Here is a 72089-nt window from a genome sequence, read left to right on the forward strand (position 1 = left end):
ATGATTCATTTTTCTTTCATTGCATGTTCACACGATGCTGGTGCTAAGATTATTCACTTTTCATTTTCTTTCACTATGGCGTAAAAGCCCTGGCGAGGATGGGATCACTACTGAAGCACTGAAAGTAGGAGAACAGACTTTGATCCCGTATATCAGCAAACTTTTTAACACAATAATAGCCACTCAAACCTTCCCACAAAAAATGTGTCATTCCAACATAATTCTGCTATATAAGAAGGGAGACAAGTCTGACATAGGAAATTACCGTCCTATCAGCCTTGTCTCCCATCTATACAAGATATTTCTCAAATTAATAGAAAATCGGATCTCGGGAACACTCGACCGTCATCAACCGCCCGAACAGGCTGGGTTCCGCCCAGGCCTCTCCACCGCCGACCACCTACAAGCCCTTAATCAGATAATTGAAAAATGTCAAGAATACAATATTCCAGTCTACATCGCATTCGTCGATTACTCTAAAGCGTTTGATAGTCTTCATCACGATTCCATTTTCACAGCTTTACGCAGTCAAGATATAGATCCTAGCTACATCCAGCTTATAACCGCCATTTACCGAAATAGTACAGCCGCCATAAAACTGCAGTCTTCTGGTCCACCCTTCAATATTCAAAAAGGAGTCAAACAAGGAGATCCGTTGTCGCCGAAACTGTTTACCAGCACACTAGAACAAGTCTTCCGGAAGCTCGTCCCGAGTTGGGGTGATAGGGGCCTTGTCGTCGGAAATAGAAGACTAACTAATCTTCGATTCGCCGACGACATTGTTCTATTCTCCTCGACTGCTTCCGAGCTACGATCAATGCTTCAAGACCTCAGCAATGCAAGCCTCGAGGTTGGACTTCGGATGAACATGTCGAAGACCAAGCTAATGACAAATAGCAGCACCCCACGTAGGATTGAGATAAACGGAGAATCGGTTGCATATGTCCAGGAGTACATTTACTTGGGCCAACTAGTTTCCTTCCAGGCGCGACAAGAGAAGGAAGTCTAAAGACGGACTGAAAACGCCTGGAGGAGCTATTGGTCCATGAAACATCTGATGAAAGGCGATCTCCCCCTGTCACTTAAGCGGAGACTCATGGACATATGCATACTTCCAGTTCTCACCTACGGTGCACAAACTTGGTCCTTGACGGCGTATCAGAGGTCCAAACTAGGGGTTTGCCAGCGAGCTATGGAGCGCAGCATATTAGGTGTGAAATTAATGGATCGTATCCGGAACACCACGCTGCGCTCCAGAACAAAAATAGTCGACGTAGCTCGGAAAGCGGCCAAGCTAAAGTGGGACTGGGCTGGTCATGTCTGCCGAATGCCGAGTGAGCTGTGGGCCAAGATCGTCACAGAGTGGCAGCCCAGCTCAAAACGAGGAATTGGCAGACCACGTCGGCGATGGCGAGACGAGTTAGACTCCTTTTTAAGGGAATGGCCAGAGACTGCACAGGATCGGGAAGACTGGAAAAAGTGGGGGGAGGCCTTTGCCCAGCAGTGGGACATTATAGGCTCCCAATAATAATGGCGTCGAATGAAATTGTGCATCTTGGATTAATTTATATTTGTGATCATTTCATAAAGATGTTAACAAGCAAAAAACAAAGAAAACGTCGACGGTGGTGTGGGTGCGAGCTTCGAATACATTGGGGGAAACTAGGTAGCCATTGAAGATCCTGAATGGTCTCGCAATCATTTGCGGATGAATTAGAATTTTGAGGAACTTCTACTATTAAGTAGTTGCATCAGCGGTGGCAGCATGGTTCCATTTTTATCGCCTGTCACTATGCTCGTCACTTTCGCACTTACCACTTGTTAAAACGTGACAGGCATGGTATAAGTACCTAACGGAATAAATCTTTAAATTAGACTGCGATAACTTGCTACTGGCGATTGTTTAGGAACTCTGGAATATTTTTCAAGTAGGTACCTATTAATACCATATCCTGCTTTTTCCAAGAAATCTAGGTACTACCTATTAGTCCTATTACCCACAGGATTCAAGAAAAATATGCAAAATCGGAATGAACAATCACTCCGTGTTCACACTGTTCATTTTTTGTTCATTCGGAGTGCGAGTGAAAGATTCCGAATGAAAATATCCAACACTGTTGGATCATTTCACTAATGAATTCATTTTTCACTTTTAGTTCATTTTGTGTTCACACGTGTCACTTTGAGTGAAAGATCATAATGAAACACGAAAATGAACACAAAATTAACCGTCTGATCCCACCTTTACGATTATATAACTGAATGATAACTGATGAGGTGATGAGGGTATAAAGCACCAGGTAAGTGGTGGTTTTATACCTGGCAATCGAAATCGATGTGGACTATATATATACAATACAATACCATTTATTTCTCTCATATAAGCTTACAGTCTTCGAGCAACACCGGCTTCCGACACATCGGAAGGGAGGGGCCCAAGCGATACCTCACCGTACAAATCTTTCTGCCATTTTTCGCGGGGGGAAAGGTGCACACAGTCGCACTTCTCACACACTTACATACAAAATCCAATCTGTAATGACGACACAAATATATAGAAAATGACACACGTCAAAGACAAATCTTGCAAACCTCGATCTCTTTGTGTACGGACGAGTGACAAGTGTCACAACACGCACACTAACACATTTTCGTTGAAGTATGTTATTGTATTCTGAGAGATGAGAAGTCGGATTTGTCGCTCGACCGATCCGCAATTTGTACTGAGCGAGCAAAATCGATAAATCCAACAATTACATGAGACTAAAATATAATAATTGTGTTTGAATGTAATTAAACGTATGATATGTAAAAAAAAATATTACATGTGAAATGTAACACTTTCTTTTCGTAAATTTGATGTCCCCGACCTCTTTTTATAACAAAAAACCGAGCAAACAGGCATTTTAGTGCAGCAGTGTTCACGCGCGCGTCTGGACTCGGTCTAGTGAAAAATCCAAGTGCAACTAGTTTTATTACCCGCGCTAGATTAGATTGACGCGCTAATCTTGTACCTCGGCAGAGGGGAAATAGTGCGAATGCCGCCACCCTTCCGTGTTGCTCGAAGCTTACAGTAGTTTACCAATTCGCTTACACGGTAAAATAGAACATATGACACATTAACAAATTATAAATTCAAAGAAGTAAAACTCAAATACAGTGACAACAAAACAAATAGAAATATAGAGCAGATAGGAAAACAAATACAAATAGCGGCATAGCCTTAAACAAAGGTAAAAATTTAATATTAACTATCAAGTTCAGTATGGTTTAGAGCAGACATGGTGGCTTTGATAAATTTCCCCAACCTGTCAGTGAATAAGTCGGCATCCGGGACCTGGGTGAGTATATTATTGATTAGAGAGATGGCTCGGGCGGTGGGCGCGTTTGCGGCATGCACAGTGCGTGTCTCAGGGCTCGCCAGGAGGCGCCGCCAGTACTCGCACCTTCCAAACGGAAGCTCGGCGTGGGTACTGCTAGACATCTCCGCTCCTACTGCGTTGTTGCTGTATGGGGGTTCCATGAGTAAGTATATAAGTAGTGAGCGCGGCGCAGTACTGGTGTCACCTCTGTGGCGCCGCTCGACGACGACAACATGTCGCCGACGTGACAGCCCGGGACGGTCGATAGAGAGGGCGCTATGATACAGCGAGTGTGTAGGAATGGTAAGGAAAAGAAGTAGCATAGAATAATACTCTTTATTCAAAGATACATATCAATTAATTTTAATTTAATTCTAGTAATTATAGTGGAATACAAAGTCACTCTTTATATTTTCTAACGCGCATCAGCCTCCAGTCGCAGTGGACACCGCGACCTTTGTTTGTGTAGATATCCCCATCTCTGTCACACTAGTATTACAAGAGCGAGAGATACATACATAAGGTGTGGGGGTAATGTTCTCACGCTAGAGCAACTGGTAAATATCAAACGATGCTTCATATGTACATAAGTCCCAAGGAGTCGGTGGTGTCTGTGATGTGAGCCCACGACCGCCGGCTCGGAAGCCACGTGTCTGGCCACTTCGCCCGCAGCGCTCACTCACTCCTCTAACTTGTGGATCTACACTAAGATATTTCTCCACGTAAGGTATTTAAATTGACTGGTGTAATGACAGTGATTACATTAGTACACCGGAGCGCGCGCGAGCTGTAGGGGGCAGCACAGGAGCCGCCTGCTTATTGCCGTCAATGTCAGGATTAACTTACCGATTTAAGAAAGAAAGAAAGTAAATACATTTGTTTAACAGTACAATTTGTATGTACGAGTATACTATTTGAAATAGAAAATAACACAAATTAGATACTAAACAGGATCCCTATACTGCCACGGCGAGCCATAGCGCTGATTTCAGTATGGACCTTACTTAAAACGAATAAATTAAATAAATTTAGATCAAAAGGTACCCTCTAACGCGAACGTTCCCTACAAGGTTTCTCTTCAGTGTGTATCATCCGGCGTCTTCGGAGGTGCTGTTAAGGCTGCAGTTGTAGTCGCTATTGCTACGGTTTAGGCTTGTTCCCTGTATGCGACTTCTGGTGACGGCGTAGGGTTGCTTTATCACGACACTTGTAATCACAACGACTACATTTGAAAGGCTTCTCGCCAGTATGTGTCCGTTCGTGTCTGTGTAAGCTTGACCTATAATTGCACTTGAAGTCGCACTGACTACATGTGTACGGCTTCTCTCCGGTGTGTATCGTCAGGTGTCGTTGTAAGTGTGACTTCCGACTGCATTTGTAATCACAGTGGCTACACTGAAATGGCTTCGCCCCAGTATGTATCATCAGGTGTTCTTGTAACTGTGACTTCCGATTGCATTTGTAATCACAGTGGCTACACTGAAATGGCTTCGCCCCAGTATGTATCATCAGGTGTCGTTGTAAGTGTGCTTTCTGACTGCATTTGTAATCACAGTGGCTACACTGAAATGGCTTCACCCCAGTATGTATCGTCAGGTGTTTTTGTAAGTTTGACTTCCGACTGCATTTGTAATCACAGTGGCTACACTGAAATGGCTTCGCTCCAGTATGCATCATCAGGTGTATTTGTAAGCCTGACTTCTGACTGCATTTGTAATCACAGTGGCTACACTGAAATGGCTTCGCCCCAGTGTGCATCATCAGGTGTCTTTGTAAGTCTGACTTACGACTGAATATGGAAACACAGTGGCTACACTGAAATGGCTTCGCCCCAGTATGTATCATCAGGTGTAGTTTTAAGTGTGCTTTCTGACTGCATGTGTAATCACAGTGGCTACATTGAAATGGCTTCGCCCCAGTATGTATCATCAGGTGTTCTTGTAACTGTGACTTCCGATTGCATTTGTAATCACAGTGGCTACATTGAAATGGCTTCGCCCCAGTATGTATCATCAGGTGTTGTTGAAAGTGTGACTTCCAACTGCATTTGTAATCACAGTAGCTACACTGAAAAGGCTTTTCGCCAGTATGTGTCCTTTCATGTGTTCGTAATCTTGACCTATCACTGCAACTGTAGTCGCAATGACTACACGTGTATGGTTTCTCTCCAGTGTGTATTCTTTGGTGAACTAGTAAGTTTGACTTCCAGCTGCATTTGTAATCACAGTGGCTACATTGAAAAGGCTTCTCGCCAGTATGTGTCCTTTCGTGTTTTCGTAACATAGAACTAACACTACACTTGTAGTCGCAATGACTACATGTGTACGGCTTCTCTCCAGTGTGTATTCTTTGGTGAACTAGTAAGTTTGACTTCCAGCTGCATTTGTAATCACAGTGGCTACATTGAAAAGGCTTTTCGCCAGTATGTGTCCTTTCATGTCTTCGTAACATAGAACTAGCACTGCACTTATAGTCGCAATAACTACATTTGTAAGATTGTTTTCTAGTAATAATACTCTGGTGCCTCCGGTTGTGCGTCTTCTGGTGACGTCGCAGTTTTGATTCATCATTGCATTTGAAATCACACTCTCTACACTTAATAGGATTCCCAGCAATGTGTGTTGTTTGGTGTTTGTGTAAATCACTTTTACACGAACTTGTGTAACTACAGTGACTACAATTGAAATTATTCTCCAAAGAGTGACTTTTTAAATGAGTCTCCAAACTTTTCTTGGAACTTGTTGTATACTCACATTCAGCACACATGAAATTTGAAATACCGTGTTCGCTCTTCTCGTGTTCTATCATAAGCAATTTGGTTTGTGACGTAGAACTACAAAAATCACAAGCAAATGGGTTTTGTCCGGTCAATAAATGCGTGTGTTGAATGTGTTCTCGTAAATTAGATTTGTTCATGAAATGCTTGCCACAGTGTTCGCAGTAGTATGGTTTGCCTCCACTGTGAACAGTCGCTTCGCCGCGGAGGCGCTCGAGCACCACGGAACAAGCCATCGCGAGCTGTTCCCTGGCGCGGGCGGCGCTGCCGCCCGAACACACTGGAACACAAATTAACAAAACAATTTAAACAGATTATACCCGCGTATAATTAATTTAACAAATATTTCCACATTGTGCAGGATAGGATTGTTATCAAAATACATATTTACTTATTTTTTTAATTTTAACCGAGCTATCAAATGCAACCATCACCACAGAATTAGCGAACAATTAAAATATCCCCGGTTTATATCAGGAATATGGAATTAAGCGGTGGTGGGGCTGAGAGGACATGACGTCCGACTTCCATCCCGAGGTCGCGAGTTCAAATCCTGGCTCGTAGCTGGTACCATGCCATTGAGTTTTTCGGAATTTCCGTACGGAATATCTGTTGATATTTACCACTAGGTTTTCAGTGACGAAAAACATCGTGACAAAACCTGCAGACGTCAAAGAAACTCAAAGGTTATGTGAACTCTTCAACTTGCAGTGGGCAGCGTGGGGACTATAGCCCAAGCCCTCTCGCGCATGAGAGGAGTCCTGTGCCAAGCAAGAGGGTGGGACGTATATAGGTTGAATTATATATGGGTGGTACAAGACCATAATGAATATGGGTCGTACATGTGTAATGTAGTGTGGCTCGTGTCGTACTATGTGCAGTAGTATCGTGGTGTCGCAGTACTCACCCGACACGCAGTCCTCGTCACGCGCCGCGTCCGATACCTCCGACTTGACTGCCCGCTCCTCCACTACAACAACAACTCTACTTCAGGCTGTATTTTACATAACGGGACAGTTATATTTAAAATGAAACTAGCAAAAATAGCTTCGTATACACTAGACTAGATGTTAGATTTATTCATAAACGGTAGTTTTATTGTTTTTCACCACACCAGCTCGGAAAGGCTTACTTTGCACTTCAAAAACTGATACCAAAGTTGCATTTTATTCACATGCGAGGCAAAGTAATCAAATGCAAATTTTGAGTTGTTTTCTTATGTTTGCTGGTAGAATTGACTTTTAAATGATGATTTTGGATGATAAATATTTAATAAAATTCATTTGGATTTGATTTTGTTTGATATTTTACATTTATTATTTGCTTCGGGTTGATGGTGTGGTGAACATTTTTGTGTTTCACTCGGGGGTATATTTTGTTTAACTCGTGCTTTGAAACCTTCAAGATATTTTGGAATCTTTCGCTTGCTCGGGTATCAATATTAGCACGAGCTGTTAAACAACAACTTTGCCCCCCTGTAAAACAAATAACTATTATCGAACGAGCGAGCGAAGCGAAGCGAAGTTCTTACATTCGACTTTGAATACGCGGCTGGCTAGCGGCACGTCCCGGCATTTCGATGTTTTTAAGCTGAACTGTCAGAAGATAGTTTGATACTCAAGAACTTAAGTAAATTTGTTCTAATTTAAATGAAGTTGGGTAAACGTGTAGTCGAGGGCATTATATTTTAGTCATTAATTTATGAGCAGGTCCGATCAAGGGGTTATTGAGCTAGAAGACCAAAAAGCTGTTTGTGAGAGGTCTTGCTATTCTGGTAATTTTTTTTGCAAGAAACATGGTCGAGTTTAGTATCAAATGAAAGTGCTCGACTTACACTTTTATAATATCGTTTTTAAATTTACCATTTTGAAATAATTAGCAAGATAAAAATAAAATAGAATAAACATAATATATGTATATGACATTTGACAGGAAATATTTCGGCTTGGCACAGATACAGTTTATTTTAATCTCTATGGTGGTGACTTAAATCCAGGGGAGGGACAGCCGTATACGAAGCCCTTTATTCGAATAAATAGCGCCATCTATATTACTTAACGCTAAACATGTAAATGGCGCTTCAAAATTTATGCAAAAAAGCAAATCTTGTCAGTAGAAAAAGGCGCGAAACCTAAATTTTCTATCAGACCATATCCCTTCGCGCCTACATTTTTTCTACTGACAAGATCTGCTTGACCAACTATATTATACATACTACTCTTTGCTTAAATCTATCAGTTAAGGGCTCCACAGACCTTGCAATAAATCCACGCGATCTTTGATCCAATTGCCGCCTATAGAGCGACATAAAATAGTAGAAATTAAATAAAATGGAACTCAAAAATGTCTATACTAAATTGTTGCCATGTGTAAGCATTTTACGTCAAAAATGTGACAGTTACGTAGAAAGTGGCGCCCTCATTTATTTTCTATTATTTTATGTCGCTCTATACGAGTACCTAAGTAGGTGCAACAAAGTCAATCGCCATGGTCTAATAATATACTCCGCCTGGTACTCTCTTCCCGTCTTTTCTAGGTCACCTGACTGACAAAAGCCTACGTCATCATGCGACAGCGCTATATAGCGGCCATGTTATTGTGACGTAGGCCTGTGTCACTCTGGGAAGAGAAGACCATGTTTTATTAGACTATGGTCAATCGCTATATAATTTTTGGTTAACCGCGAGTTCTCAGTTCGGGGCGAACTACTAGTTACAGTTTATTTTCGCAAATAATGAATCTCAAGCAGTTTTATCTCTTACGACACCGACGTTCTTTGAGGGGCGAGTCGTCGTACTTAATGTATGGAGGGTTTGAAGTTAATGTGTAGGATACTTCTGCTTTTATTTAAAAAAAGTTATGTATGTATGTATGTAAACACTTTATTGTACATAAGACAGGTTAAGATACAATTAAAAGAAAGTATACAATGTACAAAGGCGAACTTATCCCTATAAGGGATCTCTTCCATTCAACCTTTGAGCAATTGAGAGTAGACAAATGAAAATGACAGACAAACGAAAACATGTACAGAAAAGTAAGTTATTAATGTAATTTTAGTCATTGGGTAACGCACTCTCGATATCAATTTGAAGTTTTCTGATATCTGTTATATTTACGGAATTATCGCCTGGCTACACTTAACGATTAGACCCTGTATGGACTGTGTTTTACTTTTTTATTTCATTGGTATTCAGGACAACAATACTTTTTGTAATAAATAATAATATTGGTAGATTGGTTCACCGATGCGAAAACCTTCCCAATGCTACAGTTTGTGTATTCTCTAATAATTCGTTACACCGTTTCTATTCAAGATGGTACTTACGCGACGTGTCATCACTTGTCTTATCTTCGTTCGCCGAGTCTGGCTTGACTAGGAGCTCTTCACCTGAAACAAACATACTATTCCTGGGTTTGTGTCGACGACTCAGGGATCTCGCAGCCTCGCTCCGGGTCGTGCCTGGTGCAACAGATCTGGTCCAGTGTGGCAACGCTGCCATGCAGTGATATGATGAAGTTTAACTTTTCTTATTTTCAGCACAATAGAAAAAAAATCTTCAAATAGATGACAGTACGAATCATAATATATAACTAGTGATCGTTATCAACGTGCTGTATTGGTAGCAAAGTATGGTTGACAAAAAAACAAACACGCAAGTATTTTAAACATTATATATTTCACAAATTATGAGATTTATATACATATTTATAATTACTTATCCAAATTATACCAAATAAACGACAATAATTTTTTCAACAGATTTGGCTGTCAGTCGTTCACGTCGATTGGAAAAAAAACCATTTTAAATAGCTAAATGACCTTTCTGCGTTAACAGAAGTCACAAGAAGGTTAATTTAAGTCTCTAAAATATTGCACGCTACTATAGTTGTATTTTTATGACATTAAATGTCATTTGACGTACATTGTTTTAAAAATATATTAGAGCGGAAAAGGTTTTGTACCGTAAAGAGTTCTTTATATCTAGAGGTGTAATCCTAAGATAAGTATTTATTTTATAATTAAGAACAAATATGGATATTCAAATGTATGTATTTGTTTTTTCTGCCAACCATATCCGTTGCTACGAAAACTGCACGTTGATAATGATCACTATATATAACTGTGCAACACTGTGAAGCTACTCGTCTTATCTGCCCACGGCACAATACAACTGCATTTCGTGGTAGTTTTAGATATTCTGCCACGAAATGCTGGAACAACATACCGCCGCCCATAAGAAACTCTCACTCTATTTTATCTTTCAAAGTAAAATACAAAAAATATATTTTGAATTTGCAGAAATCTGCTCAAAGTTAGATCACGCGTAAGTGCCAAGTTTATTATTTTCAGTGAATAGTTTAATGCAATACTAGATAAATTCTAAGTCTTACAAATATGTTATTAAATAAGCCGTACATCATATTAGGGGTCATCCATTAATTACGTCACACGTTTAGGGGGAGGGAGGGGGTCAAGAAAATGTGACATATTGTGACATGGGGGAGGGGGGAGACACAAACTTTGTGACGTCACTTTAACTTCATCAGTAACCGAATTTTTTTTTTAAATTATTTTATTCGCTGTACATTTAAATAACAAGTTTTTAAAACGATAATCGTTTTTATTCTTTTAATTTTCTTTCCTAAGCAGTTTTGGGTTATAAAATTACTAATATTTATATCGTCAAAAATATTTTGATAAAATATTAATAATACTTAGGTACTTACTTAATTCGATTTGGCGATTTCGTAGAAAAAATGTGACGTTACACTAGGGGGGAGGGGTTTGCCAAATGTGACCAAATGTGACAAGGGGGGGGGAGGGGTCAAAAAACCTAGAAATTCGTGTGACGTAATTAATGGATGACCCCTTATACTTAATAGGTCAAATTGAAGTAATATTTATTTGTGATTTTTGCTCTGATCTCAATTTAGTTTAACCAATATTAGTTAAGTTTACGTGCTGACGCGATCGCTTGGACAGGTCTCCACGGAAGACCAGCGTCAAGATACCTGAAAGGTAACTTGTCATCGAGCTGAGGGGAGACCTATTCAGTGACGTTTATGTTTTAACTTATAAAAGTGTTGTATTAATTTTAAGCAATACTGTAAGCGTCCTGAATAAATTTATTTTCTTTCTTCTTTCTTTCTTTCAACATAGTACATTTTTTTAATTATTTTAATATAAAAAAATTTGATGATAGAAAATCTGATTTCCACTTGAACTAGTTTATTGTACATGAAGCAGGTACTCACCCAACAGCGGGTCACCCTCGTCGCTCGCCCCGTCTCCGGCCGCCATGTTTAACCGGAGCATGTCATCTAGAGCAACCAACACTATATTAAACTAAACCCCACATTCCGCGCCTTTATCCCGATAGAGTGCAATTTCTTCTTTACAATGGTTACATCAAAGGATTTTTCTTAGTAAAATGTAAAATACACTTTTTATCTTGAAGTAATACATTTAACTTTCACATTTTTTCTGTTCTTAAACTTATGATAATATTCAATATTTTACAAATCCCCAATACCCATAGATTCAATATTCACATTTATTCATATGTTTTAAATGTTTATCCTGTTGCTCACACATCACACATTGTCACATCTTCTAAACCTGTTGTTAAAACTAATGACTCACGCAATATCTCATCAGGTGTTTGATCTTCTTCCAGCATCTCCGGTTTGACCGGGGGCTCTTCACCTGAAGCAAACATACAAGTTTATAAGCAACAGCCTAGTTTAGCCACAAGCTATTCAAACCTAGTAACCACTACTGCAAACCAAATTCCCATTAGAAACCAAGTAGAGAGGGTGCAGAACAAACTGCCAGTCAACACCTAAGACAAGCACATACATGTGTCTTCTAATACTTAGCAATGACATTATCTGAAGATTGCTACACAGACAACATCCGTTGTTATAACTGCTTGTCAGCTTAATATACAATATATAATACATAATGATTAATAATGTTCATTGAAGAGCAATAGACTCACCTGATACCGGCTCACTGGTCCCATCTTCCTCCTGCATTTCTGGATTATCTGGCTCAACGGTAGATTCTTCCTCTATAGCAAACAAACCAAACAGAATACAAATCACATCAACTTCCAGTTAAATTTGCGTTCAAACAGCAATTTTAAAGAAGTCCAATATATAACACTATTGGATTAGGGCAGTCTATCCTTAGCAGGAGTGTGTATACTGTATGGTGCCATCATCATTGCAAATCAATTGTGATTGTAACAAAGTTTTTCAGTAGACTTCTGTAAAGAGCTCCAACAGAATTACTACAATAGGAAATATTAGGCAAAGCTCTGCCTAGGTGGCACCTTTGTGGCACATACAGTAAACAAACCACATTGATAGATAAAAGATTTTTATTCGTGACGATCACAAAACATGTACGAACATGTACAGACAACAACAGCAAGAACAGAAGAGAACAATAAGTGTGCATCACGAAATGGACCCGACTCAGCATGATGCTAGCTATAAAGCCAGCGCTGGTCTTCCGTAGGGCCCATTCGGTGATGCCACGACAGATAACACAAAAAGATACATATTTAAAACATTTCAAAAGATACACAGAAGAAATAATTATGAAAACAGAAAATACAAGTAAACTAATTAAGAAACAAAACAAAATGAAAAGAAAAGCATAAACATAGACAAAAATTTATAGTACACGTAAAATTATGAACGCGACCATACCATGCGCCAACGCTTGCCTGCAGCTGCTAGCGCCAGCGGCGACTTGCGTAACTAAAACTATCTACAAGCATGGCATGGCATGGTCGAAAAGCTAAACTATAAGAAGATGGACAACACAATATTAACTTAAAATTATAAAGAAGTGAAAAATGAACTGATATGGCAAAGCAAAAGGGACAAAACGCGAACGTAAGTCAATATAAATACGAGAGATAAAACAAGTTATATGCAACTAGTGTCATGACTAAAAGTTTCCTGTGATTTTTGGTGTAAATACATAAACTGTTTGAGTTTGCATCTAAAAATGTTAACATTTTGCAGGTTCCTTATTGGCGGAGGAATATTATTCCAAATCTTTGCTGCTGCATATCGGAAACTACCACAGAACGCTGATGTAGCATGTCGAGGTGGAAGTAGGTGTATTGCACACTGCCGGCGTTCACACATCCTATTGATCGTCAACTTATCGTAAAGATATCGTGGGGCACTGAACTTCAAGACACCAAAAAGAAGACAAGCTAAATGGAGTTTGCCTCGATGCTGCATTTTTAGCATATTGTGTTGGTTGAGGAATGGAGTGACATGTGCCCTTGAAGATTGACACATCACACGTCACGTCAATCACATAGCCTACCGCGAAACAAGAATATCAAAATTTCGTTATCTAATCTTTCTATCACTCTTGCATATTCAATCGATAAAGAGGCAGATAAATAAATTTAGTTTTCACGTTTACCGGTAGGCCCTTGTTAACAAACGGCCTTGATGCATCAATGTCATATTTTATTGTCTGTGAAAACTTGTCAATAAACAGTTTAAGGCACAGTATGCATAAGTTAGTCTATGAATTTACTGAGTCGGTAGTGCTGCACTCTGGCGGCAGAACATTGTAGTAATATCCCCTATTCACTACTCGTTTCATGGGCAGTGTTTCCCTACCTTTGATACTCTCTAACTGCAGCCGCGCCTGCAGCTCCGCCTGGCTGCGCTGCACTTGCAGCTTGAAGTCGCTCGCGTCTCGCAGGCGGCCCACGCACACCGAGCAGATGCCGTATGAGCCCGAGCTGCCCACCACCAGCTGCAAGTTAAATTATTCAAACAAAAATATTTAAGTTTTCGCAATTTATGGTTTGTGAACTTGGATATATTACAATAACTAGATTGTCATACTTTTACTTACATGTATATTGAAGCTCTCTTTGATCATGTCGGCATATATCTCCGTTTTGCCGAGATGTGTGTACGGCGTCGTCAGGTCCTTGTCCGGAGCACACCGCAGGCAGCAACGACACGCGTGCGTCACGTCCATCACGATTCACGGCAACTGTGCGGTGCGCAGAAATACTACAACGGATTCAAAAGAATACCACAACAAGACGAACTGCTCTTTATATTGTTAGAGAATAGGCAGCCTTTTGAGCCTTTGCTAGAGTCAGTTAGGATTAGAGAATAAGTGTCAACAAAATTAAATTAAATAATATACATTATTACATTTATTAGCAAGAAAATATGAAACCCTAAACTAAAAAACGACACAATCCGCATACAAAGTGGCATGACACTGACATTTAACATTGGTTTGACAGATAGCAAAGCTAAGGATACGTTCAGAAATAGTAGTAAGTCTAAAGCTGTAACAAACGGGCAACTTTAGTCCGGTCCGAGGCCCTGTTCGATCGTATAGAAGGTGGTCCGCCGTAATACACTACCGCACCGCACCAAGGTCACAGGTAAGTGAGAGCGAGAAAGAGATATCTCGATATGCGGCACACCAAGGTTGCGGTACGGTACGGTAGTGTGGTATGACTCTACGAATTTGGGATCTCTCGGACTGAATGTCAATTGTCAAATTTTAGAGGTTATGTTATACTGTGTTAATTTAATTTTGCTGTAAATTAGTTGTACCAGCGCGAGTTGTCTACGATACGTATTTTGTAGTTTTCGCCCCGTAAATAGATATGCTCCAGCTTTCGTTGACTGTTTGAAGCTGTAACGAGAAAGGTATTTTCATTACTTACGTATGTTATAGTTACTATATTGTAGCTACTGTAGGGTTGCCATAAGTGTGGGGACTCAGACCGGGACATTTAAAGAATAATCGGCCAAGAGCATGTCGGGCCATGCTCAGTGTAAGGTTTCGTAGTTTCCATTCTGTCAAAATAAGCCAAATGGGGGCTATTAGTAGGTAGGTAAGTACATTACAAGCATAAGGGAGTAGGTACTTTTACTAAGAAAAAAAGATTTTTTGCAATAGGTAATTCAAAAACGACTGAACCGATCATGTTGGCTATAGTTTTCATTGAAAGTATTTATTAAGCTTTTGTTTCACGATTTTTTCATATGTTTCGGACCCATGGTCCAAAAGTTAGAGGGGGGACACTTTTTTTGCTTTCGGAGCAATTATTATTTTCGAAAATATTTACTATATCAAAAATGATTTTAGGAGACCCTTAATCGTTTTGAAAGACCTAATATCCAACGATACCCCACACTATTGGGACAAAGAAAAAAAATTGTATGTATGGGAGGTGCATACCACAAAAATTTTTTTTTATAGTTTTTACTGTTCTGTCACAATGCATGAATTATGTATCCATGCCAAATCGCAGCTTTCTAACACTAACGACCACGGAGTAAATCGGACAGACAGACAGACGGACATGGCGAAACTATAAGGGCTTCTAGGTGACTACGAAACCCTAAAAAGTAGTAAAGGTAGAAAAAACGAACTTTAATTATAACAATAGGTAAATTAAAAGGTTTAGCCCTTGCCTAAACACAAAACAACTTTTAACACAGTCAGTCAATGCCAGCAACCCGCCAGTTGGGTTCTCTGTTTGTAGTCGCTTTTCGCTACAAAGTGGAAAATGTACGTTATATTATTTTATATTTTGTGTATCTGAAAAGGGCTTTACCCAGTGAAAAAAAATTACGATATTTATTTTTGTTTAGTTTTCAATAAAGAAGGAATAGGTACGAGAAAATGTTAACAACTTAACAATTGCCTAACTTGTTCAAAATAACTTTAAGATAAATTTCTATAAGTAGTAACATTTTCTGACATGTTTAAAATACTTACACCATTTTTTTTGTATACTTATTTTATATTTACCTTTAAAATGATATTTAATGTTACGTACTCGCTATTTCACGCCGTGCGCGTTTTCCGAAAATGAGGCGCGGAGGGCTGGTGACACTTAACGTAAATTCGTAAAAAGTGAACAGACAAGTGTCAGCGCTTACATCGTTTTATCCACGTACGATTAACCTAGCTAGTTAGTCGTGTGTTTTGTTGATATATATTTACCAAGTCCAGCCCCCTACTAAGTAACTATGATTATGATCTTTAAACCGGGACAATTTGCTTATCGGGCGGGACACCGGGACACCATGCTTCAAACCGGGACGTGTCCCGGCGTACCGGGACGTATGGCAACCCTAAGCTACTGTCACATGTAGGTAGTTATACTTGTTAACACAATTGCGTCTAACGCCACAGAATAATTAATAGTACTACCGTACAGAAAGGAAACTTCCTACAAAAACGAAGTTTGACAGCGGTTCAGGGTCGAATCATGCTGTCTCTTTCTAATATATGGCACTATCCCTTTCGGCTATTTAGGGTTGTCAAAAATCAAGTGATTATCTTATCTGTGGTCGTGCACGCAAAAGGAAGTCAAGTGGTGCCAACCCTAATAATTGCTCGGAGCAATGCTGAGCCGAGCGGAGCCGAGTTTGACCGAAGTCAGGAGTTTCGCACCCCTGCTAACGCTATCCAACTTATAATTCTGTTACTATCTTATTTACCTCACACCAAACTACTCTGTGTATACATAGGAGATGTAGTGACAGTTATTTAGTTTAGGTGTTTTTTTTTTCGTAATGAAATGTACCTTATGTATGTATGTAAACACTTTATTGTACATAAGACAGGTTAAGAACTTATCCCTATAAGGGATCTCTTCCAGTCAACCTTTGAGCAATTGAGAGTAGAGAAATTAAAATGACAGACAAACAAACACATGTACAGAACACATGTACCTTATTCTGTTGGAAATTAAATAACACAATGCTTCTTGATCTACTGTGATTGCTGTGAGGCTCCACAAATCATCACATGATTTTGCATTGCAGGTTCTCACTGGTACTAGCTTGTGGGCACACAACATGTCACTAGAGACAGTGTGTGTGAAGATGGAGCCTGGAGAGGTGTGTGTGAAGACGGAGCCCGGAGAGCAGTGTGTGAAGGAGGAGCGGGAGTGTGAGGACAGTGCCGGGCACGGAGTGAGCGCGGCGGCCGCGCAGGCCGAACTGTATGTTGATCATGTGGTCAAGGACGAGCTCGTGCTGGGCCCTGAGGAGTGGCACCACCCTAAAGTGTTCCCACTACAGGGTCAGTTTATTATGTTTTTAAAAATAATAATAGTTTTGCACCTGCAGCCCAAGAAGCTGAGCTTTTTATTATTAATATGGTAAGATTGTGCACCCCTTAATATTTTACAATCTTACGTAAGTTAGGTTAGTTTGTAATCTTCCTACCATCAGTTTCTAATTTTACCAGCGAGATTGTAAACTGACGACTGTTTAAAATTATATGGTGATGTTTGACCGACATTCGGAATACAATGCAATGTTGTTTCAATTATTTACTCACATACAACTTAAGTTCTTATGATCTATTTCGAGGGCTTTTTAAAGACATGCACAGTTAATAATTTTTAAATTCGTATTCTTTATTTAACGCTTATTTCTCATGGCTATATATAGTTTAATTTTGTTAGTAAAATCTCCAATTTGGACTGAGAAAAGATACATAAACCTTAATGGTTAATATTAGTATGTCTTCACCTTATATAAGAAAGTCCCCCCACCGTGTCTGTCTGTTCGTGTGTATGTATGTTCGCTATAAACTCGAAAACTACTGAACAGATTTCAGACAGATCACCTACCTATCAATAGAGTGATTCTTGAGGAAGGTTTACTTACCAAAGTACTTGGTTGGCGCGATGACCCAAAATGAGTCTTAGCCTCCAACACAAGAGCACGCCACTGGCTCGGTCCAGAGCGGTGTCACGCCAGCTTTCGCCAAGGCTGAGGAAATTTTAGGTGTATAATTTGTTAAGGATTATACACCTAAAATTTCCCGTTAACCCGTTCGAAGCCGGGGCGGGTCGCTAGTTGAGTAATATGTAACAATATGATCAAAAATGACCTGTATACATCTCGGAGTAATTAACAATGGAGCCGCCATTAACAGGCGTTCCCCTCTGTCGAAAAAAGGCGGCCAATGGTCAACTACATGTCAACCATATGTATGGACTGACGTTTATCTGACATGACGTACCTATACATTTGATGTGCGCCTCCCCCGCAAAAAACGGCAGACTATTTTGTACCGAAAATTTTAGACATGGCGTCTCCGTTGGTTATATCCTCTAAGGTATACATACATAATTTTTACATGGATCGTTAGCTTGTTTGTAGATTATGGGAACACCAATAACTCCATATCGACAAAAGGTCCCTGTCGGTAGATAATGACACATACGACCAAGATAACTCTGCAGTAATTTTCATAAACAACGCACGCATGAACGCCGCACCAATGCTTCAATCCGAAGCCAACTAAAAGTCCTAACTCCTCTCTCTGTAGTCTGCTTGCGGAGAGCTCTTTCTTTTTTTGGACACGTGGCGAGACGAGAATCACACAACCTCGAGAAAATCATAATGATTGGCCGTGTCAAGGGAACAAGAAGTAGAGGCAGAGCTCCAACTCGCTGGACGGATCCTCTCCTGGAGGCAATTAATAGTGGCACACAGTCCGCACTTCATCAGGCTCAGAACAGAGCAGCCTGGAGACTTCTTATAGATAGAGCTACTTACGGTGGTCACCACCCTCAGCTGTGAGGATAACGACGAAGAAGAAGAATTTTCATAAACAGCTCGGAAGTGTTATTTTATAAACATTTTTGACTTTAATGATATTTTTTCGTTATCTTCCTTTGCATGTTCCTTTGTGGCACTCTACAGACCACACTTTTGGCCTGATTTGATATGACTTACTTCAATTGATTTGTCTTGATGTTTGGTCGTCCCTGTCACTCTTAACGCGCGTCAATCAGGCGAAATAGTCATTGAATGTAAGTGGTATATGTGTCGGCGGCCGATCGTAAGATCAGGCATATCGTGAAATTCCTAGGCATATCGTGAAACGTGAAAATCTTTGACTAGTTCCCTGAGTCAACGGAGCCCCGCTACGCGGGGCTCCTATTTCTGGGCAGTTTGCCCTTCGGGCATCTGAAGCAACCTAACGAACCTATCCTACCTATGTATTGGTTTAATGTGACTATCGTCAAAACATTACACAGGAACATTACGATCTGCCTGATCTTACGATCGGCCTACGACATATGTATATATGTAATTTAAATTGTTTTGTTCATTTGTGTTCCAGTGTGTTCGGACGGCAGCGTCGCTCGCGCCAGGGAGCTCGCGATGGCTTGTTCCGTGGTGCTCGAGCGTATGCGCGGCGACGCGACTGTTCACAGTGAGACCAACACATACGGGTGCGAACACTGTGGCAAGCATTTCGGACACAAATATATTTTAAGGAACCACATACAAAACACACACTTGTCGACCGGACATAAACCATTTGCTTGTGATTTTTGTTGTTCTACGTTATGCACCGAATTTGTAAAAGAACACGAGAAGAGCGAACACGGGGTTACAAATTTGATGTGTGCTGAATGTGAGTATACAACAAGTTCCAAGAAAAATTTGGAGACTCATTTAATGAGTCACTCTTTGGAGAATAATTTCAATTGTAGTCACTGTAGTTACACAAGTTCGTGTAAAAGTGATTTACACAAACACCAAACAACACACATCGATGGAATACCTCGCGACTGTCATTTCAAATGCAGTGTTGAATCAAACCTGCGACGTCACCAGAAGACGCACAACCGGAGGCACCAGAGAATACTGACTAGAAAACAGCCTTATAAATGTAGTCATTGCGACTACAAGTGCGGGGATAGTTCTAATTTAAGAAAACATGAAAGGACACATACTGGTGCGAAGCCTTTTCAGTGTAGCTACTGTGATTACAAATGCAATCAGAAGTCAAACTTACAACGACACCTGATGATACATACTGGGGTGAAGCCATTTCAGTGTAGCCACTGTTATTACAAATGCACTCGTAAATCAACCTTACAATTACACCAAAGGATACACACTGGAGAAAAGCCTTACAAATGTAGTCAATGCGACTACAAGTGCAGTGAAAGTTCAGCCATACGAAGACATAAAAGGACACATACTGGCGAGAAGCCTTTTCAGTGTAGCCACTGTGCTTACAAATGCAGTAAGAAATCATATTTAAAAATACACCAGATGTCACATACTGGAGAGAAGCCTTTTCAGTGTAGCCACTGTGACTATAAATGCAGTCAGAAATCACATTTAAAAATACACGATAGGACACACACTGGAGAACAGCCTTACAAATGCAGACATTGTGACTACAAGTGCAGTCACAGTTCAAGCTTACGACACCACGAAATGTCACATACTGGCGAGAAGCCTTTTCAGTGTAGCCACTGTGACTATAAATGCAGTAAGAAATCATATTTAAAAATACACGAGAGGACACACACTGGAGAACAGCCTTACAAATGCAGACATTGTGACTACAAGTGCAGTCAGAGTTCAAACTTACGATACCACGAAAAGACACATACTGGCGAGAAGCCTTTTCAGTGTAGCCACTGTGATTATAAATGCAGTCAGAAATCACATTTAAAAATACACCAGATGTCACATACTGGAGAGAAGCCTTTTCAGTGTAGCCACTGTGACTATAAATGCAGTCAGAAATCACATTTAAAAATACACGATAGGACACACACTGGAGAACAGCCTTACAAATGCAGACATTGTGACTACAAGTGCAGTCACAGTTCAAGCTTACGACACCACGAAATGTCACATACTGGCGAGAAGCCTTTTCAGTGTAGCCACTGTAATTATAAATGCAGTCTGAAATCACGTTTAAAAAATCACCAGAGGACTCATACTGGAGAAAAGCCTTTCAAATGTAAGTCTAAGTAGTCATTGTGATAAATCAACCCAACGATGTCACCAGAAGACGCATACTGGGCCGAAGCTTAAAAACGTAGCAACAGCGACTACAAGAGCGGCCTGCAGTACAACAGCACCTGCGAGGACGCCGGATGATACACGCGGGAGAGAAGCCTTATAGGGAACGGTCGGGTTATAGGGTATGCCACATTTTGACCTAAATTAGTTTATTTTTAATTTGTTTGAGTTAAGTTTTAAGTTAGGTCCCCCCTGAAAATCAGCGCTATGCCGTGGGAATACTGTTTAGTGTAATTTTGGTGTAATAGTTTTATTATAGTATTTATCGAAAGTTATACAAATTGTGTTAAAGGAATGTATAATGTATTTCTTTCTTTCTTAAATCGGAAAGTTAAACCTGACATCACTGCTTTTACATCAGTCAATTTAAACATGTTTTAGAAAAAATATATACCTAAAAATTAAAGTGGTGAAGTATGGTAGTTACATTCGCAAGGTAGAGTAGTGAGTGAGCGCTGCGAGCGAAGTGGTGAGACATGTGGCTTCCGAGCCGGAGGTCGTGGGCTCAAACTACAGACACCACCGCGACTTCCTCGGGACTTATGTACATATGAGAATTAGAATTATTTTATTCGTAAGCACAAACAAACGAGACATTACATAATATAAAAGAAAACACAGAATAAGATTAAAGAGCCAGGAAATGGCCTCATCGCAGCATGTTGCTGGTGGCTTCCAGCGCTGATCTTCCGATGAGACTATCAAGTGAGAGACCACGGAAGGTAACAGACAAGAAGAAATAAGTTTTTGGCAAAAATTTCATTTTTGGTACAAGCTTTTATCGCTGACTGTACTTTTCTTACGACAGACAACTAATACTCATCGAGACAATTCTAAAAACCCCTAACACAATTAGGTTGCGTTGTTTCATCACAGAGTTCCTATGGCCACCTCCTGTCTCCATCATCAGATCAGTTCGACAGTACCATATTATTGTATTGTCATCAGAACTACATACAGCTGCCAATTTTCATGACGCTACGATCCTTGGAAGATGGTTAAATTAGTTACCTTAGATTCCATTACATAGTTACATACAGGTCGACCTTATAAAAGCTTGTTAAAAAGACATAAAATAACATACAGTTAAATAAGAAAAAGTTGCACAGCAAGAAGATACAACATAACAACTAAATTAAAGTATCGTTTGATATTTACCAGTTACCAGGAGATCCGTAGACGAACTAAAGTCACCGACGTAGCCCACCGGATTAGCAAGCTGAAGTGGCAATGGGCAGGCCACATTGCACGCAGAGAAGATGGCCGATGGGGTCGAAAAGTGCTCGAGTGGAGACCACGGACTAGCAGGCGCAGCGTAGGACATCCACCCACAAGATGGACAGACGATCTTGTTAAGGTCGCCGGAGAACGCTGGATGCGGGTCGCTTCCAACCGGTACGTGTGGAGGTCCATGGGGGAGGCCTATGTTCAGCAGTGGACGTCTTATGGCTGAGACGATGATGATGATTACAAATTTCGATGGTCACAGCTGCTTGAGGCTGCTTTGTTGTTAGAAAATATAAGGAGTGACTTTGTATTCCACTATAATTAGTATAATTACTAAAATTAATTGATGTGTACTCGTATCCTCCAATAAAAATAATTATTCTATTTTACTATTTATTACTTATTTATTTTGAAATACCTATCCAATGATATCCCACATCATAAGGATAAAGCGAAAAAAAAACGATCCCCACTTTATATCTAGGGAGGTTTACGTGTAGGCGATATTTTTTTTAGTTTACTATTTTACCACTAAGTATGTCGGCATGACTGATTTATATGTCAATGCCTAATTGCAGCTTTCTGGCACTAACGATCATGGAGCAAAGCCGCGGACGGACAGACGGGCATGGCGAAACTATTAGGGTGCCTAATAGTTGACTACGGAACCCTCAGGATCACTCGTGTCTGTCTGTCCCTCTGTTTCAGCCACAGTGCTACGAAACTACAGACTTAGTTGAAAATCTGTGCGTTAAGTAGGTCTGAGAATATACATTTTTACATCCCCCCACCTCTTCTCCGAAACTACTACTTAATCCTAAAATTAAAAAATTAAAACTCACGACATTAGTTCTTTACATATAAACAACAGAAAAGCCCGTACACGCGAGTCCGACTTACACCTTTGTTGCCCTGATATGTCCACTCAATATCCTGGTGAAGGCTGGGAACACACCGCGGGCTCGCAGCAGCGCACCTGCTCGCCGCGTGTACTGGCCCGCGCTGACTTGAAGTATTTAATATTGACGGCGCCTCCACTCTCCCCCACGTTAGCAGATATGCGGCTCTGCATTGTTTAAGTAAAGATAAGGGAAAGGTAGTCAGCTTCAATAGTAGCGGATGGAACAACGCGTCTAAACTAAAGTATCTGCCACCAGGAATACTTTTCCAAATAGAGATAAATCTCTACAGTTCGTGTCAAAAAGCCTCTGTTAGGCACAGTCTTATTGTTCTACGTATGTATTTTTGTGAAGCTATAGACGTGAGAGCTTTTGCTTGTGACGATGCTGACTGTACAATACGGCACACGTGTAGGCGCTCTTACACTTCCAGAACATGTAGACACACAATACTTACCGCTGCGCTACACCGACTCGGCGCCTCGAGAACGGCCGGTACGTGAACCCCCACTGAGTAAGTAATAATAATTTAGTAATAAAATAAAGGACTCTCACGTCTAGTATTAACGTCTAGCTGGTCAGGATGGTAGTTACAGTGGCGCCTACCGCCAACCTCTTGAATAGTTCGTTAGTCTATTTGCTTCTCTGTCGCTCTTGTATCATTTAAACGATAGAGGCAAAAAGACAATAGAACAAACGAAGTGGTTCGCGGTCATAGCCCTGGCACAGTGAAATAAGTAATTGTAAGTATAGACTGTGGCCCTGGTGACGGGATTATTACATTTACCCTTTTTCAGGACACTCTGTTGAGAAAGCTATATGTTGTGTCTCTGTCCTTCTTAACATCAACATAGCGAAAAGTGTTTGGCGAAAGGATAGATATAATAAACCCTTGTCTCCCTCGCGATGTCCCGGCATTTTACCACAGCTCATGGGAGCCTGAGGTCCGCTTGGCAACTAATCCCAAGAATTGACGTAGGCACTTGTTTTCACGAAAGCGATTGCCATTATTGTTGAGAGAATGATATACTAAAATTTATTAAATAAATAGCCGCCAGTAGTAGAGTCACGGCCGCGCACACATCGCCCCGGCCACTTCTCTACTCCTAATCCGCGCGCCGCGAGTAGGTAGAGTCGGGTTAAACTAACTCTACCGTGTTTAATAACACAGAACTAGTGTGCAAGTGTTATTAAAAACGTCTTAATTACATAGGAGTTTGACGTTTATGATAACGCTCCCACGTCCTGTGCTCTATCAAAAACGGTGCAGAGTTAGCTTAGCCTGACTATGTTTCTCCTGCGAAGTAAGTTCCCTCAACCTATGACACACACTACAGGAATGAAAAATAAAACAATAAAAATGTACATCACCAACATTTTATTTCATGTAGTATTGATTCGTTTAAAAATGAATGGTGCAGTCATGTAGTGTTAGAAATTCAAAACAACTAATTGGTCTTTTTCGCCCAAGTAAGCAATATATATATATATGTATAGAGTGTTTATTTCAGGATCCGATTATAGTTTTTCGCATATCTTAAGAAGTTGTATAAGGCTGCGTTTCCACCAGAGATGTCCGAGGAAGCGTAGCGAGGGATATGTTTATTAAGAACCAATAGAATCACAACACGCTGAGCGAGGAAAACAAATGAAGTGATTCTGTTGATTCTTAAAAACACACCCTCTGCGTAGCGCACATCTCTGGTGAAAACGCAACCTTAAGAAGCCTCTCGCCGCGACACACGGCACTCGCTCGTCCTGCGCGACACACGCCGGCACGACACCGGGAACACATCGTGCACGCGCGTGCAAGGGAACCACGACACACACATCACACAGCCCACACCCGACACATGCTCCACCGGTAACTAGCGGATCATGTTTCCCGTCACTAGCGGAACTAGGGGTTTTTGCCAGGATGTTTCCTTCTAAGATGTCTTTGTAAAGCGTATTTTCATTCCGTCCTGTAGTTGTAGTGGATACAAATAAAAGGCTTTCAGTCAGTATGTATCATCAGGTGATTTTGTAAGTTTGATTTATTATTGCATTTGTAATTAAAGTGGCTACACCGAAATGGCTTCGCCCCAGTATGTATCATCAGGTGTTGTTGTAACTGTGACTTCAGACTGCATTTGTAATCACAGTGGCTACACTGAAATGGCTTCGCTCTAGTATGTATCTTCAGGTGTTGTTGTAAGTCTGACTTCCGACTGCATTTGTAGTCACAGTGGGTACACTGAACTGGCTTCGCCCCAGTATGTATCCTCAAGTGTCTTTGTAAGTTTGACTTCCAACTGCATTTGTAATCACAGTGGCTACACTGAAATGGCTTCGCCCCAGTATGTATCCTCAGGTGTTTTTGTAAGTATGACTTTTGGGTGCATTTGTAATCACAGTGGCTACACTGAAAACGCTTCTCGTCAGTATGTGTTCGTTCGTGTCTGCGTAAGCTTGACCCATCACTGCACTTGTAGTTGCACAGACTACATGTGTACGGCTTCTCTCCGGTGTGTCTCCTTTGGTGAACTAGTAAGTGTCCTTTCTGATTGCTCTCGTAGTCGCAGATGCTACATTTAAATGGCTTCACCCCGGTATGTATCGTCAGGTGATTTTGTAAGCTTGATTTCTGACTGCATTTATAATCACAGTAGCAACACTGAAAATGCTTCTCGCCAGTATGTGTCCTTTCGTGATTTCGTAAGTCTGAACTTTTACTGTACTTGTAGTCGCAATGACTACATTTGTAAGCCTGTTTTCCAGTGAGTATTCTCTGGTGCCTGCGGTTGTGTGTCTTCTGGTGACGTCGCAGGTTTGATTCAACACTGCATTTGAAATCACAGTCGCTACACTTTAAAGGCTCTCCAGCCATGTGTATTGTTTGGTGTATGTGTAAATCACTTTTACACGAACTTGTCGTGTAAATACAGTGACTACAATTGAAATTATTCTCCAAAGAGTGACTCTTTAAATGAGTCTTCAATTTTTTCTTGGAATTTGTTGTATACTCACATTCAGCACACATGAAATTTGTAACACCGTGTTCGCTCTTCTCGTGTTCTGTTACAAGCGATTCAGTTTGAAACGTAGAACTACAAAAATCACAAGCAAATGGTTTTCGTCCGGTCGACAAGTGTCGTGTGTTTTGTATGTGATTCCTTAAAATATATTTGTTTCTGAAATGCTTGCCACAGTGTCCGCAGCCGTATGGGTTGGTCCCACTGTGAACAGTCGCGTCGCCGCGGAGGCGCTGGAGCACCACGGAACAAGCCATCGCGAGCTGTTCCCTGGCGCGGGCGGCGCTGCCGTCCGAACACACTGGAACACAAATTAACAAAACAATCACTTACATTCAATGACTAACATACATATTGAATTTCGCCTGATTGACGCGCGTTAAGAGTGACAGGGACGACCATCAAGACAAATCAATTGAAGTAGTAGTAGATAACGAAAAAATATCATAAAAGTCAAAAATATTTATAAAATAACACTTCCGAGTTGTTTATGAAAATGTCTGCAGGGTTATCTTGGTCGTATATGTACCGACAGGGACCTTCTTGTCGATGTGGAGTTATTGGTGTTCCCATAATCTACAAACAAGCTAACGATCCATGTAAAAAATATGTATGTATACAGGTCATTTTAGATCATATTGTTATTGTTACATATTACTCAACTAGCGATCTGCCCCGGCTTCGCACCGGTTACACAAATCCTTAATAAATTATACACCTAAAATATTCTCAGCCTTGGCGAAAGCTGGCGTGACACCGCTCTGGACCGAGCCAGTGGCGTGCTCTTGTGTTGGAGGCCAAGACTCATTTTGGGTCATCGCGCCAACCAAGTACTTTGGTAAGTAAACCTTCCTCAAGAATCACTCTATTGATAGGTAGGTGATCTGTCTGAAATCTGTTCAGTAGTTTTCGAGTTTATAGCGAACATACATACACACGAACAGACAGACACGGTGGGGGGACTTTCTTATATAAGGTGAAGACATACTAATATTAACCATTAAGGTTTATGTATCTTTTCTCAGTCCAAATTGGAGATTTTACTAACAAAATTAAACTATATATAGCCATGAGAAAAAAGCGTTAAATAAAGAATACGAATTTAAAAATTATTAACTGTGCATGTCTTTAAAAAGTCCTCGAAATAGATCATAAGAACTTAAGTTGTATGTGAGTAAATAATTGAAACAACATTGCATTGTATTCCGAATGTCAGTTCAATCACACGTAGTAGTTGGTCAAACATCACCATATAATTTTAAACAGTCGTCAGTTTACAATCTCGCTGGTAAAATTAGAAACTGATGGTAGGAAGATTACAAACTAACCTAACTTACGTAAGATTGTAAAATATTAAGGGGTGCACAATCTTACCATATTAATAATAAATAGCTCAGCTTCTTGGGCTGCAGGTGCAAAACTATTATTATTTTTAAAAACATAATAAACTGACCCTGTAGTGGGAACACTTTAGGGTGGTGCCACTCCTCGGGGCCCAGCACGAGCTCGTCCTTGACCACATGATCAACATACAGTTCGGCCTGCGCGGCCGCCGCGCTCACTCTGTGCCCGGCACTGTCCTCACACTCCCGCTCCTCCTTCACACACTGCTCTCCGGGCTCCATCTTCACACACACCTCTCCAGGCTCCATCTACACACACACTGTCTCTAGTGACATGTTGTGTGCCCACAAGCTAGTACCAGTGAGAACCTGCAATGCAAAATCATGTGATGATTTGTGGAGCCTCACAGCAATCACAGTAGATCAAGAAGCATTGTGTTATTTAATTTCCAACAGAATAAGGTACATGTGTTTGTTTGTCTGTCATTTTCATTTGTCTACTCTCAATTGCTCAAAGGTTGACTGGAAGAGATCCCTTATAGGGATAAGTTCGCCTTTGTACATTGTATACTTTCTTTTAATTGTATCTTAACCTGTTTTATACATACATAAGGTACATTTCATTAAGAAAAAAAAACACCTAAACTAAATAACTGTCACTACATCTCCTATGTATACACAGAGTAGTTTGGTGTGAGGTAAATAAGATAGTAACAGAAATATAAGTTGGATAGCGTTAGACGCAATTGTGTTAACAAGTATAACTACCTACATGTGACAGTAGCTACAATATAGTAACTATAACATACGTAAGTAATGAATAATGAAAATACCTTTCTCGTTACAGCTTCGAACAGTCAACGAAAGCTGGAGCATATCTATTTACGGGGCGAAAACTACAAAATACGTATCGTAGACAACTCGCGCTGGTACAACTAATTTACAGCAAAATTAAAATTAACACAGTATAACATAACCTCTAAAATTTGACAATTGACATTCAGTCCGAGAGATCCCAAATTCGTAGAGCCATACCACACTACCGTACCGTACCGCAACCTTGGTGTGCCGCATATCGAGATATCTCTTTCTCGCTCTCACTTACCTGTGACCTTGGTGCGGTGCGGTAGTGTATTACGGCGGACCACCGATACGATCGAACAGGGCCTCGGACCGGACTAAAGTTGCCCGTTTGTTACAGCTTTAGACTTACTACTATTTACATCGCAAGTGAAGAACCTGGGGCTAACAATTGACAGTGGGCTCACATGGGAACCACAGGTGTCCGACGTTAGTCGTAGAGTAATTAGGGCGAGCGAAGCGAGCCCTATCACTATTCGACAAACTATGCATTCTTGTGGTACACTTTACGGAAAAACTATCGCACTGATAGGTTTGAAATTTAACATAGTAATTTAAATTCATGTCTAGATGTGTTATCAAACATAAAAATATCATTTTATAAACCTAAAAAAAAATAATAAAGGAATAACACTTTGTATTACTACTAGCGCCATCTGTTAGAAAAATTATGAATTAAAATTCGTGCTAATGTACTATGTGCTAACAACGATGAATACAAAAAAGGGTTAAAATTTTGGATTCTGACCCATCTCGCTTCGCTCGGTTTGATTTCAAATTTAGCAATTAAGTTGGAACTGCCAAAATTATAAATAAAGATAAGCATATTAGTCCGCCTGTATCGGTCCTAAATCATTGAAGTTTGTATTAACTAACTTCAGTGACTTAGGGCCGATACAGACGGACTACAACCCGACTGCAACTTGTATGGGAACTGCACACCGACTGCACGCCAATTGCAACGTCGGCGTGCATTCAAAAAATGACCCATAACCCTGGCAGTACCTAGTGGAACTCAGGTTTGGTGCAACATAGGCACACGCTGTTTTAGTAATTCGCCACGTCTTGATGAGCACTTCGGAAAGCAGTACGATAGAGCTGATGCTGAACCCTGGCTGTACCTAGCGGAACTCAGGTTTGGTGCAAAATAGACACACGCTGTTTTGGACATCCGACTCGTCATGATAATCACTTGGTAGAGTAGTACCCAAGACAGCCCATGCTGATTGCTGAACTCTGGCAGTACCTAGTGGAGCTCGGGTTTTATACAATATAGGCATACGTAAATTATACGTAAGTTTATGTGCGGAGCAGCATGATTACCGCCAGTAGGTGTCCAGACGGGATAGTTTTACGCTCAATTGTGTGGTGTGGACGCATAAATAAATTCAAGGACATTGGCTCGCTGACCCAACATTATGTAGGAAAGCCAGTTGGCTCCTTTCATTTCATTTCATTTCATTTCATTTATTCCTTGCTTAGTGTGTGTACAAAAGGTCTTATGTGTAAATCATTACATGTCTCAACACAACCCTGTGAGGGTATTGCAATACACTTAAGAGCTAAGAACTAAAGTACCAATACATAATAACATTTAATATACAAATCTAATTAGTTAGACATTATAATTACAATTTAAATTAATTTAAAAATATGATAATAATATAATTTCCATTGATTTATGATAATTTTATATAAGATATATTGCTATTAAAGAGAGGTGACAATATCTATGACCATTTTCAATATCTTGACTCATCATTTTGTAGATATTCCGCGACGGTATAATAGTTTTTTTCCACAAGAAATTGCTTTAATATACGTATAAATTTGTTATAATCAGATTCAGTTTTTATGTGATTCGGTAATTTGTTAAAAATCCTTATTGACGTGGGATAAGGTCCATTTTTATGTATCGCTAAATTAGATGATATTTGTATTAGATTACTTTTGGAACGAGATTCAAAACGACGAGGTACATCTCCGATTTTAGTGAACATTTCTGGGTGATTTTTAACGAATTTGCATGATTCTAAAATGTAGATACAAGGTAAGGTTAGGATGCCAAGGTTTTTAAAATAAGGTTTGCAGCTTTCTGGGTGTTTAGTGTTTGAAAGAATACGGATAGATTTTTTTTGTAAGATGAATAATTCTGGTGCGTCAGTGCTATTGCCCCATAAGATCACGCCATAGCTAAGCCACGCGTGCGCGAAGGCGTAGTATGCCGATAGGGTGGTCTGTAGGTCGGTGGTCCTTTTTAGTTGCCCTAGTGCATAATTCAATTGGCTGTATTTTGTTTTTATTTTTTGTACGTGATCTTTCCAATTTATATGGGTGTCGATAGTGATGCCGAGAAGTGGGAACGTGGGGACGCATTCTAGTTCAATGCCGTTGAAGGAAAAATTCATATCTAATTCGGTTTTTTGACGGGGCCTAAATTGTATTATTTTTGTCTTGGTAAAATTTATTTCTAAATTGTGATCGTTCATCCACCCTACAATATTTGTAACTAGTTGATGTATTCTGTCATTCAGGTTGAAACTATTTTTACATGATAGTAGTAGGGAGAAATCGTCTGCAAACATGACACAAGTTTCGGAAAAAGATCTAGGGAGGTCATTTATGTAAATAATAAAAAGCACGCACCCCATAACGCTTCCCTGGGGGATTGAGTCTAACACGGGCTGGACATCAGATCTAGCGATGCTAATTTATCTCGAGGTTTCGTTCGTATACTCAATATCAACGCATTGCTTTCTATTATTTAAATAAGATTGGATCCATTTGTGTGTTATTCCGCGTACTCCGATACCGTATAATTTGTCAAGGAGTATGTTAAACTTGACTTTTTCATAAGCTTTTGTCATGTCAAACAGTAGTCCAATTGCATATTCTTTTCTGTCTAAAATATTTAAAATGTCGTTAATGTATTTGTAGGCTGCTAAGGTAGTTGACCGAAAGTACAAAAAGTACTGGGCGATCGTGTAGGATGTAATAAGCGCTTATGAAATTGTATATTTTGTCGCCTGGACACGTTTTTAACGGACAAGGTAAAAGCGGTAACAGACAGACGTACCGGACAGCGACCGAGGTCCAATTAGTAGGTATATTTCTTTCTTGCTCTCACTTATAGCTGCGTCCTTAACGGATTTATTACGTACTCACTCGATCGAACATGGAACCAGCCTCGGACTGGATCAAAGTCGCGGTCCGGTACGTTTAGGTAGAAAAACTCCGCGAGCCCTTACAAAGCTCTGCTTTTTGCTAGTTAATACGTTAAGAGCACTCTATCGCCATAAACATTTTCTTCCGGTCAGCACAAAAACTCTCCTTGTCCAAGCTCTTGTTCTGCCTGTCCTTGATTATGCTGATGTTTGTTACACTAATCTCACTCAAGATTCTTTAAATAAATTTGACCGGCTACTTAATAGCTGCATTCGGTTCGTGTTTGGACTTCGTAAGTATGACCATATCTCTGCTTTTCGTAGAAAACTTAATTGGCTCCCTATACGAGATCGTAGGTCCCTTCGTATTCTGTGTACTCTCTACTCAATCTTGTTTGATCCGTCCGCCCCAGAGTATCTCCGCTCGAAATTTAAATTTGTTACCCCACGTCCAGGCACAGATCTCCGCTCTTCCCGTAGCCTTAAGCTCATTGTCCCCCAACATCGAACGGGTTTCATGTCCAATTCTTTCACTGTCCAGGCTATCAGGCTTTGGAACGGTCTCCCACTCTCTATCAGACAAGCGCAGACCAAATTCACATTCAAGCGCATGCTGCGCAAACATTTCCTTGACAAACTTTCTTCTTCGTCAACTTAGTTATTCACACAAGGTATATAATTATGTATATTATGTATGTAAGTCTATTTGTATTAAGTATATGTGTAAGTTTATCAACATAGTTTATATTCATATGTGACGTCCCACGGTCAAAGGTACCTTATGGCGGGTATGGAGTTATGCATACCCCAGTAATCTACAATAAATAAGCTATCGATAACACAAAAGATCAACCTTCTAGGTTGCGTAGTTACAGAGATATGATTTTTTGAAAATAATGTTGTGAAATGAGCAACTTTACGATAGAGAAGTTTTAAGTTTAGCCGCCTAAAAAACTATGTTCCTGAAGTAAGTTACATAGTTGACTACAAATAATAATGCCTTATATATCTGAGATTAAAAAAATATTGCGACTTGTTCTGTAATGCAAATAGAAACTTTTGATATCGACTGATTTATGTGTATACTAACCAATCTCTTGAAAATAAAGTTTTATTTCATTTTCACGATTGATTGCAATGAGCTCTCAAGATTTAAATTTTATCTATTAGAAAACGACACTGACAGACAGTTTAAGCAAAAAACAATACCGATTTAGAGGTGAAAATGTATTTTCTGACATTTTCATATAAAATCACAAAATTGAATATTTTTACTTTTAATGTGACACACAATCAATTTTTCTGAGCACATATGAAAGAAATTCTGTCATTCAAATGAAATAAATCCTAAAACCCCAACTAAATACTATATTTAACCCCTTATGCCACTTTAAACTTACATAACAATAACAGTATTTGCTCCATACATTTACGAAAAGGTACCTTATGGAAATAAATCTAATAATACATCACTACAAAATATCAATCATATTATAGTTTATCTTTTATGAATAGAAAATATTAATTTACATTAAACTGCCCCCAATTTAATTAGTTCTTCGTCATAATAATCTTAAAAAAGACCAATAATTTGTATGTAATGAAAAGGTACCTTGTGGTCAAGTTACATGATGAGGCATGATGATGATGGAACAGTTAGGATAAACTAATAATATTTTGGGATAAGATGGTATAAATCGTCTATTTCTTATCAATAATATATTTCGGTTGCTATTGAAGATAAGCGGCATTGAGGTTCAATGACCTCAGATATTCCATAAGGTAATGCGTCGGGTATTGGCATTTTTCAGCAAACCAATGGCTGATTTACTGCATGCGACCAAACCAAATGAAGATTATTCTAGTTAAGAAAGACTTGACGAGAGTAACTTTGGTATAATAGCAGTCTACTTGGATTTGTGATGTCGGTCTATGTACGGTTATAATATTTGCGAGGCGCCCCAACCAGAACTGAAATTATCAAATTAGTTTTGCAGAATGCTAATACAGTTCTCTACCAAACTTCTTTTCCCGTATTGACTAGTTTTTTTGGGAATTTTCAATCTTTTTTCCATAAGGTACCTTTTCTACTAAACTCTGAGACGACATTACTAGGCTTATAACTAACTTATAACAAAAATAAAAACAGGTAAACAAACGTTACGCATTAAGGTTTCAGATCACACAATAAACAAAAATTGAGCATTTTTTCACCTCTTTACAAAACATTTAATATCTCCGAAACTAGAAACCCTCATAAGGTACCTTTTCCCGTGGAACGTCACATATAGAGTCTTGTTTACAAATTCATTTACTTTAAAGACACTGCACCTACTTAATCTTTCTGGTTTGACCCATTGGTTGACTGGTAGAGAATGCCTTAAGGCATTAAGTCCGCCATTTGTACCTTCATGTATTGTGCAATAAAGATTAAAATAAAAATAAATAAATATTTCTGAACGTATCCTTAGCTTTGCTATCTGTCAAACCAATGTTAAATGTCAGTGTCATGCCACTTTGTATGCGGATTGTGTCGTTTTTTAGTTTAGGGTTTCATATTTTCTTGCTAATAAATGTAATAAGGTGTATTCGGGTATTACCGAATGTCGGATAATTCCGAAATTCAGATGAAAATCACCCTTAATTCCATCATAATAAAAGTCTCTTTCGGAATTATCCGACAGTTTTCGACATTCGGAATTACCCGAGTAAACCTTAATGTATATTATTTAATTTAATTTTGTTGACACTTATTCTCTAATCCTAACTGACTCTAGCAAAGGCTCGGTCAGAGTGTACGAAAGGGGGGCGTATTATAACACCTATTTTTTATTGTGTAATCGTAGACAACATGCCAAAATAAGCATGTTTTGTAGGAATAACTTTTCTCTAAAGTCAAAAATGGCCGAGATATTTGACACGAAAATTGGGATATTTGACCCGAAAGTTGCTGTGTAATTACGTTTTTTGGGTTGTTGAAAAAAAAAATAACCTCGAAGACTAAGGCGGGAGCAAAGCTCCCGCCTTAGTCTTCTAACCTAACCATATCCAAGTCGGCTCTGTCCAGGAAGGTCTTGCTCGCTCGCTTCGCTCGCTCGCTGCCACTGGCTTCAAATATTAAAATATACATTATAAAAAGTCCAACAACTCAGCCATTTTTAATTTTAGAGAAAAGTTTTTCTAATAAAAGATGCTTATTTTGATGTGATTTACACATTACAATCATTTAAAATATATGTTATAATGACACCACTCTCGATGAAAATTTTACAAGTCCCAGCTCCCTTTAAAAACACCAATCTTTGGAGGCGTCTAACTCGGCCATTTTTAATTTTATAGAAAAGTTGTTCTAATAAAAGATGCTTATTTTCACGTGATCTACACATTACAATCATTTAAAAGTGGTGTCATAATGACACCACTTTGCAAAAAAAATTTCTAAGTCCCAGCCCCCCCTTTGCTACACCCCAAGGCGTACACACATCTCGGCAAAACGGAGATATATGCCGACATGATCAAAGAGAGCTTCAATATACATGTAAGTAAAAGTATGACAATCTAGTTATTGTAATATATCCAAGTTCACAAACCATAAATTGCGAAAACTTAAATATTTTTGTTCGAATAATTTAACTTGCAGCTGGTGGTGGGCAGCTCGGGCTCATACGGCATCTGCTCGGCGTGCGTGGGCCGCCTGCGAGACGCGAGCGACTTCAAGCTGCAAGTGCAGCGCAGCCAGGCGGAGCTGCAGGCGCGGCTGCAGTTAGAGAGTATCAAAGGTAGGGAAACACTGCCCATGAAACGAGTAGTGAATAGGGGATATTACTACAATGTTCTGCTGCCAGAGTGCAGCACTACCAACTCAGTAAATTCATAGACTAACTTATGCATACTGTGCCTTAAACTGTTTATTGACAAGTTTTCACAGACAATAAAATATGACATTGATGCATCAAGGCGGTTTGTTAACAAGGGCCTACCGGTAAACGTGAAAACTAAATTTATTTATCTGCCTCTTTATCGCTCGAATATGCAAGAGTGATAGAAAGATTAGATAACGAAATTTTGATATTCTTGTTTCGCGTGATTGACGTGACGTGTGATGTGTCAATCTTCAAGGGCACATGTCACTCCATTCCTCAACCAACACAATATGCTAAAAATGCAGCATCGAGGCAAACTCCATTTAGCTTGTCTTCTTTTTGGTGTCTTGAAGTTCAGTGCCCCACGATATCTTTACGATAAGTTGACGATCAATAGGATGTGTGAACGCCGGCAGTGTGCAATACACCTACTTCCACCTCGACATGCTACATCAGCGTTCTGTGGTAGTTTCCGATATGCAGCAGCAAAGATTTGGAATAATATTCCTCCGCCAATAAGGAACCTGCAAAATGTTAACACTTTTAGATGCAAACTCAAACAGTTTATGTATTTACACCAAAAATCACAGGAAACTTTTAGTCATGACACTAGTTGCATATAACTTGTTTTATCTCTCGTATTTATATTGACTTACGTTCGCGTTTTGTCCCTTTTGCTTTGCCATATCAGTTCATTTTTCACTTCTTTATAATTTTAAGTTACGCCTACTTAATATTGTGTTGTCCATCTTCTTATAGTTTAGCTTTTCGACCATGCCATGCCATGCTTGTAGATAGTTTTAGTTACGCAAGTCGCCGCTGGCGCTAGCAGCTGCAGGCAAGCGTTGGCGCATGGTATGGTCGCGTTCATAATTTTACGTGTACTATAAATTGTTGTCTATGTTTATGCTTTTCTTTTCATTTTGTTTTGTTTCTTTTCTTAATTAGTTTTCTTGTATTTTGTATTTTCTGTTTTCATAATTATTTCTTCTGTGTATCTTTTGAAATGTTTTAAATATGTAGCTTTTTGTGTTATCTGTCATGGCATCACCGAATGGGCCCTACGGAAGACCAGCGCTGGCTTTATAGCTAGCATCATGCTGAGTCGGGTCCATTTCGTGATGCACACTTATTGTTCTCTTCTGTTCTTGCTGTTGTTGTCTGTACATGTTCGTACATGTTTTGTGATCGTCACGAATAAAAATCTTTTATCTTTTTATCTATCAATGTGGTTTGTTTACTGTATGTGCCACAAAGGTGCCACCTAGGCAGAGCTTTGCCTAATATTCCCTATTGTAGTAATTCTGTTGGAGCTCTTTACAGAAGTCTACTGAAAAACTTTGTTACAATCACAATTGATTTGCAATGATGATGGCACCATACACACTCCTGCTAAGGATAGACTGCCCTAATCCAATAGTGTTATATATTGGACTTCTTTAAAATTGCTGTTTGAACACAAATTTAACTGGAAGTTGATGTGACTTGTATTCTGTTTGGTTTGTTTGCTATAGAGGAAGAATGTACCGTTGAGCCAGAGAATCCAGAAATGCAGGAGGAAGATGGGACCAGTGAGCCGGTATCAGGTGAGTCTACTCCTCTTCAATGAACATTACTAATCATTACGTATTATATATTGTATATTAAGCTGACAAGCAGTTATAACAACGGATGTTGTCTGTGTAGCAATCTTCAGATAATGTCATTGCTAAGTATTAGAAGACACATGTATGTGCTTGTCTTAGGTGTTGACTGGCAGTTTGTTCTGCACCCTCTCTACTTGGTTTCTAATGGGAATTTGGTTTGCAGTAGTGGTTACTAGGTTTGAATAGCTTGTGGCTAAACTAGGCTGTTGCTTATAAACTTGTATGTTTGCTTCAGGTGAAGAGCCCCCGGTCAAACCGGAGATGCTGGAAGAAGATCAAACACCTGATGAGATATTGCGTGAGTCATTAGTTTTAACAACAGGTTTAGAAGATGTGACAATGTGTGATGTGTGAGCAACAGGCTAAACATTTAAAACATATGAATAAATGTGAATATTGAATCTATGGGTATTGGGGATTTGTAAAATATTGAATATTATCATTAGTTTAAGAACAGAAAAAATGTGAAAGTTAAATGTATTACTTCAAGATAAAAAGTGTATTTTACATTTTACTAAGAAAAATCCTTTGATGTAACCATTGCAAAGAAGAAATTGCACTCTATCGGGATAAAGGCGCGGAATGTGGGGTTTAGTTTAATATAGTGTTGGTTGCTCTAGATGACATGCTCCGGTTAAACATGGCGGCCGGAGACGGGGCGAGCGACGAGGGTGACCCGCTGTTGGGTGAGTACCTGCTTCATGTACAATAAACTAGTTCAAGTGGAAATCAGATTTTCTATCATCAAATTTTTTTATATTAAAATAATTAAAAAAATGTACTATGTTGCACAGTTATATATAGTGATCATTATCAACGTGCAGTTTTCGTAGCAAAGGATATGGTTGGCAGAAAAAACAAATACATACATTTGAATATCCATTTTTGTTCTTAATTATAACATTAAATGTCTACTTATCTTAGGATTACACCTCTAGATATAAAGAACTCTTTACGGTACAAAACCTTTTCCGCTCTAATATATTTTTAAAACAATGTACGTCAAATGACATTTAATGTCATAAAAATACAACTATAGTAGCGTGCAATATTTTAGAGACTTAAATTAACCTTCTTGTGACTTCTGTTAACGCAGAAAGGTCATTTAGCTATTTAAAATGGTTTTTTTTCCAATCGACGTGAACGACTGACAGCCAAATCTGTTGAAAAAATTATTGTCGTTTATTTGGTATAATTTGGATAAGTAATTATAAATATGTATATAAATCTCATAATTTGTGAAATATATAATGTTTAAAATACTTGCGTGTTTGTTTTTTTGTCAACCATACTTTGCTACCAATACAGCACGTTGATAACGATCACTAGTTATATATTATGATTCGTACTGTCATCTATTTGAAGATTTTTTTTCTATTGTGCTGAAAATAAGAAAATTTAAACTTCATCATATCACTGCATGGCAGCGTTGCCACACTGGACCAGATCTGTTGCACCAGGCACGACCCGGAGCGAGGCTGCGAGATCCCTGAGTCGTCGACACAAACCCACGAATAGTATGTTTGTTTCAGGTGAAGAGCTCCTAGTCAAGCCAGACTCGGCGAACGAAGATGAGACAAGTGATGACACGTCGCGTAAGTACCATCTTGAATATTAGAAACGGTGTAACGAATTATTAGAGAATACACAAACTGTAGCATTGGGAAGGTTTTCGCATCGGTGAACCAATCTACCAATATTATTATTTATTACAAAAAGTATTGTTGTCTTGAATACCAATGAAATAAAAAAGTAAAACACAGTCCATACAGGGTCTAATCGTTAAGTGTAGCCAGGCGATAATTCCGTAAATATAACAGATATCAGAAAACTTCAAATTGATATCGAGAGTGCGTTACCCAATGACTAAAATTACATTAATAACTTACTTTTCTGTACATGTTTTCGTTTGTCTGTCATTTTCATTTGTCTACTCTCAATTGCTCAAAGGTTGAATGGAAGAGATCCCTTATAGGGATAAGTTCGCCTTTGTACATTGTATACTTTCTTTTAATTGTATCTTAACCTGTCTTATGTACAATAAAGTGTATACATACATACATACATAACTTTTTTTAAATAAAAGCAGAAGTATCCTACACATTAACTTCAAACCCTCCATACATTAAGTACGACGACTCGCCCCTCAAAGAACGTCGGTGTCGTAAGAGATAAAACTGCTTGAGATTCATTATTTGCGAAAATAAACTGTAACTAGTAGTTCGCCCCGAACTGAGAACTCGCGGTTAACCAAAAATTATATAGCGATTGACCATAGTCTAATAAAACATGGTCTTCTCTTCCCAGAGTGACACAGGCCTACGTCACAATAACATGGCCGCTATATAGCGCTGTCGCATGATGACGTAGGCTTTTGTCAGTCAGGTGACCTAGAAAAGACGGGAAGAGAGTACCAGGCGGAGTATATTATTATACCATGGCGATTGACTTTGTTGCACCTACTTAGATACTCGTATAGTGCGACATAAAATAATAGAAAATAAATGAGGGCGCCACTTTCTACGTAACTGTCACATTTTTGACGTAAAATGCTTACACATGGCAACAATTTAGTATAGACATTTTTGAGTTCCATTTTATTTAATTTCTTCTATTTTATGTCGCTCTATAGGCGGCAATGGATCAAAGATCGCGTGGATTTATTGCAAGGTCTGTGGAGCCCTTAACTGATAGATTTAAGCAAAGAGTAAGTATGTATAATATAGTTGGTCAAACAGATCTTGTCAGTAGAAAAAATGTAGGCGCGAAGGGATATGGTCTGATAGAAAATTTAGGTTTCGCGCCTTTTTCTACTGACAAGATTTGCTTTTTTGCATACATTTTGAAGCGCCATTTACATGTTTAGCGTTAAGTAATATAGATGGCGCTATTTATTCGAATAAAGGGCTTCGTATACGGCTGTCCCTCCCCTGGATTTAAGTCACCACCATAGAGATTAAAATAAACTGTATCTGTGCCAAGCCGAAATATTTCCTGTCAAATGTCATATACATATATTATGTTTATTCTATTTTATTTTTATCTTGCTAATTATTTCAAAATGGTAAATTTAAAAACGATATTATAAAAGTGTAAGTCGAGCACTTTAATTTGATACTAAACTCGACCATGTTTCTTGCAAAAAAATTACCAGAATAGCAAGACCTCTCACAAACAGCTTTTTGGTCTTCTAGCTCAATAACCCCTTGATCGGACCTGCTCATAAATTGACTAAAATATAATGCCCTCGACTACACGTTTACCCAACTTCATTTAAATTAAAACAAATTTACTTAAGTTCTTGAGTATCAAACTATCTTCTGACAGTTCAGCTTAAAAACATCGAAATGCCGGGACGTGCCGCTAGCCAGCCGCGTATTCAAAGTCGAATGTAAGAACTTCGCTTCGCTTCGCTCGCTCGTTCGATAATAGTTATTTGTTTTACAAGGGGGCAAAGTTGTTGTTTAACCGCTCGTGCTAATATAGATACCCGAGCAAGCGAAAGATTCCAAAATATCTTGAGGGTTTCAAAGCACGAGTTAAACAAAATATACCCCCGAGTGAAACACAAAAATGTTCACCACACCAACCCGAAGCAAATAATAAATGTAAAATATCAAACAAAATCAAATCCAAATGAATGTTATTAAATATTTATCATCCAAAATCATCATTTAAAAGTCAATTCTACCACCAAACATAAGAAAACAACTCAAAATTTGCATTTGATTACTTTGCCTCACATGCGAATAAAATGCAACTTTGGTATCAGTTTTTGAAGTGCAAAGTAAGCCTTTCCGAGCTGGTGTGGTGAAAAACAATAAAACTATCGTTTATGAATAAATCTAACATCTAGTCTAGTGTATAATTTGTTAAGGTTTACCCGTATAATATTTTTGCTAGTTTCATTTTAAATATAACTGTCCCGTTATGTAAAATACAGCCTGAAGTAGAGTTGTTGTTGTAGTGGAGGAGCGGGCAGTCAAGTCGGAGGTGTCGGACGCGGCGCGTGACGAGGACTGCGTGTCGGGTGAGTACTGCGACACCACGATACTACTGCACATGGTACGACACGAGCCACACTACATTACACATGTACGACCCATATTCATTATGGTCTTGTACCACCCATATATAATTCATCAACCTATATACGTCCCACCCTCTTGCTTGGCACAGGACTCCTCTCATGCGCGAGAGGGCTTGGGCTATAGTCCCCACGCTGCCCACTGCAAGTTGAAGAGTTCACATAACCTTTGAGTTTCTTTGACGTCTGCAGGTTTTCTCACGATGTTTTTCGTCACTGAAAACCTAGTGGTAAATATCAACAGATATTCCGTACGGAAATTCCGAAAAACTCAATGGCATGGTACCAGCTACGAGCCAGGATTTGAACTCGCGACCTCGGGATGGAAGTCGGACGTCATATCCTCTCAGCCCCACCACCGCTTAATTCCATATTCCTGATATAAACCGGGGATATTTTAATTGTTCGCTAATTCTGTGGTGATGGTTGCATTTGATAGCTCGGTTAAAATTAAAAAAATAAGTAAATATGTATTTTCATGACAATCCTATCCTGCACAATGTGGAAATATTTGTTAAATTAATTATACGCGGGTATAATCTGTTTAAATTGTTTTGTTAATTTGTGTTCCAGTGTGTTCGGACGGCAGCGCCGCCCGCGCCAGGGAACAGCTCGCGATGGCTTGTTCCGTGGTGGTCGAGCGCCTCCGCGACGACGCGACTGTTCACAGTGGGACCAAACCATACGGCTGCGAACATTGTGGCAAGCATTTCAGACACAACATTATTTCAAGGAAACACATAAAGTACACGCACTTGTCAGCCGGACCAAAACCATTTGCTTGTGATTTTTGTAATTCTACGTTTCAAACCGAATTGCTTGTGATAGAACACGAGAAAAACGAACATGGTGTTTCAAATTTCATGTGTGCTGAATGTGAGTATACAACAAGTTCCAAGAAAAGTTTGGAGACTCATGTAAAGAGTCACTTTTTGGAGAATAATTTCAATTGTAGTCACTGTAGTTACAGGAGTCCGTGTAAAAGTGATTTACACAAACACCAAACAATACACATGGCTGGAGAGCCTTTAAAGCTTAGCGACTGTGATTTCAAATGCAATGTTGAATCAAACCTGCGACGTCATCAGAAAACGCACAACCGGAGACACCAGACGATACACACTGGAGAAAAGCCTTACAAATGTAGTCATTGCGACTACAAGTGTAGTGTTAGTTATATGTTACGAAAACACGAAAGGACACATACTGGCGAGAAGCCTTTTCAATGTAGCCACTGTGATTACAAATGCAGCTGGAAGTCAAACTTACTAGTTCACCAAAGAATACACACTGGAGAGAAGCCGTACACATGTAGTCATTGCGACTACAAGTGTAGTGTTAGTTCTATGTTACGAAAACACGAAAGGACACATACTGGCGAGAAGCCTTTTCAATGTAGCCACTGTGATTACAAATGCAGCTGGAAGTCAAACTTACTAGTTCACCAAAGAATACACACTGGAGAGAAGCCATACACGTGTAGTCATTGCGACTACAAGTGCAGTGATAGGTCAAGATTACGAACACATGAAAGGACACATACTGGCGAAAAGCCTTTTCAGTGTAGCTACTGTGATTACAAATGCAGTCAGAAGGCACACTTACAACAACACCTGATGATACATACTGGGGCGAAGCCATTTCAGTGTAGCCACTGTGATTACAAATGCAGTCAGAAGTCAGACTTACAAAGACACCTGATGATGCATACTGGCGCGAAGCCATTTCAGTGTAGCCACTGTGATTATAAATGTAGTAGGAAGTCTAGCTTACAACAACACCTGACGATACATACTGGGGCGAAGCCATTTCAATGTAGCCACTGTGATTACAAATGCACTACTAAATCAAATATAAAAAAACACCAGGGGATACACACTGGAGAAAAGCCTTTCATATGTAGTCATTGTGATTACAAATTCAGCGATAAATCCAACCTGCGACGTCACCAGAAGACGCATGGGACGAAGCTTAAAAAGCAATAATAGCGACTACAAGTGCAGCCTGAAACAGCACCTGCGGAGACACCAGATGAGACGCGGAAGAGAACCCTTATTATAGGGATCATTCGCGGCGGAGGGTATGTCGCCTTTTGTCCTAAATCGGGAAATTTAACCTGACACATCGCAATAAGCAGGGGGCTCCTGTGCTGCTCCTACAGTACAAACATAATGTACTTGTACAAATGTAATCACTTAATATTAAAATACAGTGGTGAAGTATATTATATTAGTATCGATCCGCTAGTTAGTGCAGTGAGTGAGCGCTGGGGGCGAAGTAGTCAGGGCTGTAATTGAAGGAAAAGAGAAAGATACCCGCAATCTGCGGAGTTCGATGTTCGCGGTAGGCCCTCAGACATGTGGCTTCCAAGCCGGAGGTCGTGGGCTCAAACTCCAGACACGAAGTACCACCGACTTTCTTGAGACTTACGGCCGTGGTGCTCACAAATATCTAAACACGCCTCTGTTGTCAAGGTGTTAGAGCGCGTGTTCAGATATTTTTGAGCACCTAGACAACTCCTGTATGGCGACTGTGCATCACTTGATACTTACCAGTTCCTTTGTAGTTTGCTTGCTGGAGGAAAATATCTCAAATGAACCTGCATATTAAAGTTATTGCGAGGGCTGGCATGAGAACAATAGCCCTAACCCTCTTATGCAGTGAGATCTACATCTCTCCCGCTCTTGCTATATTGGAGTGACAGAGATGGAGATAATCTATACTTAGAATTCTCGAAGGTCGCGGCCAACTGCGGCTTGAGGCCGCTGCGTGTTAGAAAATATAAATATGTAGTTACTTTGTATTCCACTTTTAATGATTAGAACTAATTGAAAATTGATTGATGTGTATCCTTTAATAAAAAGTATTATTCTATTCTACTTCCTTTCCTTACCATTCCTACACACTCGCTGTCGCATAGCGCCCTCTCTCTCGACCGTCCCGGGCTGTCACGTCGGCGACATGTTGTCGTCGAGCGGCGCCACAGAGTAGACACCAGTACTGCGCCGCGCTCACACTACTTATATACTCATGGAACACCCACACAGCAGCAACGCAGTAGGAGCGGAGATATGACTGGTATAACGGCTCAATTATGCTTTATCTCATTCTCTTGTGCGAGATACGGTATAAGGAAAATATATGTACTAGCCGTATAATTTAGATCAATTGACATAGACTTGATTATATTTTATTATAAGCCAATTATTGTTCAATGTGTTATTATGTTAGATAATTTTTAATAATTATTTATTGAATTGTAATTGTGATGTAAAATTCAATTATTAATCAGTGATAAGAAATTAATGATCACATTGACACGTCGCAAATATGTTGCCTCGTAATTGCGTACTGATAATATTAAATAATTAATATTTTTAATAAATTTATATAATTCACTTCCCTCGGTTGTTATTTTAAAAATTCGTACACTAGTTAAGAGAATATCCCAACCGAATTGAAAGAGAAAGCCCCCATTCGCACGGCAGCTTTTTCAACGCGCGTTAAAAAAGCGCTTGAATTTGCCCGCACTCTAAATTCGATTTAACGACCAAGGCTTAAAGTCGAAAATCCCACAACGCTTGATAAAAAGCGTCACCGCTGTCGTGTGAATACACACATGGTTATCCATTTGTGACATTCAAACGCTTTTTTAACGCGCGTTGAAAAAGCTCCCATGCGAATGGGGGCTAAAGGTTGCCTGTTTTCCCCTCTGCCCAACTGTGAGTTGTCAGGTGTAAAACGGTAATTGGTGTTTTTATATCCTCATCGTCATCAGTTATACACCGTGTTTTTTTTTATTTCCGTTAATTTTAAGGGTGCATTCCTGAACTTAAATCAAGTAACTTTCTCAAATACACCGATATTCTAATTAACTCCATTTCGGAGATAATCAATAATTTATTTTTTTCCTTTATGGCCTCTACAAGCGTGTACTTAGGGCCGGTTTACTAATTGATTTAGTGTTTAGAATGAGTTCATACATTAGCTACTACACTTAAGTACAATCTCGGTCGATCGATGTCCGAAATGACATTGGTATGTCATAGATTTCAATTGTTTGGATGAGTTAAATGTAATGCCCGTGTTACAACAATGTTATATGCTACATTTAATTACTTTTCAAACTTATTTAAAAAAAAAAAAGACAAAAAAAATTTTTTTTGAAAATAAACTTTGCCATTTAGTTATCTTAAACGTACTTAACCATACCCCGAAGTTAACGGAATTCAATAAAAACACGGTGTATAATCGTAGGTATATTATATCAATTGAAAGGTTTTTTTCGTAATTAACTTATTATTAGGTTGCCTTATTAAAAAGTCGGTACATGCCAAGGTTGCCAGCCTTTTGGAGCACGGCAACGCGTCGTGCACGTTGGAGCACAAGTGTCAGTGTCTCCCATCATTCATGACTTCATCGACATACAAAGTCAATCATTTCATAACTCGTTGATGTACCTAATGCGAGTGTATATACTCGTGTAGGTTTAACTCAGGGTGTCTGTTCCATTGCCGTCGGCTCCAGCGACAACTACAGAAGATGGACAGCCCTTTATTACTACTACGTACGATGGTATGCGTATACGTGTGATGGAGCGTGATGACACTCCGCGATTGTTACCGCCATTTAGGGTCCTAGCTAAATTGGTTGTTCCATACTTACGCTATGGAATGTCCAATTTAGCTAGAACCCTAAATGGCGTAACAATCACGGAGCGTGAGTGTACGTACTGGTACTTGCATACTCGTCGAGGCCCGGAGACGTCCCGCGACTAGGTCTTCCTGTCCTGCAGAATATCTTCCACGTGGTCGCTTATAATCCTGCCGGGTCGTGGTTCCGGCAGAGGAATTAATAATGAAACGTTCATCGTTGAAAATGTCTATCTTCCTGAGACTCAGAAGTTCGTTTGTTTTAGAATTTGGAAATTTTAGTTACTGTACAACGGTTCAAAATATATTGTGGAATATGTACAGCGAGCTGCAAAATTACATGGACAATCTCCCTAAACATGTAAAATATCCAATGGTCTTATTCGCTGATGATAGCACTGTAATTATTAAATGTGATAATGATAATATTTATGAATCTGAAATTAACATGACATTATGTAATATTATATAATAATTGGCTTGCCTATAATAATTTATTAATCAATATCAACAAAACAAAAATTATGCACTTTTACCAACGGAAAATTCCTCTTACAGTCAAATGTGAATACCTAGGAACTGAAATAGAGACTGTAAACGTAACCAAATTCTTAGGTACTAGTGGCTCTGTGAGCTGTAGACCTCGCGAGCAGAGCTTTAAATTACATGGTGCTAAGAGCTTTAAATATAGTAAGTTAAAAAAAACAATACGAAATTTAAGTGTAAAAAAAATAAAAAAAGTTATATCCCAGCATACAAATACTGGGGATCGAACCCAGGGGCCAAATTCGACATGTACAACTGTCGGATTTCGCGTCAAATGAAATTCAACTGTTGAAGTTCATTTGAAGTTCATCAACTGCGGAAGTTCATTTGGTACAACCAATAATTTAACAAAAAACAACTTTGTTTTATTATTACTTTAAGGTTTATAATGGTTTGGTTTGGACGTAACCTAACTGTTGATTGCTAATGTCAAATTTTGAAAAGTAATGATTCGATTCAACGGAAGTTCAACATGCGACGTCAAAAGTGGCATGTCGAATAAGGCCCCAGACTCTCTGTGCAAACAAAAAAAAGCGAACGTTTACAAACTGAGCCAAATAGTTCTTAGATAATCTGACGAAATTTAGCTACTCATTCTCAAGTTAAAATTAGTTAAAAATAAATATCTACTCTGTTTCTTCAGGGACATCTAGGGTACGACTCGCTCCAGTTACGGAGGTTGCTGTCTTTGGCGAAATTCACGATCGGCGTTATTAAAAACTCAATAGATAGCGTAGCCCTTGTCGAGGCCTTCATGCGATTATTTGTGCCTAACCAGTACACTCTTGGGCGGCGTCACGCGCTGCTGGCGGAGGGCAGCGCGCGCACGCGGGCGCACGCGCAGGCGCCGGTCGCACGCGCGCAAGCTCTGCTCAACTCCGTGCTCGAGGCACACCCGGAGTGTGATTTGTTTGTGAGTGCAATTGGACGACTGATGATTGAGTGTAAGAGAGTGATAGAGCGAGAGATGCCTGTAAGTAGTATTATATAATGTTGTTATGTAAATACTTGTGTACCCTATGTATAAGTATATTACTGTCTCCCAATTTGTGCCGCTGTGGCTTTAGCTGTTAAGGTACAATTGTCAACTTAAATAATAAACAACAACAACAACTGAAGACGTCATGGTCATGGCTGTCATTTTTTGTACGAAACAGTCTGCCGATTTTTGCGGGGAAGAGGACGTCAAATGTACCTATTGCTATTTCTACATGATCTGTAAAAATAACCATATCAGTCCATACAAAAGTTTGTACAATTGTGCACGTTTTTCGGCATAGGCGTAAGCTCTTAACCCATTCAGGGCCAGCGACTCAGCGTATGGGTCATGCTCAAACAGTTCCGCAGGGCCAGTGACTCACATGTGAGTCTTGAATAAATTCTGATTTAAACTTAAACGAAACGTAATTTGATGTAATAACGTAAGTATCATATGTGACGTCCCACGGTCAAAGGTACCTTATGGCGGGTATGGAGTTATGCATACCCCAGTAATCTACAATAAATAAGCTATCGATAACACAAAAGATCAACCTTCTAGGTTGCGTAGTTACAGAGATATGATTTTTTGAAAATAATGTGAAATTAGCAACTTTACGATAGAGAAGTTTTAAGTTTAGCCGCCTAAAAAACTATGTTCCTGAAGTAAGTTACATAGTTGACTACAAATAATAATACCTTATATATGTGAGATTAAAAAAATATTGCGACTTGTTCTGTAATGCAAATAGAAACTTTTGATATCGACTGATTTATGTGTATACTAGCCAATCTCTTGAAAATAAAGTTTTATTTCATTTTCACGATTGATTGCAATGAGCTCTCAAGATTTAAATTCTATCTATTATAAAACGACACTGACAGACAGTTTAAGCAAAAAACAATACCGATTTAGAGGTGAAAATGTATTTTCTGACTTTTTCATATAAAATCACAAAATTGAATATTTTTACTTTTAATGTGACACACAATCAATTTTTCTGAGCACATATGAAAGAAATTCTGTCATTCAAATGAAATAAATCCTAAAACCCCAACTAAATACTATATTTAACCCCTTATGCCACTTTAAACTTACATAACAATAACAGTATTTGCTCCATACATTTACGAAAAGGTACCTTATGGAAATAAATCTAATAATACATCACTACAAAATATCAATCATATTACAGTTTATCTTTTATGAATAGAAAATATTAATTTACATTAAACTGCCCCAAATCTAATTAGTTCTTCGTCATAATAATCTTAAAAAAGACCAATAATTTGTATGTAATGAAAAGGTACCTTGTGATTAAGTTACATGATGAGGCATGATGATGATGGAACAGTTAGGATAAACTAATAATATTTTGGGGTTAAGATGGTATAAATCGTCTATTTCTTATCAATAATATATTTCGGTTGCTATTGAAGATAAGCGGCATTGAGGTTCAATGACCTCAGATATTCCATAAGGTAATGCGTCGGGTATTGGCATTTTTCAGCAAACCAATGGCTGATTTACTGCATGCGACCAAACCAAATGAAGATTATTCTAGTTAAGAAAGACTTGACGAGAGTAACTTTGGTATAATAGCAGGCTACTTGGATTTGTGATGTCGGTCTATGTACGGTTATAATATTTGCGAGGCGCCCCAACCAGAACTGAAATTATCAAATTAGTTTTGCAGAATGCTAATACAGTTCTCTACCAAACTTCTTTTCCCGTATTGACTAGTTTTTTTGGGAATTTTCAATCTTTTTTCCATAAGGTACCTTTTCTACTAAACTCTGAGACGACATTACTAGGCTTATAACTAACTTATAACAAAAATAAAAACAGGTAAATAAACGTTACGCATTAAGGTTTCAGATTACACAATAAAAAAAAATTGAGCATTTTTTCACCTCTTTACAAAACATTTCATATATCCGAAACTAGAAACCCTCATAAGGTACCTTTTTCCGTGGAACGTCACATATAAGCTAACAACCATTTCTATAAGGTATATTAGGTTAAAAAATTATAAACACGTATTTTTTAATGAAAACAGGGTCTAGAATATTCAAGTTTGGTTTACTATCAGTGCTATATAGTAAATATACTAAAATTCTAGATACATATGCAATGCAAGCAAACAGAAAAATCCATATTTAAAAAATACAAAAAATATATATATTTCAGAAGTTATTGACATGGCTCAAGGTATGGGTCACCGTGGCCTGGCGCTACTTGTAAAAACTACTAATGTTTCCGTAGCAGGCTAAAATAAACTTTATTGGCTGGTTTTAAAGCTTATTTCATGTTGAAGCTGTTTGATATTGTACCATTTTACAACCGATTACTGTTTGGATGATGGTAAGCCACATTTTGTAGGAACCAAACCGTAGTATACCTAATAATATTTTGTTTTGTATGAGGGGTAAGGCAACTAGGATTTTCTCCCACTGTACTTTTATGTCATAATATTTGGTGATCGTTGTATTGTATCTTAGGCAATTACATACTAACAATGATGTGAAGGTTCATTTTTTTTCGTTTTAATATAAAACAAGGCGGTTGAAACAGTCATCACTAACTAATATGTATTGTATTACAAATAGTTTGTGACAAGTATTTACAAGTTCTTTAAAATATCGTGGTTTCTACGGCAGATTAGAAAGTAAGTACTATAATAGAATAGAATAGAATAGAATAGAAATAATTTTATTCGTAAGCACAAACACAAAATAAAAACTTATACTAAACAGAGAAACATAAAAAAGAGAAAGTGCCACGAAATGGTCTCACCTCAGCATGTTGCTGGCGACTTCCAGCGCTGATCTTCCGATAAGACCATCCGGTGAAACAATCACGACAGGTAACATGAATAACAAGAGAATTAACAACAAAATTAATACATAAAAAATACAAAGATAGTAATAAGAATACAAAAGACAAAGATAGCAATTAGTCAAGAATACATTACAATAAATTACTATGTATAGTTTTACTACGTACAATACAGCTGTTACATTATCAGGTCAAACTCATCTTGGCCGTACATTACGCCTGACATTACATCTAGCGCCATGCGGCAGCTGCGCAAACTAAACTAAAATGACAAATAAAACAGGTCGATTTGTTACGAACAAAAGCAGTTTAAGCAATATTTTATCGATCATACAGATTTAACTACATATAGAGAGTCACAAGAGGGCGAGAATAACATTTTTAAAAGTAATGTGCTATGGCAATGCAGAGGGAACGTAATCTAAGTGGTAAGTAAAAGCAGAAACTACAGGCAGCTTGTATCGTGTAAGCAGGTTTCCTGGCTAAGTTGGTGGCTAAGCATGTACTGTTTAAGCTTCGTTTTAAAAGTATGAATACTTTGCAGGTTCCTCATTGGCGGTGGCACGTTATTCCAACATTTTGAGGCAGTATAGCGATAGCTGCCCCGGAAAGCTGCCGAAGCGTGGCGTGGCGTCAACAATTGAATCCCACATTTACGGCGGTCGCGGAGCGTGATGCAAGATAACTTGTTACAAAGATATGCAGGGGTTTTATACTTCAGAACTCCGAAGAGCAAACAAGCCAAATGAAGTTTACGACGGTGCTGCATTTTGAGGATCTTATGACTATTAAGAAACGGAGTGACGTGGGCTCTCAAAGGAATATCAAAACAGAAGCGAGCACAGGCATTTTGAACACGTTGTATGAGTCTTTTTGTTTTAGCAAGTAGCCTAGGCCCAGTTACAACATCCATATAATTAAGTTTTGATAGTACAAGTGACTCGATCAGTTGAATGCGCAAGGTTTCGCTTAGGTATGGCCGAATTTTATATAGCACCTTAAGCTTATAGAAGCAACTTCTTACAGCCTCTGCGGTATGCTTTTCATATCGAAGTCCACAATCCATTAAAAGGCCCAGATTTCGCGCTTCATACACCCTCTCAATTGGTTCATTCATTAACATAACATCTACTGAAGTACTGACACCAGCCAGTTGGTGCTTGCTGCCAAAGACAAGGTACTTTGTTTTATTTGGGTTAAGCAGTAGGCAATTTTCTGTAGCCCAGGTTGCTATACTCGTGAGGTCTTGATTGAGTTTCTCTATAGCAGTGTTAACTTCCGATGGCTTACATGATATGTAGACCTGTATGTCGTCTGCATATATGTGGTATTTGCAATGCTTAATGTGAGACACAATATCAGCAGAATAAAGTATAAAAAGGAGCGGGCCAAGTACCGATCCTTGAGGGACTCCTCTAGTAAGCTCTGCTTTTTCTGAAAAAAGGGAGGAACCATCACCAAGGCGCACTTTAACTATCTGTGACCGATTGCTGAGGTAACTTTGGAACCACTTTATAGTTTTCTGGTCAAAACCATAGTAGGTTAACTTAGATAATAGCAGATTTATATTTAAGCAATCGAAAGCCCTCGAGAAATCAAGGAGCACTAAAAGAGTGCACATGCCTTTATCCTGAGCATCCAAAATGTTGTCAGAAACATCAAGTAAAGCGGTTGTAGTGCTACGTCCTTTCCGAAAACCCGATTGGACATCCGGCAAAATGTTGTTGGTTTCTAGGTAGGTGGTTAACTGAGCACCGACAACTTTCTCCATTATTTTAGACATTATTAATACATTTTAAGTTCTCTATTGTTACTAATATAATGGCGTTTACCAAAACAAAGATAAATGACCGACCAGGTGTAAGCTTATCGGACACACTTGGACAATAAACAAGGAGGCGGCGGCGGTATTATCTTTCATGTGGTATTTGTCACAAGAGTTCAAGAAGTGATTCATCCCATCCCCCCTATTAGAGATGTACATATTTTGGAGTAACATGGGAAATAATATTATTTAGTCACGATTTATTCGTGGGCGACTTTATACTCCTCCTGTGCTGTTTAGTGATTTCGTATTTTGTGACCGTGGCTATGGATTACCGGAATTTGAACCCGCCTAACCAAACTGCAATAATTCGTTTATTTTTGATAGGCACAGAAAAACGGTGGTTAGTAAAAATGTTGCATAATGCTGTTCAACTGGCCGGCTTCATAAGCGGCGATTTATTTACCGTGCGCGCCAGGCTCGAGACCCATAAGCTGAGTCATACGTTTTAGCTAAAAACGGTTTGTATGGTGGCCCGGCGTATTGTGTACGCTCAGCGGTTCGTGGCCATGAATGGGTTAAAGGCGACTTCAGTTATTAAATGCTCTAAGACATGAACTGTAGAAATTAATCTCTATTTGGAAAAGTATTCCTGGTGGCAGATACTTGACGCGTTGTTCCATCCGCTACTATTGAAGCTGACTGTACCTTTCCCTTAACTTTACTTAAATAATGTAAAACCGCATATCTGCTAACGTGGGGGAGAGTGGAGGCGCCATCAATATTAAATGCTTCAAGTCTGCGCGGGCCAGTACACGCGGCGAGCAGGTGCGCTGCTGCGAGCCCGCGGCGCGGTGTTCCCAGCCTTCATCAGGATATTGAGTGGACATATCAGGGCAACAAAGGTGTAAGTCGGACTCGCGTGTACGGGCTTTTCTGTTGTTTATAGGTAAAGAACTAATATCATATTTATTTTAGGCATAGTAGTTTCGGAGAAGAGGTGGGGGAATGTAAAAATGTACCTATATTCTCAGAAGCAGCCCCACCTAACGCACAGAATTTCACCTAAATCGGTAGTTTCGTAGCACTGGCTGAAACAGAGGCGCAGACAGACACAAGTGATCCTATGAGAGTTCCGTAGTCAACTATTAGGCACCCTAATAGTTTCGCCATGCCCGTCTGTCCGACCGCGGCTTTGCTCCGAGATCGTTAGTGCTAGAAAGCTGCAATTAGGCATTGATATATAAATCAATCATGCAGACATACTTAGTGGTATAATAGTAAACTAAAAAAAATCCCCTACACGTAAACCTCCCCTATACGTAAAGTGGGGATCGTTTTTTTTTTCGCTTTATCCTTATGGTGTGGGATGTCATTGGATAGGTATTTCAAAATAAATAAGTAATAAGTAGTAAAATAGAATAATTATTTTTATTCGAGGACACATCAATTAATTCTAGTTATTATACTAATTATGTATAGTGGAATACAAAGTTACTCCTTATATTTTCTACCTTAAGATAATGGAAATCAGCGGAGATGCCTCCTGCGCACACTGTGGCAAGGAGGAGACTAGCTTACACTTACTAGCAGAATGTATTATGTATGCGGCACCGCGATATAATACATTCGGTAAAGACACACTGAAAGAAAACGACCTAAAGGACGTCGAACTCAAAGATGTCCTTCTGTTCTGCAGGAAAACAAGAAGATTTGAGGAGAATAGTGTGGGAATGCCGCCGGGACAGTAACCTGCTGCTCCGACTCTAGGGAACTGGGCTGAATGAACGCGACACGTGATCGACAGCCCGCCTGCTGCCGGCCAGGCGTCCGTACACTATCTTATATCTTATTCTTATATCTATATCTTATATTTTCTAACAACACAGCAGCCTCAAGCCGCTGTGGGGACCGAGACCTTCGAAATTTGTAATAAAATTACTTTAATATGCAGGGCTATAACCGCGAAAATCGAAGTTCGCAAATTGCGGGGATCTTTCTATTTTACTCCAATGACGGCGTAATTAGGGTGACAGAGAATAATCCCCGCAATTTGCGAATTTCGGTTTTCGCGGCTCTTCTTCGTGAGAATTTCCTTAAGCAAGCAAACTTCAAAGCAACTGGTAAATACTTTAATTTGGTCGTTATGTTGTATCTTCTTGCTGTGCAACTTTTTCTTATTTAACTGTATGTTATTTTATGTCTTTTTTCTTCTTGTCTGTTACCTTCCGTGGTTCTCACTTGATGGTCTCATCGGAAGATCAGCGCTGGAAGCCACCAGCAACATGCTGAGATGAGGCCATTTCCTGGCACTTTAATCTTATTCTGTGTTTTCTTTTATATTATGTAATGTCTCGTTTGTGCTTAATAATAAAAAAAATCTAATTCTAATATGTACAAGTCCCGAGTAAGTCGGTGGTGTTTGTAGTTTGAGCCCACGACCTCCGGCTCGGAAGCCACATGTTTCACCACTTCGCTCACAGCGCTCACTCACTGCACTAACTAGCGGATCGACACTAATATACTTCAGGTGCTGTTTCAGGCTGCACTTGTAGTCGCTATTATTGCTTTTTAAGATTCGTCCCATGCGTCTTCTGGTGACGTCGCAGGTTGGCTTTATCGCTGAATTTGTAATCACAATGACTACATATTGTCGCTTGTGGCTGTGGTGGTATTGTGGTTTTTATCGATTGTGTATCCTCTTGGTGTTTTTTTAAATCCGATTTATTAATGCATTTTTAATCATAGTGGCTGCTACATTGAAAGGGCTTCTCGCCAGTATGTTTCAGTAGGTGTTGTTGTAAGCTTGAACTCTGACTGCATTTGTAATCACAGTGGCTACACTGATGAGGCTTCTCGCCAGTATGTGTCCTTTCATGACTTCGTAAGGCTGAACTATAACTGCACTTGTAGTCGCAATGACTACATGTATACGGCTTCTCTCTGGTGTGTATTCTTTGGTGAACTAGTAAGTTTGCTTTCAGATTGCTTTTGTATTCGCAGATGCTACATTTAAATGGCTTCGCCCCAGTATGTTTCGTCAGGTGTAGTTGTAATTCTGAGTGCATTTGTAATCTCAGTGCTTACACTGAAGAGGCTTCTCGCCAGTATGTTTCCTTTCATGACTTCGTAAGTTTGAGATTTTACTGCACTTGTAATCGCAATGACTACATTTGTAAGGCTTTTCTCCAGTGTGTATTCTTTGGTGTATTTGTAAGTCTGATTTCTGACTGCATTTGTAATCACAGTTGCTACACTGATATGGCTTCTCGCCAGTATGTGTCCTTTCATGATTTCGTAAGGTTGAAATTTGACTGCACTTGTAGTTGCAATGACTACATTTGTAAGGCTTTTCTCCAGTATGTGTCCTTTCATGTCTTTGTAAGGTTGAAATTTGACTGCACTTGTAGTTGCAATGACTACATTTGTAAGGCTTTTCTCCAGTGTGTATCCTTTGGTGTTTTTGTAAGTTTGACTTCTGACTGCATTTGTAATCACAGTAGCTACACTGAAAAGGCTTCGCCCCAGTATGTGTCCCTTCGTGTCTTCGTAAATTAGAACTAAGACTGCACTTGTAGTCGCAATGACTACATTTGTAAGGTTTTTTTCTAGTGAGTATTCTCTGGTGCCTCCGGTTGTGCGTCTTCTGGTGACGTCGCAGGTTTGATTCATTACTGCATTTAAAATCACAGTCGCTACACTTAAAAGGTATTCCATCAATGTTTGTTGTTTTGTGTTTGTGTAAATCACTTTTACACGAACTTGTGTAACTACAGTGACTACAATTGAAATTATTCTCCAAAGAGTGACTCTTTAAATGAGTCTCCAAAGTTTTCTTGGAGCTTAGTGTATACTCACATTCAGCACACATAAAATTTGTAACACCATGTTCGCTTTTCTCGTGTTCTATCAAAAGCGATTCGGTTTGAAACGTCGAACTACAAAAATCACAGGCAAATGGTTTTCGTCCGGGCAATGAATGCGTGTGTTGAATGTGTTCTCGTAAATTTGATTTGTTCATGAAATGCTTGCCACAGTGCTCGCAGTAGTATGGTTTGCCTCCACTGTGAACAGTCGCGTCGCCGCAGAGGCGCTCGAGCACCACGGAACAAGCCATCGCGGGCTGTTCCCTGGCGCGGGCGGCGCTGCCCTCCGAACACACTGGAACACAGGTTAATAAAACAATTTAAACGGATTATCTATTTTATGAATTTAACATACATCTTAACGTTTCGTCTGATTGGCGCCGTATCACTAAAGAATGACTCTCGGACAATCAACACAAGATTGTAAAAAGTATAAACAAAACCGACCCACACGTGTGGCTGTGGTCTCTATAAATATATGAGTACCACATAGGAACATACGAGTACATACTACACATACTCATACATAAGCATATAACACTTGCACACCGCGCCGTCGACGTGCGTGTGCAAGGTCCCTTGTTGCTGTGAAAATGATAAGAAAAGATATAAATAATAAAATTATGGTCAAACTGAAGTATTTGCTGGTTCGGCCTGCGCCTGTAGTCGCAATTACTACATTCAAATGGCTTCAGCCCAGTATGTATCATTAGGTGGTTAGGAAGGGATTTTTCTGACTTCATTTGTTATCACAGACACAGTTGTAGCAAAACACAGCCCAAGCACACCTCACCTTGGACACTGGCGATCAAATGTATGAAACAAACGCGTTCCTACGCACACTGTCTAAGCTCGTGTAGGTGAACGCGTACCATGCTTGTGTGAGTGAGATAATACGTGCTAAGGTTCCCGCCATTTTGTTGTCAAGTTCGATGACCTCAATGACTCAATACTCATTGCGCGAACTAATAAGGAAGGAAGAAATAAGAATCTAGACACGCGATAGCGTGTCCAGCCAAGTTCAAAGAAAAAGGAACTGGCGACGCAGCAACCGTGTGTGATATTACACGAACCATTTCGAGCTACTTTCGACCCCTTCACAACATGAAACCTACTTAACAAATGAAATTTGGCACATGTATTTAAGCCCCTTAGCTTGTCCAAAATACAAAATTTCATAAACGTAGCTCAAACAGTTATTGATAAATTAACGTTTAAAAACCGGCATTTTTGTGACTGACTGACATATAGATCAAAAACCTAACCCACTTCCAGATGACCTAGAAACTTGAAATTTGGCATCGAGGTAGACTATTACATGTATATAGAGGGAAAAATCTGAAAACTGAAAATTATTGATATTTCGATGGAAAAAAAATGATTAATAATTATAGACCAAAAACCTAACCCACTTCTAGATCACTTAGAAACTTGTTATTTGGCATGAAGGTAGACTATTAGGTGTATATAGAGGGAAAAATCTGAAAACAGGAAATTAATGATATTTCGATGGAAAAAATAATAATTAATACATATAGACCAAAAACCTAACCCACTTCTAGATGACTTAGAAACTTGATATTTGGCATCAAGGTAGACTATTAGGTGTTCATAAAGGGAAAAATCTGAAAACAGGAAATTAATGATATTTCGATGGAAAAAAAAATAATTAATACTTATAGACCAAAAACCTAACCCACTTCTAGATGACTTAGAAACTTGATATTTGGCATCAAGGTAGACTATTAGGTGTTTATAAAGGGAAAAATCTGAAAGCTGGAAATTATTTATATTTCATAAACAAATCATAAGTCATCTCATTTATTCGTGATAAACTATAACATACATAAGTAAAGAAACAACAAAGAAAGATAAACATAAAATAAATAAATAGTTTACCACGAAATGGTCCCGCCTCAGCATAAATGCTAACCCAAAAGTCAGCGCTGATCTTCCGGTTTCCGGTGAGACCATTTGTGGGTCACGAACGCAGCTGTACGACACGGCCCCATCATAAAACTGAACGCGACTTAGCGGCGGAGAGTGGACGGGCGGACGGGCAGCGCCATCTGCCGGTGAGATGTCAAGATGACATAAGGCCATGTCGTACAACACGTGCTGATAAATAACAAGTCCATTAATTTTATTATTATCTTCTAAAACACTAGTATCAGTGCATAACACAAAAGAAAATAAACGTGATTACATGATGAATTAAAGAAAAATACAATCTTACAGCATAAAACAAAGAATACTACCTAGGTGATTAAGGTTTACAAATACTAAAAAACGACTGACAATGAAATAAAATAAAGCTTGGCTTTTCGTTTTTACGTGAAGAAGATGAATTACTTAAATATAAATATAACGCACAATGGTGATGCAAGAAGAAATGACAAAGAACAACAGTTTTCAGACGCATGAATGAACGTGAGGATAGGACAGAAAACACAGATAACCTATATTACAATATTATTGATTTGCCCACAAGTATAAAAAAAAAGTAAAAGTAAAAACAAGTAACAACCACATAATTATAGGAGTAAGAAATTACAATAAAAGAAGCTAGTATCATGTCTTAAAGTCTCCTGTTGCCGCTGGTGTTGTAGTGTACATAGTTTAAGCTTGGCTTTAAAACTTACTATGCTTTGTAGGTTCCTGAGGGGTGGAGGAATGTTGTTCCAGCAGCGGCTTGCCATGTACCTAAAGCTCCCACGAAAAGCTGCCGAAGCATGTTGAGGTGTCACCAACTGTACACTGCAATTACACGCCCCAAGTGACCTACGGGTGGACATCCATGATAACTTCTCGAAGAGATACGATGGGGATTTGTGTTTTACTACGCCAAATAAAAGATAAGCTAGATGAAGCTTGCGACGGTGTGGCATTTTGAGAATACTGTGCTTATATAGAGAAGGAGTCACGTGGGCTCTTTGTGGAATGTTGAAGCAAACACGAGCACAAGCATTTTGTACCCGCTGAATAAGTCGCTTTGTTTTTGACTATTGTCTAGTGCCCAAGATGCTATATTTGCAAGATCTATATTAAGTTTTTGTATAGCACTGTCAATTTCAGATGGTTTACAGGAAATGTATATCTGTATGTCATCTGCATAAATATGATATTTGCAGTGTGTAATATGAGTTCCGATGTCTGCTGTATATAAAATGAACAGGATTGGGCCGAGTATCGATCCCTGTGGTACACCTCTGGAAAGGGCCATTTTACCTGAGACTTTAGCTGATCCATCACTTAAGCTCAGTTTAACATACTGCTGCCGCTCACTGAGATAACTATGAAACCAACGCAGTGCACTGTTATCAAAGCCATAATAACTTAGCTTAGACAGCAGCAGGTCTATATGAATGCAGTCAAATGCCCTAGAAAAATCAAGCAGTACAACTAGTGTGCACATGCCCTGATCTTGTGACCAAAGTCATTTCGATATTTCGATAGAAAAAAATAATAATTAATAATAAAACCTAACCCACTTCTAGATGAATTAGAAACTTGATTTTTGGCATCAAGGTAGACTATTAGGTGTATATAGAGGGGAAAATCTGTAAACTGGAAATTATTGATATTTTGATGGAAAAAAAATTATTAATACTTATAGACCAAAAACCTAACCCACTTCTAGATGACTTAGAAACTTGATATTAGGCATCAAGTAGACTATTAGGTGTATATAAAGGGAAAATCTGAAAACTGGAAATTATTGATATTTCGATGGAAAAAATAATAATTGATACTTATAGACCAAAAACCTAACCCACTTCTAGATCACTTAGAAACTTGTTATTTGGCATGAAGGTAGACTATTAGGTGTATATAGAGGGGAAAATCTGAAAACTGGAAATTATTGATATTTCGATGGAAAAAAAAATAATTAATACTTATAGACCAAAAACCTAACCCACTTCTAGATGACTGAAACTTGATATTTGGCATCAAGTAGACTATTAGGCGTATACAAAAGAAACAATCTGAAAACTGAAACTTTTTGACTATTGACCGCACGTTAGCGAGGGTCTCGATTTCAGCTTAGGCAAACTGCTTTCATGATGAGAGACAACCCGGGACAGAAGGTCTGGGCGCCGCTGCACAAGGAGGCCTGACCCCAGATGAACTAGGAAGATAGGCAAGGACAAGAAGAAGACCTGTAGCATTTAGACATGTAAATCGGCTTTATGAATAAATGAGTATGAGGTATGAATAGCAACAAGTCTCATAATTATATTTTGCAGTATGTATCATCTCGTGTCTTTGTAACATAGCCCTAGCACTGCACTTGTAGTCGCAATGACTAGTGAGCCTTTCCTCCAGTGTGTAAATCATTTTTAAACGAGTGACTGTTTAAATGAGTCGGTAAACTTTCCTTGGAATTTGTTGTATACTCACGTTTAGCACAAATGGAATTTGTAACACCATGTCCGCTTTTCTCGTGTTCCATTGCAAGCGATTCAGATTCGAATGTAGATCCATAAAAATCACAAGGAAATTGTTTTGGCCCGATTGCTAAGTGAGTGAGTTGAATATGTTTCCTTATGATAGACTTGTTTCTGAAACGTTTTCCACAGTGTTCGCAGCTATATGGTTTGCCTCCACTGTGAACAGTCGCGTCGCCGCGGAGGCGCTCGAGCACCACGGAACAAGCCATCGCACACTGTTCCCCGGCGCGGGCGGCGCTGCCCTCCGAACGCACTGAAACACAAAAATAACAATATTTTTGAAAAAAATTAAAGACTTAAAAAACTAATCAATCAATTTTTCTCCAATGATTTTATTTTGACAACCAACATTCGTTTAATTTTATAATAATAATAATTAATAATTTAGCCGTTTATTTCCAATAGAAAACGATACATGCTTGATTCATTATAAAGAACATTAATTACATATTCAGTAAGTAACTTAATCTAATTATTATCTAGTTTTATTATAAAATTATATTATTTTAAATTCTATTTTTGCGATTTTATTATTATAAATATTGTATGTTTTTTTTTTTTTTGTTTTTTCTGATTGTAAGTATTTATTTAAATATTAAATTCTATTGGATGTCCACTTATGGACATAGGCCTCCACCATACTATGCCATAATGTTATTTTCAGAGATTTTTGTTTTATTGCTTTTAAGTACTTAATGTATTATTATGCTTTTATCTTTCCTTCGATTGTCTGGTTTAGTATGGAGGGTGCTGGTCTTCTACTCCCACGGTGACCAACCGGCTTGGGAGAGTTTTGTATTTTATATTCGTTTTGTTTAAATTTTCATTTCAGTAGTAGAGGGAGTCCTTGTTGATTATTGCTATGTTCTGACTGGTTCCGGGGCATTTGAATCAGATTCTGACTCTGCGGATGGCCCGATTATGCGCCAGTATGACGTCAGGGTGCTATTCGCTGCTGTTTTGTTTTTCTTACTCTTCCTGGTAAAGTTATCTTTGCTACGTGATGCGTTAGAGGTTTCCGGGGATGTGGACATGTTACGTTTGTTGGTATTTTGTGTGTTCGTTGTTTGTTTTAAAGGTGGTCTATTTTGTAAGATAACGATGCGATCGTATTTTAAAATAGCATTTTTTCCTTCTTCTCTTAGTGTTTTTAATTCCTCCGCTAAGGCTCTACGCTTTTCTAGTACATCGGGGGGGGAAGTCCTCCTTTATATAGTAATTACTGTTATCTAAGCTTTTTTTGTTTTTTAAAAGTGTTATTTTTGAGCCCAGCGTTGATAGGGTTATCGCTATTGGTCTGACTTTATTTTCATCTTTTTTACCCCGTCTTGAAACAGACTCTATATCTGTCCTAGAGAGCTGTGTTTTCATCGTGTTGTTAATAATGTCCAGTATGTTTTTTTCTAAATTTTCATAGCTTGACTCCATTTCAGGTACTCCAAAAAGTAAGACGTTTCTTTTCCTTATTTCTTTTTCTAGGTATTTCAATCGATTTTCTTGTTTTTCAATTTTCTCGTCCATGTCTTGGTATTTTCCTTCGAGAAAATCAAATCTATCATCTAACTTCTGTGTAATAGTATTTGTTATCCTATTTTCCATTTCCTTGTTATCTTGTTTTAATTGTTTCATGTCTTCCTGAATAGTTTTTAACATGTTTATCAGCTCGTCCATTTTTAATATTTACGCCCTCTGTGGCCCCTTAGCGTAACTACTTAAAATGTTGCGTAGGCGCAACAGTTGGGTGCGACTAGTAGGTTTCGGACTGTTGCCCTTAAGTGATCTTAGTAGTTGTTACTCAATCTCAGAGATGGCAGCACTTCGTTATGATAACAGCGACATCTATTGGCGACGTAGTAAATGTGACGTGGTTTGTAATTATTTTAGGTTATACAATTTTGATCAAAAGGAGAATGTCTGTAAATTCACGAATCGTTATTCACTTCACACAGTTAAGCTTATTTTTCACTGATTTTAGTTTTACACAGGTTTTAGTGGGTTCAGAATTAGGTTTTTTCAACCTTGTAAACAACGCCGCATTTTGTCAGTTTCTCCACGAATTACTGAATGTTCCCATTGTACTGATAGTTCACCAAGTGGTTTATAGTGCACTTAATTTTATACAGGGTGGAAAGGCACGACGATCCTTCCCGGAAGTATTAGGTCGTTTAAGTGATACAGAGACTATTGGTAATGGTAAGATTCGTTAATTGAGTAAAAAATAAAAATTGCAAAAATACTACTTTTTAACTGTGGTGATAACCCTATAGCATGTGCACATGACGGCTAGATTAAGGATCTCCGTCGGGAAAGCTCGGGACTTTACACTTTTTTCCGATCGTTGACAGTATCGCAATGATGTATGAATGACGCATAAATGTCAAATAAATCAAATGCATGCAAAAATATTACAAACAATTTTATTACTTTCTTAGATAATTACTTTTTTCCATAATCCATATTTAATACTATCTTCTTTTCACATACGGTGTTCAAATGTACCTCCGTGTATTACAACGCCGCCGCAGCCCGTACCCGAGTATGTCGATGCACATGCGATATAGTGTATGCTCTTCGTCATTTATCCTCCGCAGAAAGCACCAATTAGCCTTTGTCTCATTTCGTCCGCAGTTTCACATTCCGTTTGGTTTGGTACACCATATCTTTTACACAGCCCCACAAATTTAAATAGCCACGAGCATCTAACATTTTTATTTGAAGAATATGACATTCAATAAGTATAGTTCAATGAAAATTTAATTTCAAACATCAGACGTCTTGTCTATTTCCTACCACGCAAGAAGGTTTGTTAGTTTGGTATTGAAGAAGTATTTATTCTTGATTTATTCTTAGTATTTAATTTTTGCAAGTTCATTTGGTGCAACTAACACAACCTACATGTAATTTTTTATTATTTTAAATAGTTTCCAATTATTCGAAAATAATTTTGTGAAACGTGTTAAGAAACTAAAACCTTTTTATCAGTCAAGGAAACCAGAGATATTTATAAGACGATTGCGTACTTTTGAGTGGTTGTCAATGTCACCATTTGAACTGTCGTTGTAAACAATGTTGTGGTTAGTATTATTAATATTAAGGAATAACATAACTATTTCATTCAAGTATTGAACAAGTGGAACCACTAAGAAAGCGAAAATCCTGCAATGATTCTTACCGTGCTGTAAGCAGACCTAAAAATGGTTAGATGGCAACAAATTAGCATAATTTCCTGTCGAATACTGATTGTTTACAAGTAAGTTCATTGACCCTGTCACCTGTTAGGGTTAGAACAAAGTAGTTTTTTGCGTGGATGTTTAAAAGGTCATAATTTAGAAACGGTTGCCCATATTAACATAGTTTCTATGGAGAAAATATAGAGCTTAGGCTAAACTATCTCCCATTTCCGGAAAGGATCGTCGTGCCTTTCCACCCTGTATATAAAATTTGGAACACATTTAATTTGCCAAATAATTGCGCTGGGCGTTTTTCGCGTCAGCACGCGATAAATGAGGTAGTTCGCAGGAATCGCAGGGTTTTGGTCTCAGCCAACATTCCCTGTGTCCTGGAGGGGGTTAGTGCCGTGCTGATGGCACGGCTAGATGGTCTTACATTGGCTCCTAGATAGAAGGGTCGATGCCTCTTATGGGACGCAACGTGTCAGCACCTTTGCCCTGACCCATCTGACAATGAGTTACACCGTCAGTGCTGCTGGTTCGACTGCGGAGTATGAGAGTATGCGGATAAACAGAAACATACTAACTACTCTGCCTTGGAAACAATGTATGATTTTATACCAATTGCAGTGGAGACTGCAGGACCTTGGGGTGCGGAGGTTACGGAGTTTGTGTGAGAATTGGTCGGCGATTAAGAGATAGGGGTTGGGATCCCTTCACTTAATTAGCATTACACAATGAGAACATTGGTCAGAAGGTCAGAACCTTGTACTGGACAAGAGTGTTTTGTCGCTATTATTAACCAACCTTTCTGCAGCACCAAGTTGCAACAATTTCAATGGGCTAAATAATCGAACGAGCGAGCGAAGCGAACGAAGTTCTTACATTCGACTTGGGACACGCGGCTGGCTAGGGGCACGTCCCGGCATTTCGATGTTTTTAAGCTGAACTATCAGAGAATAGTTTGATACTCAAGAACTTAAGTAAATTTGTTCTAATTTAAATGAAGTTGGGTAAACGTGTAGTTGAGGGCATTATATTTTAGTCATTAAATTATGAGCAGGCTCGATGAAGGGGTTATTGAGCTAGAAGAGCTTAGAAGGCTAAAAAGCTATTTGTGAGGGGTCTTGCTATTCTGGTCATCTTTTTGCAAGAAAGTATGGTCGAGTTTGGTATCAAATGAAAGTGCTCGGCTTGCACTTTTATTATATCGTTTTAAAATTTACCATTTTGAAATAATTAGCAAGATAAAAATAAACATAATATAGGTTTTTGACATTTGACAGGAAATATTTCGGCTATACCACAGATACAGTATCAGTTAAGGGCTCCACAGACCTTGTAATATATCCACGCGATTATTGATCCATTGCCGCCTATAGTGGGACATAAAATAGTAGAAATTAAATAAAATGGAACTCTAAAATTTCCATACTATAGTCGGTCAAACAAGTTTGTCAGTAGAAAAAGGCGCGATATTCAACTTTTCTATGGGACGATAACCCTTCGCGCCTACATTTTTTAGCCGCTTTTTTCTACAGACGGAAATGGCTTGACAGACTTAAATTGTTGCCATGTGTAAGCATTTTACGTCAAAAATGTGACAGCTACGTAGAAAGTACCCTCATTTATTAACCGACTTCCAAATCTCAAAAGGAGGAGATTCGATTGTGATTTTTTTTTATGTTTTTTCCTCCATATCTCCGTCATTACCGGACCGATTTTGAAAATTATTTTTTTGATTGTATGTATATGCAATATGCATACAGATTGCTCCCAATCCCAATATGATGATGGGATCTATGAGGAATCGAGGGAACTCCTCAAATCTTAAAGGCATACATATAGTGATTTATGTGTTTTATCAACAAATCAAACATATACATTAAAAAAAGTGACATTTGATGAAGTGGAACTGCTGATGATGATCAGAACGGAACTCTTCAACGAACCATAGTTCACGTTTGGCGATTTGTCCTCTTCGTTATGTTTGTTAAGCAAGTTAAGTTTTTAAGCCACATTTTTGTCAAGCTCGAGTTCTGATGATGGGATCCACGAGGAATCGAGGGAACTCCTCAAATCTTAAAGGCATGCATATAGAGATTTTTATATTTTCATCAGAAAATCAAGCATTTTCATTAAAAACTGTCTCTTTTGATGAAGTGGAACTGCTGATGATGATCAGAACGGAACTCTTTAACGACGCATAGTTCACGTTTGGCGATTTGACCTCTTCGTTATGTTTGTTAAGCAAGTTAAATTTTTAAGCCACATTTTTGTCAAGCTCGAGGTCTGATGATAGTATCCATGAGGAATCGAGGGAACTCCTCAAATCTTAAAGGCATGCGTATAGAGATTTGTGTATTTTCATCAGAAAATCAAGAATTAACATTAAAACTGTCGCATTTGATGAAGTGGAACTGCTGATGATGATCAGAACAGAACTCTTCAATGACTACACGTTTGGCGATTTCGAATTTCGATTTTGACTGAGCTGGCCCTGGAGCCAGACATGACCCGGATCCGGGCTCTTATCTGGACCTGAACCCGGACCTGGACCCGGACTTGGACCTGGACTTGGACCTGGACCAAGACCTAGACCTGGACCTCGACCTGGACCTGGTCCTGGACCCGGAACTGGACCGGGACCCGGACTCGGAGCCGGACTCGGACCTTGACCCGGAAAACCACTACAATGTAGGTATAAAGTATAATGATGCCAAACTTACTAGCCCCTCCCGCTCAAACCCCCGTACTACGCACCGCACGCGCCGTTAAGTGGGTTAGGTTAGGTTTGAACTGCAATCCTCACAGAACCGAAAAAAAGTGGGTTAGGTTAGAACTGCGAGCCTTACAGAAACGAAATGCTACTAGAAAAGTGGTTTTGGTTAGGTTCGAACTGCAATCCTCACAGAACCGAACTGCTATCAGAGAAGTGGGTTCGTGAGGCTAAAACTGCGACCCTTACAGAAACGAAATGTCACCTACTAGAAAAGTGGGTGGTTTTACCTCCTTTTCTACATAGTGCACCATCTATGTACAATAATCTTTCACCGGCCCCCATAGAAGTCGGTTTTTTTTCTTGAAAATTATTTTCTACTATTTTATGTCGAACTATACGAGTAAGTAGGTGCAACAAAGTCAGTCGCTCTATATAATATTTGGCAAACCGCGAGTTCTCAGTTCGGGGCGAACTACTAGTTTATTTTTGAAAAATTTTACCATTTGACATTGAGAAAAGAAGTAATATCACGGCCAACAATATTTGAAGATGATTATGAAGAGTAATCAAATGTATAAAAAATCTTGATGCAAAGTAGCTACAGTGTAATGTAAGCAAGTTAATTATTCCAGATTGTACCATTGTCATCTCAGGGCAATGGTTAGACACAGTGGTAGGTTTTGACATTCAAGAGCAGATTTTATCATAAACAGACCTTGAAACACTTGTGGGCGGTGCCACTCCTCGGGGCCAAGCACAAGCTCATCCTTGACCTGATGATCAATATACAGTCCGGCCTCTGTGGCTGCTGCGCTCACTCCTCGCAGCATGCTGTCCTCACACTCCCGCTCCTCCTTCACACACAGCTCTCCGGGCTCCGTCTTCACACACACTGCCTCGGCCTTAGCACATGCTGTCTCTAGTGACATGTTGTTGTGCGCTCACAAGCTGGTAACGGTGAGAACCTGCAATGCAAGTAGCACATGATCATACATCGGGGTTTTCGGTGCGGGAATGATTTCGTGTATTTATAACTTTGTTTATTGTAAAATAATTACCAAACTATGAATTTAACGTAGGTAGTAATGTCCAAATGTGCTTAGAAATGTTAAATTTCAATCGTTTTTTTCGGTTTGTACCTGTTATTTGGCTAGTGTAAAACATTCCCGCACCAAAACCCCGATGTTTGCACATGATCTGTGGAGTCTCACAATAACTACTATAAATATCGATTAGAACATAACAAATAACACACTAGTTCCATAATGGCCTACATACATAGCTGCCAAATAAAGCATTTATTACAACAATCATAAGTAATAAACTACTTACTTTAAATGTTGACAAGTCTAAGTTTGTATGCTTTCATAAATCTAAAGCTTCCGCGCCTGCTAGCTTGCCGGATATCGTGATACATAGATGCAGCCCATTCGGGTCGCTAATTCCAAACTGTAGTTGTGAGCATATCAGTCGGGCCAAAACGGTAAAATATCTTGGCGTTACATTTGACGAACAGCTAGACTTTCAACAACACATACTACTCACTGCCAATCGTATACGTAAATTAATATATATATTTAAGAACCTGCGCAATTCCGCTGATAAAAGCTTCTTAGCACTGTTTATGTTAGTATCTGCCAACCGATTTTGTCTTATTGCATAACTGCTTGGGGTGGGGCTGCTAAAACAGCTATGATTATGTTAGAAAGAGCTCAACGTGCGGTACTAAAAGTTATTCTTAAGAAGTCAGTCTTGTACCCAACCAAGCAAGTGTATGGGGATATGGATGTACTAAACGTTCGTAGTTTGTTTATTATGCGGGTAGTGCTGAACGAACACGCTCGAGTTCTTGGATCATCAGATCTCTCAGCTATGATGCAAAAACGAAAGTATAAAATTCCCATCCCAACAGTTAAAACAGCATTCGCTAAGAGATTTATAGTATTTCTCCAACCTTACATCTACAACAAAGTTAGTGCAACAGTTAGTTTTAAAGATTGCTCAATCGCAGAACTAAAACGCAAACTCAAAACATGGCTCAATACGCTATCTTACGAGGAAATAGAAGAAATACCGAGGATAAACACATGGACTAGTTTATTTACTTATACACAAACATAACATACATACAAACAAACTCCCCCTTCACTTGCACACTCACGTATACATACACACCTGCATTTCGCTACAAATTACTAAGCTCAAACTGTAAATATAATATTTAACCTCGCAGCATGATAGGATAAATTGATTTATGTGTAAATTATTTAAATAAGCTTAGTTTTATAGTAATTATGACCTACAATAATCTATGTCTGATTGTGTTAACTATCGCGCTACTTGTCGTTTGAATACTCATAACTGTGTCGGCTACCTACAGGACAGGCACTGCCTAAGTGCCTAGTGTAGGAACCATGTATAATCTACTCTTGGTTTATGTTATTTGAGTACCTGCTTACGCCTTATGTCTAATACTTATGCTCAATCTCATATATGTACTGAAATAAAGATTTACTTTACTTTACTTTACTAATACATAGGCAAAGGGTTAGGTAATACATATGTGGGTAGGGTAGAAAAGTGGTTTCAATTGATGTGTGGAAGGGCAGCACCGTCGTCGAACCCATGCCACCTGGCGGTGGACTTAAACCGGTGGCGTGTGCCTCGGATATGTCAGCGGCCGATCGTAAGATCAGGCATATCGTGAAATTCCTAGGCATATCGTGAAACGTGAAAGTCTTTAACTCGTTCCCTGAGTCGACGGAGCCCCGCTACTCCTATTTCTGGGCAGTATAATCCTACACTAAATTGGTGACACAAACTACTAGGAGACTAATAAGGGACTAGTAAGGTCAAATGGGACTAAGTCCTGAAACTGTGCGCCACGGCGCCCTGGGGCCGCAGACAATAAAGAGGGGCGCCATAAGGCAATCTTCTTCATCATGTTATATACCTATGTCGAATAGCCTAGCTAGGTCAGGGCGCAATGAGATACTCCTAGGATCACATGCAAGTTCGATAGAGTTAGACGCGATCACGTGAACAAGTATAGCTACAGCACAGAGTACGTAAAAGTAGCTAAACATAAGTAATGATAGTAAGTACCTTTCTCGCTACAGCCTCGATCAACGAAAGCGGAAGCTATTTATTCACTGGCAAAAAATACAAAGTACGTAACGAAGACAGCTCGCGCTGATCAAAGAGCATATAATCACTACGTGCGCTGATACTAGTATTTGATTTAAATCATAAATAAATTATCTTTGTAAAAGTCACTTTTCAATAGCGTAACGAGCGTGAGTATTATATTCTTTGGTAACGAGTAACGAGTTCTGTTAACGACTGATGCTAACCATGATAATGATATGATTGACATAACATAACCTTACAATTTTGACAGAATAATGTCCTGTCCAGACGAGAACAATTGTTCACCAATCTGATATTGTCTGATCAAATCAGGTGGTGATTATGACCGATAAAATGGAGGTGCGGACGCAAGTATATCAATTTGTGGCGATTTGGCGTCAATCTCCAATTAATCACCAATTTTAGGTTTATAGTCATATATGAACGCTCTAAATTAAAAAACTGCCCCCAAATAGCGTCACAAATTTGGTATTCTTGAGCCCGCACTTCCATTTTATCGGCAATATCGTTCATAATCGGTGATCGTATTCGGCGAGCCGAATTGGCGTTTGCGTCTGCACCTAGCCTAGTGAGTATTAAATTCTTTGGTCTGCACCAATTTTGATCAGACAATTGAATGAATCAGATTGGCAAAAAAAAATGGTCCCGTCTGGACTGGCCTTTCAATTCGTTACTTGTTATAGTCGGTTTAGACTCTCGCGCGAGCCACGAGACGAGCCGCGAGCCGCGCCATGAGACGCGAGTGTGAACGGTAGACGGGACGCGCGCTTGCGTTCACACTCGCATTCGACTTGTCATTCGATTATAAACCTTATGCCGTGCCGTTAGTGTTTAAAATATATTTAGGAATTAAACGAACTTACCTTGTGAAGTTCAATTCCAATTATGCGAGAGCTTCAACCGAAGACGATTTAAGGTTTACAAGGCAGCAGTTCACGGAATGATGCTGTCTCAGTCACACATTTAGAGCCCACAACAAAAAACTAGATTTTTTATCTCACTCGCACACTCCTGGTGGTAGTGGGAACCGGGGCTCGCGCCATTACTTTTTAGAGGTTTTATGTAGTTTTTTTTTTTTTTTTTTTTTGGGTAAAACTTGGGTTATGGGTGGGAGTGTAATCGTCTTCGGTTGAAGCTCTCGCATAATTGGAATTGAACTTCACAAGGTAAGTTCGTTTAATTCCTAATTATACTTCGAGCTTCAACCGAAGACGATTTAAGGTTTACAAGGCAGATGTTTAGAGCCTGTATGTAAAAAAAAAAAAAAAAAAAAAAATATTTAAATAATCAATTAATTTTATTGAGGATAACTCAATATTGATTGATTTAAACTTTGGTAAATGAGTATTTTAATCAATTTGTAGCTAGTACATACATGTACAAAAAAATTGCATTAACGAACTCGTTATTGGTGTAATGATTGTAGGTATTTAGTGTACTATAGCTGCCACCATTCTCAAATGTCTCTGTTAGGCCCCGTTCGCACGGCAGCTTTTTCAACGCGCGTTAAAAAAGCGTTTGAATGACACAAATGGATAACCATGTATGTATTCACACGAAGGCGGTTTTTAAGCGCGGCGCTTTTTTATCGAGCACTGTTCGATTTTCGGCGTTGAGCGTTGGCGTCCAATTGAATAGACCATACGGAAATCCGTGTATCTGTTCTCACAAGCGTTGAAAAAGCGCCGGCGCTGCTGTCAGTTGGCTGTCAAGTGTCAATTTTTGGTGTCAATCGTCAAGATTATTATTAGTTTCACCTTAAAAATGTCAACTTATGCTTACAAATTCCTGAAATATTCAAGCTATATTCAAATAATACGTCGTAATAGCAAATAAAGTATGGCTTTGCTGAGATGCGTACGTAGCAGTACGACTCACAAGTGATTTTTAAGCGTTCATATGAACACAAATATTGGAAACGGTAAAAAAGCGCCAACGTCGGGTTTTAACGCAACGCTTTTTAAGCTGTCGTGCGAATGGGGCCTTAAGCCCCCATTCACACGACAGCTTTTTCAACGCGCGTTAAAAAAGCGTTTGAATGACACAAATGGATACGTGTGTATTTATTCACACGACAGCGGTGGCGCTTTTTATCAAGCGTTGTTGGATTTTCGACTTTAAGCCTTGGACGTAAGGTCGAAATTAGAGTGCGGACAGATTTAAGCGCTTTTATAACGCGCGTTGAAAAAGCTGTCGTGCGAATGGGGGCTAAGAAAGATAAAAGTTGAGAAGGTGTAGCTTCGTAAAAATCATAATCATTCTTTTGGCAAAATGCCCACCATGATCTTAATGGTGAATTGTACTTAGCAATTAGTATTATTAGAAGACGAGGCTCTGATAATGTCTAGGGAACTATGTATGAGGTAAGATTAATTTCGCAATCGATTGCCCGATAACCTCGCTGCCACCAGGGAAAGGCTTGAGTGCAGCGGGTGGCAGGCTCTGAAAGGAGAATGCAAAAGATATTTGTGAGGATCAAATATTAGCCTCTTTGATACGAGTAATTGTGACCACAGCGGGTACCATGGCTGTGATGGCCAATTGGGTACTACTAATATCCCTTCGGCTTTATCGGCGATAATCTTGTGTAAGACCTTTAAGATTAGGCAAAAGGGCGGAAAAGCATAAAAAAATATGTTTTTCCAACTAAAAGTGAACGCATCTATAACCTCAGAGTGAGGGTCAAGTTTCCAAGAAGCAAACCTTTTACATTTATTATTTTGTGAGCTTGCAAACAAGTCAAAATCAGGTTTGCCAAAAGCATTTTTGATTTGTTTAAACGCATAATCTGAAAGTTCCCATTCTGTGTCTATCTTTATTTG

General features: G+C 39.1%; 2 protein-coding genes across 2 annotated transcripts; both read right to left on the bottom strand.

Annotated features, from left to right (window-relative positions):
- Positions 1–24848: 24848 nt before the first annotated feature.
- LOC134800731 (zinc finger protein OZF-like) lies at positions 24849–60472 on the bottom strand. Its single transcript, XM_063773257.1, has 2 exons — positions 60176–60472; positions 24849–26465 (listed from the first exon to the last, which is right to left on the bottom strand). The coding sequence occupies exons 1-2, from the start codon at positions 60432–60434 to the stop codon at positions 25147–25149; spliced, it is 1578 nt and encodes a 525-aa protein (XP_063629327.1). The 5' UTR covers positions 60435–60472; the 3' UTR covers positions 24849–25146.
- Positions 54985–59104, bottom strand: LOC134800603 (zinc finger protein 239-like). Its single transcript, XM_063773088.1, has 2 exons — positions 59047–59104; positions 54985–56069 (listed from the first exon to the last, which is right to left on the bottom strand). The coding sequence occupies exons 1-2, from the start codon at positions 59102–59104 to the stop codon at positions 54985–54987; spliced, it is 1143 nt and encodes a 380-aa protein (XP_063629158.1).
- Positions 60473–72089: the final 11617 nt, after the last annotated feature.

Source organism: Cydia splendana, chromosome 20 (assembly GCF_910591565.1).
Source record: "Cydia splendana chromosome 20, ilCydSple1.2, whole genome shotgun sequence".
NCBI lineage: Eukaryota > Metazoa > Arthropoda > Insecta > Lepidoptera > Tortricidae > Cydia > Cydia splendana.

Coding starts and splice junctions, on each gene's coding strand:
- LOC134800731 (XM_063773257.1), bottom strand. CDS start 60,434: ATGGCTTGTTCCGTGGTGCTCGAGCGCCTCCGCGGCGACGCGACTGTT. Junction 26,466..60,175: donor AAATTCCATTTGTGCTAAAC/GTGAGTATACAA, acceptor TTTGTGTTCCAG/TGTGTTCGGACGGCAGCGCC.
- LOC134800603 (XM_063773088.1), bottom strand. CDS start 59,104: ATGGCTTTGATAACAGTGCACTGCGTTGGTTTCATAGTTATCTCAGTG. Junction 56,070..59,046: donor TATCTCAGTGAGCGGCAGCA/GTATGTTAAACT, acceptor CCTGTGTTCCAG/TGTGTTCGGAGGGCAGCGCC.